The 55,124-nt window shown below is 45.3% G+C and overlaps 1 long non-coding RNA gene and 1 pseudogene across 10 annotated transcripts; one reads left to right on the forward strand and one right to left on the reverse strand.

Moving 5' to 3' along the window:
- Positions 1 to 30,846: 30,846 nt before the first annotated feature.
- LOC116371781 (scavenger receptor cysteine-rich type 1 protein M130-like) lies at positions 30,847 to 33,691 on the reverse strand (annotated as a pseudogene).
- Positions 33,692 to 48,570: 14,879 nt separating this feature from the next.
- Positions 48,571 to 53,390, forward strand: LOC116371782 (uncharacterized). 10 transcript variants are annotated; one of them, XR_004209015.1, is made up of 3 exons: positions 48,571 to 49,046; positions 51,486 to 51,549; positions 52,787 to 53,390. It is a non-coding gene; the product is annotated as an uncharacterized LOC116371782 (long non-coding RNA). The 10 variants fall into 10 exon arrangements; XR_004209012.1 differs by having other exon boundaries at positions 48,580 to 49,046; positions 52,790 to 53,390; XR_004209014.1 differs by having other exon boundaries at positions 48,589 to 49,046; positions 51,486 to 51,540; positions 52,790 to 53,390.
- Positions 53,391 to 55,124: the final 1,734 nt, after the last annotated feature.

A 55,124-nucleotide genomic window follows, 5' to 3' on the forward strand; every position in this document is an offset into this window, starting at 1 on the left:
CCTTGACGCGCAGGGCGATCCGGATGGAGATGGTGGAACTCCCACAGCAACGAAGGGTCCAAAACGTCCTCCACCGACACCGACACCCAGCATCTGTCCTCCGGACCGTACCCCTCCCACTCCACGAGGTACTGAAGGCCTTTCGCCCGACGCCTTGAGTCCAGTATGGCTCGAAAAGCATACACCGGGGCCCCTTCGATGTCCAGAGGGGGTGGAGGAACCACCTGCACCTCAGACTCCTGGAGTGGACCAGCCACCACCAACCTGGGAGAGACACATGGAACGAGGGGTAAATACGGTAATCGGGGGAGATGTAACCTGTAGCAAACCTCGTTCAGTCTCCTCAGGACTTTGAATGGCCCCACAATCCGCGGGCCCAGCTTCCGGCAGGGCAGGCGGAGGGGCAGGTTTCGGGTCGAGTGCCAGACCGGTGAAATCCCGATGGCGGAGGTGAAAACCTGAGGTAAGGCTGACCGAGACCCCCAGACGTTCCATGAACGCCCTCCAGACCCTTGACGTGAACTGGGGACCTCGATCAGACACTATAACCTCTGGCACCCCATAGTGCCGGAAGATGTGTGTAAACAGGGCCTCCTCAGTCTGTAGGGCCGTAGGGAGACTGGGAAAAGGAAGGAGACGGCAGGACTTAGAGAACTGATCCACAACGACCCAGGACCGTGAGGGAGGAAGATCCTCGAGGAAGTCCACCGACAGGTGAGACCACGGTCATTGTGGAATGGCTAAGGACTGTGGGCTCTGTACGTAACGCCCCCTCGATATCCGCGTCCAGCTCCCACACTACCGGTGCCACCAGGCAAGAGGCCGGAAGTTCGGGAGTGTGATCTATGGACCGCTCCTCTGATCTATGATCAGTGATCTATGGACCGCTCCGTCTCCTCGCTGCCCCGATGTACTCCAGATTGTGGTGGTCAGTCCAGATGAGAAAAGGGTGTTTAGCCCCCTCAAGCCAATGTCTCCACACCTCCAGAGCCTTGACAACAGCCAACAGCTCCCGGTCCTCCACATCATAGTTTCGCTCCGTCGGGCTGAGCTTCTTCGAAAAGAAAGTACAGGGGCGGAGCTTTGAGTGGCGTACCCGAGCGCTGAGGGAGCACGGCTCCTATCCCAGATCCGGATGAGCCAGCAGGGGAGCCGAGTAAACAGAGCCCTCAGGTGACCAAAAGCCCTGGTCCACCTCAGCCGTCCACTGTAGTCACACCGGTCCCCCCTTCAGCAGTGAGGTAATGGGAGTCGCTACCTGGACCAAAGCCCTGGATAAACCTCCGTAGTAGTTGGCTACCTGACCAAAGCCCTGGATAAACCTCCGGTAGTAGTTGGCAAACCATAGAAACCGCTGCACCTCCTTTAACCGCGGTGGGAGTCGGCAAATTACGCACAGCTGAAATGCAGTCACTCTCCATCTCCACCCCTGAAGTGGAAATGCGGTACCCTAGGAAGGAGACGGACTGTTGGAAGAACAGACATTTCTCAGCCTTGACGTACAGGTCATGCTCCAACAGTCGACCAAGGGACACACACCAGGGACACACACTTGGGACACACACATATCAGAATGTGGTCGATATATACAACCACTACACCCTGCCTGTGCAGGTCCCGGAAAATCTCCTCTACAAAGGCCTGGAAGACATCAACCCCGTACGGCATGACAAGGTACTCATAGTGCCCTGAGGTGGTACTAAATGACGGTCTTCCACTCGTCCCCCTCCCGGATACGCACCAGGTTGTAAGCGCTCCTGAGATCCAATTTTGTGAAGAAGCCCTGTGCATTGACTCTATCGCACTGGATATGAGAGGGCAGGATGTAGCAGCAGGCATATCAGTGTGAACACATCTGATTGGACTAGAATCCATGTTGCGGTGAGACACGTCTGATTGGACTAGATCCATTTTGAGGTGAGACACGTCTGATTGGACTAGATCCATGTTGAGGTGAGACACATCTGATTGGACTAGATCCATGTTGAGGTGAGACACGTCTGATTGGACTAGATTCATGTTGAGGTGAGACACGTCTGATTGGGACTAGATCCATGTTGAGGTGAGACCATGTCTTTATTGGTTTGTATGAGAAGGCAGTTTGGGAGTAGGTAGTGGACCGTTTGAGGATTCTACAGTTCCCCTGGTGGAGGTTCTTGGAACACTGATATTTAAGTCTGAGGTTGATGAAAACCAAATGTGGTGCTGCTGTGTTGTGTGTTATCTTGAATACCAGGCAGATGTTGGAGTACAGAATGAAATGCAGAGGAGAAGGGGAGGAGAGGAGAAGAGAGGGGGAGAAGAGGAGAGGAGAAGAGAAGGGGAAAAGAGGAGAAGAGAGGGGGAGAAGAGATTTGAGGGGGGAGAAAAGGATAGTGGTGAGAAGAGGAGAATAATGGGTCAGAAGAGGAGAAGGGGAGAAGAGTAGACGAGAGGGGCAGAAGAGGAGAGAGGGGAGAAGAGGAGAGGGTGAGAAGAGAGACTGGGAGAAGAGGAAAGGGAGAGGAGATGAAGAGTAGAGGGGGGAGCATTGGGGAGAAGAGGAGAAGAAAGGGTGAGGAGAGGTGAGGGGGGAAGAGAGGAGAAGAGAGGGGGGAGAAGAGAAGCGGAGGGGGGAGGAGAAGTGAGTGGGGAGAAGGGGAGAGAACTCTATAAACTAATGCTCTCTGTATCTCTGTAAACTAATGCTCTCTGTATCTCTATAAACTAATGCTCTCTGTATCTCTGTAAAGTAATGCACTCTGTATCTCTATAAACTAATGCTCTCTGTATCTCTATAAACTAATGCTCTCTGTATCTCTGGAAACTAATGCTCTCTGTATCTCTATAAACTAATGCTCTCTGTATCTCTGTAAACTAATGCTCTCTGTCTCTATATCTCTATAAACTAATGCTCTCTGTATCTCTGTAAAGTAATGCACTCTGTATCTCTATCTATATAACTAATGCTCTCTGTATCTCTATAAACAAATGCTCTCTGTATCTCTCTAAACTAATGCTCTCTGTATCTCTATAAACTAATGCTCTCTGTATCTCTATAAACTAATGCTCTCTGTATCTCTGTAAAGTAATGCACTCTGTTCTCTATAAACTAATGCTCTCTGTATCTCTATAAACTAATGCTCTCTGATCTCTGGAAACTAATGCTCTCTGTATCTCTATAAACTAATGCTCTCTGTATCTCTGTAAACTAATGCTCTCTGTATCTCTATAAACTAATGCTCTCTGTATCTCTGTAAAGTAATGCACTCTGTATCTCTATAAACTAATGCTCTCTGTATCTCTATAAACAAATGCTCTCTGTATCTCTCTAAACTAATGCTCTCTGTATCTCTATAAACTAATGCTCTCTGTTATCTCTATAAACTAATGCTCTCTGTATCTCTGTAAACTAATGCTCTGTATCTATAAACGAATGCTCTCTGTATCTCTGTACACTAATGCTCTCTGTATCTCTGTAAAGTAATGCTCTCTGTATCTCTATAAACTAATGCTCTCTGTATCTCTGTAAACTAATGCTCTCTGTATCTGTACACTAATGCTCTCTGTATCTCTGTAAAGTAATGCTCTCGGTATCTCTATAAACTAATGCTCTCTGTATCTCTGTACACTAATGCTCTCTGTATCTCTGTGAAGTAATGCTCTCTGTAAACTAATGCTCTCTGTATCTCTATAAACTAATGCTCTCTGTATCTCTGTAAACTAATGCTCTCTGTATCTCTGTAAACTAATGCTCTCTGTATCTCTGTACACGAATTAATGCTCTCTGTATCTCTGTGAAGTAATGCTCTCTGTAAACTAATGCTCTCTGTATCTCTATAAACTAATGCTCTCTGTATCTCTGTAAACTAATGATCTCTGTATCTCTGTAAACTAATGCTCTCTGTATCTCTGTAAACTAATGCTCTCTGTATCTCTGTAAACTAATGCTCTCTGTATCTCTATAAACTAATGCTCTCTGTATCTCTGTAAAATAATGCTCTCTGTATCTCTATAAACTAATGCTCTCTGTATCTCTGTAAACTAATGATCTCTGTATCTCTGTAAACTAATGATCTCTGTATCTCTGTAAACTAATGCTCTCTGTATCTCTATAAACTAAATGCTCTCTGTTCTCTGTAAACTAATGCTCTCTGTATCTCTGTAAACTAATGATCTCTGTATCTCTGTAAACTAATGATCTCTGTATCTCTGTAAACTAATGATCTCTGTATCTGTAAACTAATGCTCTCTGTATCTCTATAAACTAATGGCTCTGTTTCTCTGTAAACTAATGCTCTCTGTATCTCTGTAAACTAATGATCTCTGTATCTCTGTAAACTAATGATCTCTGTATCTCTGTAAACTAATGCTCTCTGTATCTCTATAAACTAATGCTCTCTGTATCTCTATAAACTGATGCTCTCTGTATCTCTGTAAACTAATGCTCTCTGTATCTCTATAAACTAATGCTCTCTGTATCTCTATAAACTAATGCTCTCTGTTCTCTGTAAACTAATGCTCTCTGTATCTCTATAAACTAATGCTCTCTGTATCTCTGTAAACTAATGATCTCTGTATCTCTGTAAACTAATGATCTCTGTATCTCTGTAAACTAATGCTCTCTGTATCTCTATAAACTAATGCTCTCTGTATCTCTATAAACTGATGCTCTCTGTATCTCTATAAACTAATGCTCTCTGTATCTCTGTAAACTAATGATCTCTGTACCTCTGTAAACTAACGCTCTCTGTATCTCTGTAAACTAATGCTCTCTGTATCTCTGTACACTAATGCTCTCTGTATCTCTGTAAACTAATGATCTCTGTACCTCTGTAAACTAATGCTCTATGTATCTCTGTACACTAATGCTCTCTGTATCTCTGTAAAGTAATGCTCTCTGTATCTTTATAAAACTAATGCTCTCTGTATCTCTGTAAACTAATGCTCTCTGTATCTCTGTACACTAATGCTCTCTGTATCTCTGTGAAGTAATGCTCTCTGTAAACTAATGCTCTCTATATCTCTATAAACTAATGCTCTCTGTATCTCTGTAAACTAATGCTCTCTGTATCTCTGTAAACTAATGCTCTCTGTATCTCTGTACACAAATTAATGCTCTAGGTATCTCTGTGAAGTAATGCTCTCTGTAAACTAATGCTCTCTGTATCCCTATAAACGAATGCTCTCTGTATCTCTGTACACTAATGCTCTCTGTATCTCTGTAACTAATGCTCTCTGTATCTCTATAAACTAATGCTCTCTGTATCTCTGTAAACTAATGATCTCTGTATCTCTGTAAACTAATGATCTCTGTATCTCTGTAAACTAATGCTCTCTGTATCTCTATAAACTAATGCTCTCTGTATCTCTATAACTGATGCTCTCTGTATCTCTGTAAACTAATGCTCTCTGTATCTCTATAAACTAATGCTCTCTGTATCTCTATAAACTAATGCTCTCTGTATCTCTGTAACTAATGCTCTCTGTATCTCTATAAACGAATGCTCTCTGTATCTCTGTACACTAATGCTCTCTGTATCTCTGTAAAGTAATGCTCTCTGTATCTCTATAAACTAATGCTCTCTGTATCTCTGTAAACTAATGCTCTCTGTATCTCTGTACACTAATGCTCTCTGTATCTCTGTAAACTAATGATCTCTGTACCTCTGTAAAACTAATGCTCCCTGTATCTCTGTAAACTAATGCTCTCTGTATCTCTGTACACTAATGCTCTCTGTATCTCTGTAAACTAATGATCTCTGTACCTCTGTAAACTAATGCTCTCTGTATCTCTGTACACTAATGCTCCTGTATCTCTGTAAAGTAATGCTCTCTGTATCTCTATAAACTAATGCTCTCTGTATCTCTGTAAACTAATGCTCTCTGTATCTCTGTACACTAATGCTCTCTATATCTCTGCAAACTAATGATCTCTGTACCTCTGTAAACTAATGCTCTCTGTATCTCTGTAAACTAATGCTCTCTGTATCTCTGTACACTAATGCTCTCTGTATCTCTGTGAAGTAATGCTCTCTGTAAACTAATGCTCTCTGTATCTCTATAAACTAATGCTCTCTGTATCTCTGTAAACTAATGCTCTCTGTTTATCTGTAAACTAATGCTCTCTGTATCTCTGTACACTGATTAATTCTCTCTGTATCTCTGTGAAGTAATGCTCTCTGTAAACTAATGCTCTCTGTATCTCTATAAATAATGCTCTCTGTATCTCTGTAAACTAATGATCTCTTGATCTCTGTAAACTAATGCTCTCTGATCTCTGTAAACTAATGCTCTCTGTATCTCTGTAAACTAATGCTCTCTGTATCTCTATAAACGATGCTCTCTGTATCTCTGTAAACTAATGCTCTCTGTATCTCTATAAACTAATGCTCTCTGTATCTCTGTAAACTAAAGATCTCTGTATCTCTGTAAACTAATGCTCTCTGTATCTCTATAAACGAATGCTCTCTGTATCTCTGTACACTAATGCTCTCTGTATCTCTGTAAAGTAATGTCTCTGTATCTCTATAAACTAATGCTCTCTGTATCTCTGTAAACTAATGCTCTCTGTATCTCTGTACACTAATGCTCTCTATATCTCTGCAAACGAATGATCTCTGTACCTCTGTAAACTAATGCTCTCTGTATCTCTGTAAACTAATGCTCTCTGTATCTCTGTACACTAATGCTCTCTGTATTCTGTGAAGTAATGCTCTCTGTAAACTAATGCTCTCTGTATCTCTATAAACTAATGCTCTCTGTATCTCTGTAAAAAATGATGCTCTCTGTTTCTCTGTAAACTAATGCTCTCTGTATCTCTGTTTTTTGAGCACACCGCCATGCAATCTCCATAGACAAACATTGGCAGTACAATGGCCTTACTGAAGAACTCAGTGACAATCAACACGTCACCCATCATAGTATGCTACCGTTTCCAACAAGTCTGTTGGTCTAATTTCCACCACTGCTTTAGCTGCCCCGGTCAACTGTAAGTGCTGTTATTGTGACGTGGAAACGTCGAGGAGCAGCAGTGGCTTAGCCTCGAAGTGGTAGCTCACACAAGCTCACCAGAACGGGACCGCGAGTGCTGAAGTTCGTCGCGTGTAAAAATCATCTGTCCTCGTTGCAACACTCACTTCCGAATTCCAAACTTCCTCTGGAAGAAACTTCAGCACAAGAACTGTTCGTCTGGAGCTTCATGAAATGGGTTGTCTACAGCAGAGCAGAGCAGCAGCACACAAGCCTAAGATCACCATGTGCAATGCCAAGCGTCTGCTGGAGGTGGAAACACTTTCTCTGGAGTGATGAATCACGTTCCCCATCTGGCAGTCCGTACCACAAACCTGGGGTTGGCAGATGCCAGGAGAAACGCCTACCCCCCAAAGCATAGTGCCAACTGTAAAGTTTGGTGGAGGAGGAATAATGGTCTGGGGGTTGTTTTTAATGGATCGGGTTGGGCCCCTTAGTTTCATTGAAGTGAAATCTAATCGCTACAGCATACAATGACATTCTAGACTATCTGTGCTTCCAACTATGTGGCAACAGTTTGGGGAAGGCCCTTTCCTGTTTCACAGCATGACAATGCCGCTGTAACACAAAGCGAGGTCCATACAGAGATAGTTTGTTGAGATCGATGTGGAAGAACTTTTACTGGCCTTCACAGAGCCCTGACCTAAACCCCATTGAATACCTTTAGGGATTAATTGAATCGTTGACTGAGCCAGGCCTAATCGCCCAACCTCACTAATGCTGTTGTGGCTGAATGGAAGCAAGTCCCTGCAGCAATGTTCCATCATCTAGTGGAAAACCTTCCCAGAACAGTGGAGGCTGTTATAAGCAGGAAAGGGGGGGACCAACTCCATATAATGCCCATGATTTTGGAATGAGATGTTAGATGAGCAGGTGTCCACATACTTTGGTCATGTAGTGTACATTCCCCTTCCATGCAAATGGGTAACTCTCTTTGCAGATGAGATTAAATCTAATTTAATACATTTGCTTTTGTAAGTTTTTAAAATAATTAATTTCAGAGGTCAGGGTCAAGCTGAGCCGGACCAAGAGTGGAAAAGGTTGCTGGCTATGATGACATCACTGGTGAGAAGTCAGTAAAGACAAGATATTCAGTTGGCTGCATGTTAGTCTGTCAGCCCTATCTCTGTTGACATCTCACTTTCTCTCCTCCACGCCTTCTCTCTCTCTCTCTCTGTTCCTCTCTCTCTCTTCCTGACAGATAGCATCAGACCTGTTGCCTTGGTAACAGACCTCTATCATCACACCCCCCTTCTCCTACTCTAACATCAGACCAATATAATATATATATGTCAAGTATGAGTAGTTCCATAAAACACTACTTGTTATTGGGGTTTAGAATGGTTTGTATGGACACATGAATTTCTCCATGTGGGATAATAAAGTTGACAATATTGAACTGCTATAATCACTGTAGATTTATACTCTACCTACCTGGTGGACTGACGCTTTGAGCCTGGAGATCTGAGGAGAAAGAGAGAGACAGAGGAGAAAGAGAGAGAAAGAGACAGAGAGATAGAGAGAAACAAAGGAGAAAGGGAGGAGTCAGAGGAAGAGAGAGGCAGAGGTTAAAATCAACATAACATACCTTTCATGATGTGATGGGGAAGACAGTGGTATGGTTGCAACAACACCCATGTGTAAACACATCCCCATCTCTCCTCCACCCTCCCCTCTCCCCTACCCTCCTCTCTCCACTACCCTCTTCTCCCCTCTTCTCTCCTCCGCAAATCTCTCTATCCACTCCCCTCCCATTGTCTCTACTCTATACCCTTCTCTCTCTCTCTCCACTATCCTCCACTCCTCCCTCTCCCTCCTTTCTCCCCTCCCCCTTCTCTACCCTACCCTCTATCCCCTACCCTCGCTCTCTCCTCTACCCTTCTCTCATATCTACCCTCCTCTCTCCTCTACCCTTCTCTCATATCTACCCTTCTCTCTCCTACCCTCCTCTCTCCTCTACCCTTCTCTCTCCTACCCCCCTCTAGTCCCCTACCCATCCTCTCTCACCTATCTTGCTCTATGATGCCCTCCTTCTCTCTCCCCTCCCTTTCTCTCTCCCCTCCCTTTCTCTTCTCCTCCTCAAATCTCTCTCCCCAACCCTCCTCTCTCCCTACCCTCTCTCTCCTCTCTCCTCCTCAAATCTCTCTCCCCACCCCTCCTCTCTTCTCATCTCTCTCTCTCTCATTCTCTCTCTCTTCGTGACGTATAGTGTTGAACCTGTTGATCTTGACTCAGCTCACAGACCTCTATCATCTACACCCCCTCCCTTCTCCTACTCTAACATAACACCAATATAATATATAATACATCATATATACTCTCATTCATTTACATAGAGACAGATACAATCAATGATTGACACACTGAATATACAACAGTCAGATGCATGACACCATCACAACTTAACTGACATTAGTGCCTGTCCCCAGATGGACAGTTAGACTACAGTAAAGTACATTTACAGGTGATCACATCATTGTCCTGCTTTGAGACAGATGTTTACTGTCTGCTTCCAGTTGCATGTATTTTACTAACCCTGCAAGATTATAATATACTTACAATATCAAATCATATCTCAGTAACTGTCACCAGTGTCTATCAACATAACAGCATCCTACCTGTGGCTCCACAACAGGGTCATCAGTACCACTGCAGGTATCATATCTGTCTCTAACTGGGGCTCCACAGTCTGCTGTCATAAAGAGTGGACTGAAGAGTGGAAAATACTGCTAGACTATATGACTTCTCTCTCATTACGTCCTAACGTCAATGATGTGAGATTAACTTCTTAGCAACTTATCTTGGATCTGTGGTTGAACACACGACAGCAAACTGACATGTTAAAAAAACTCCACAGGAAACTGCTGGCAGAGCAGCAACGTTACAACATAGTGTCCTATAATATCACCTCTAACTTTCTACTGCTTGAGTTCACCTCTTATAGAATATTGGCTTAATGTTCCAGCACCTAAATATAAACAGTACCAGCACCCAAAATGAGTACTGATGAGGTCTCATGTTAGAACAGGAGAAGGGGGGATGTGGTGTAGAAGCTAGAGGTCTGTTACCCAAGTCAACTCAAAAAGCCTGATGCTATATGTCAGGGTCAGGCTGGGCTGGGCCAAGAGAGGAACAGGTTACTGGTTATGATGACATCACTGGTGAGAAGTCAGTGATACAAATATATTCAGTTGATTTAAATGTTTGTCTCTCTCTCCTCCCCTGTCTCCCTCTACCAACCCCAGTCTGTTAGTAAGAATTATCTCTCTCTCCTATCTCTCTCTCCCTCCTCCCCTGTCTCCTCCTCAGTCTGTCAGTGAGTAAGAATTATCTCTCTCTCCTTTCTCCCCTGTCTCCTCCTCAGTCTGTCAGTGAGTAAGAACTATCTCTCTCTCCTATCTCTCTCTCTCTCTCCCTTCTCCCCTGTCTCCTCCTCAGTCTGTCAGTGAGTAAGAAGCTATCTCTCCTATCTCTCTCCTCTTCCCCTGTCTCCTCCTCAGTTTGTCAGTGTGTAAGACTATCTCTCTCTCCCTCCTCCCCTGTCTCCTCCTCAGTCTGTTAGTGAGTAAGATCTCTCTCTCCTATCTCTCTCTCTCTCTCCCTCCTCCCCTGTCTCCTCCTCAGTCTGTCAGTGAGTAAGAACTATCTCTCCTATCTCTCTCCCTCTTCCCCTGTCTCCTCCTCAGTTTGTCAGTGAGTAAGAACTATCTCTCTCCCATCCTTGTGGTTGATTAAAGACCCCCCCCCATCCACAAAAGGGGACATATCTGCGTATGTTGTGGTCTTGTGAATTCTGTCTGAATTCTGGTAAACAGGATGCTCTTTTATCTCAGCATGTCTACAGATTCTCTTTTCTCCCTGTATTTGTTGGCTTGGAAAATGTTGATACCGGAGACAGTTATCAGAAGAAACTGTGTAACCAAGCATTTATAGAGGCTGAGAAATGCATTATAATGAATTGGAGGGTTGGTTATCCTCCAACAATGTCACAATGGACGGCAGAAATGTCTCCTTATGAATCACTACATTTGATTTACTGGTCAACGTTCATGAGGTCAGGATGCCTTATGTGGAAAACTGTAGGACAAAAGGATTCTGTATAAAAAACATGACCACTTCCTGTTTTCAACAGCTGTTGGGTTGTTCAGTCCTGGTGGTCTGCTGTCCTGTGGGTTGTCACTCTGTCCTTGACCTAACACACCTGAAACCAATAATGAATGTTTCACTAAGATCCTAAAGCTGAGTGGGATGTGTTGGGTTGGGGTGGTGGAGGAGGGGCCGACCCAGATACACCTTACAGTATGTACAAAAGTATGTGGACAACCCTTCAAATTAGTGGATTTGGCTATTTCAGCCACACCCCTTCCTGACCTGTGAAAAAAAATTGAGCACACCGCCATGCAATCTCCATAGACAAACAATGGCAGTACAAAGGCCTTACTGAAGAACTCAGTGACAATCAACACGTCACCATCATAGTAAGCTACCTTTCCAACATGTCTGTTGGTCTAATTTCTACTTCAGCACAAGAACTGTTCGTCTGGAGCTTCATGAAATGGGTTTCTACAGCAGAGCAGCAGCACACAAGCCTAAGGTCACCATGTGCAATGCCAAGCGTCTGCTGGAGTGGAAACACTTTCTATGGAGTGTTGAATCACGTTTCCCCATCTGGCAGTCCGTACCACAAACCTGGGTTTGGCAGATGCCAGGAGAACGCTACCTGCCCCAAAGCATAGTGCCAACTGTAAAGTTTGGTGGAGGAAGAATAATAGTTTGTTGAGATCGATGTGGAAGAACTTTACTGGCCCTCACAGAGCCCTGACCTAAACCCCATTGAATACCTTTAGGGATGAATTGAAATGCCGACTGCGAGCCAGGCCTAATCGCCCCACCTCACTAATGCTGTTGTGGCTGAATGGAAGCAAGTCCCCGCAGCAATGTCCCATCTTCTAGTGGAAAGTCTTCGCAGAACAGTGGAGGCTGTTATAGCAGCAAAGGGAGGGACCAACTCCATATTAATGCCCATGATTTTGGAATGAGATGTTAGATGAGCAGGTGTCCACATACTTTTGGTCATGTAGTGTACATTCCCCTTCCATGCAAATGTGTAACTCTCTTTGCAGATGAGATTAAATCACATTTTTTTTTAATTAAATCATTTTTTAAATCATTAATTTCAGAGGTCAGGGTCAAGCTGAGCTGGACCAAGAGTGGAAAAGGTTACTGGTTATGATGACATCACTGGTGAGAAGTCAGTAAAGACAAGATATTCAGTTGGCAGCATGTTAGTCTGTCAGCCCTATCTCTGTTGACATCTCACTTTCTCTCCACGCCTTCTCTCTCTCTCTCTGTTCCTCTCTCTCTCTTCCTGACAGATAGCATCAGACCTGTTGCCTTGGTAACAGACCTCTATCATCTACACCCCCCTTCTCCTACTCTAACATCAGACCAATATAATATATAATATGTCAAGTATTAGTAGTTCCATAAAACACTACTTGTTATTGGGGTTTAGAATGGTTTGTATGGACACATGAATTTCTCCATGTGGGATAATAAAGTTGACTAATATTGAACTGCTATAATCACTGTAGATTTATACTCTACCTACCTGGTGGACTGACACTTTGAGCCTGGAGATCTGAGGAGAAAGAGAGAGACAGAGGAGAAAGGGAGAGAGAGACAGAGAGATAGAGAGAAAGGGAGGAGTCAGAGGAAGAGAGAGGAAGAGGTTAAATCAACATAACATGACCTTTCATGATATGATGGGGATGACAGTGGTATGGTGCAACAACACCCATGTGTAAACACATTCCCCATCTCTCCTCCACCCTCCTCTCTCCCCTACCCTCTTCTCTCCTCTGAAAATCTCTCTATCCCCTCCCTCCCATCATCTATACTCTACCCTTCTCTTTCCTATCCTCCACTCTCCCCTTCTCTCCTTTCTCCCCTCCTCTACTCTCTGCCCTACCCTCTATCCCCTACCCTCCTCTCTCCTCTACCCTACTCTCATATCGACCCTCCTCTCTCCTCTACCCTTCCCTCTTTTCTCCTCCTCAAATCTCTCTCTCCACCCCTCCTCTCTTCTCTTCTCATCTCTCTCTCTCTCTCTCTCTCTCTCTCTCTCTCTCATTCTCTCTCTCTTCGTGACGTATAGTGTAGTCTTAGCATAGTATAGTGTAGTCTTAGCAACTTATCTTGGATCAGTGGTTGAACACACTACAGCAAACTGAAAAAGTCCACAGGAAACTGCTGACAGAGCAGCAACATTTCACATAGTGTCCTACAATATCACCTCTAACTTTCTACTGCTTGAGTTCACCTCTTATAGAATATTGGCTTCATGTTCCAGCACCTAAATATAAACAGTACCAGCACCCAAAATGAGTACTGACGAGGTCTCATGTTAGAGCAGGAGAAGGGGGGATGTGGTGTAGAAGCTAGAGGTCTGTTACCCAAGTCAACTCAACAGGCCTGATGCTATATGTCAGGGTCAGGCTGAACTGGGCCAAGAGAGGAACAGGTTACTGGTTATGATGACATCACTGGTGAGAAGTCAGTGATACAAATATATTCAGTTGGTCGAAATGTCAGTCTTTCTCTCCCTCCTCCCCTGTCTCCTTCTACCAATTCAGTCTGTCAATAAGTCCTATCTCTCTCTCTCATCTCTCTCTCTCCTCCCCTGTCTCCTTCTACCAACCCAGTCTGTCAATAAGTCCTATCTCTCTCTCTCATCTCTCTCTCCCTCCTCCCCTGTCGCCTTCTACCAACTCAGTCTGTCAATAAGTCCTATCTCTCTCATCTCTCCCTCCTCCCCTGTCTTCTTCTACCAATTCAGTCTGTCAATAAGTCCTATCTCTCTCTCTCTCATCTCTCTCTCTCCTCCCCTGTCTCCTTCTACCAACCCAGTCTGTCAATAAGTCCTATCTCTCTCTCTCATCTCTCTCTCCCTCCTCCCCTGTCTCCTTCTACCAACTCAGTCTGTCAATAAGTCCTATCTCTCTCATCTCTCTCTCCTCCCCTGTCTCCTTCTACCAACTCAGTCTGTCAATAAGTCCTATCTCTCTCATCTCTCTCTCCTCCCCTGTCTCCTTCTACCAACTCAGTCTGTCAATAAGTCCTATCTCTCTCTCTCTCTCCCTCCTCCCCTGTCTCCTTATACCAACTCAGTCTGTCAATAAGTCCTATCTCTCTCTCTCATCTCTCTCTCCTCCCCTGTCTCCTTCTACCAACTCAGTCTGTCAATAAGTCCTATCTCTCTCTCTCATCTCTCTCTCCTCCCCTGTCTCCTTCTACCAACTCAGTCTGTCAATAAGTTATATCTCTCTCTCATCTCTCTCTCTCCTCCCCTGTCTCCTTCTACCAACTCAGTCTGTCAATAAGTCCTATCTCTCTCATCTCTCTCTCCTCCCCTGTCTCCTTCTACCAACTCAGTCTGTCAATAAGTCATCTCTCTCTCTCCTCGCCTGTCTCCTTCTACCAACTCAGTCTGTCAATAAGTCCTATCTCTCTCTCTCCTCCCCTGTCTCCTTCTACCAACTCAGTCTGTCAATAAGTCCTATCTCTCATCTCTCTCTCCTCCCCTGTCTCCTTCTACCAACTCAGTCTGTCAATAAGTCCTATCTCTCTCTCTCATCTCTCTCTCCCTCCTCCCCTGTCTCCTTCTACCAACTCAGTCTGTCAATAAGTCCTATCTCTCTCTCTCATCTCTCTCTCCTCCCCTGTCTCCTTCTACCAACTCAGTCTGTCAATAAGTCCTATCTCTCTCTCTCTCTCCCTCCTCCCCTGTCTCCTTCTACCAACTCAGTCTGTCAATAAGTTATATCTCTCTCTCATCTCTCCTGTCTCCTTCTACCAACCCAGTCTGTCAATAAGTTATATCTCTCTCTCTCTCATCTCTCCCTCCTCCCCTGTCTCCTTCTACCAACCCAGTCTGTCAGTAAGTCCTATCTCTCTCTCTCTCTCCCTCCTCCCCCGTCTCCTTCTACCAACCCAGTCTGTCAATAAGTCCTATCTCTCTCTCATCTCTCCCTCCTCCCGTCTCCTTCTACCAACCCAGTCTGTCAATAAGTTATATCTCTCTCTCTCTCATCTCTCCCTCCTCCCCTGTCTCCTTCTACCAACCCAGTCTGTCAGTAAGTCCTATCTCTCTCTCTCTCTCCCTCCTCCCCCGTCTCCTTCTACCAACCCAGTCTGTCAATAAGTCCTATCTCTCTCTCATCTCTCTCTCCTCTCCTGTCTCCTTCTACCAACCCAGTCTGTCAATAAGTCCTATCTCTCTCTCATCTCTCTCTCTCTCCTCTCCTGTCTCCTTCTACCAACCCAGTCTGTCAATAAGTCCTATCTCTCTCTCTCTCTCCCTCCTCCCCCGTCTCCTTCTACCAACCCAGTCTGTCAATAAGTCCTCTCTCTCTCTCATCTCTCCCTCCTCCCCTGTCTCCTTCTACCAACCCAGTCTGTCAATAAGTCCTATCTCTCTCTCATCTCTCCCTCCTCCCCTGTCTCCTTCTACCAACCCAGTCTGTCAATAAGTCCTATCTCTCTCTCTCATCTCTCTCTCCCTCCTCCCCCGTCTCCTTCTACCAACTCAGTCTGTCAGTAAGAACTAAACTCAGCAAATAAAGAAACGTCCTCTCTGTCAACTGCATTTATTTTCAGCAAACTTTAACATGCGTAAATATTTGTTTGAACATAACAAGATTCAACAACTAAGACATACCTGAACAAGTTCCACAGACATGTGACTAACAGAAATGTAATATGTGTCCCTGAACAAAGGGGGGAGAGGGTCAAAATCAAAAGTAACAGGCAGTATCAGGTGTGGCCACCAGCTGCATTAAGTACTGCAGTGCATTTCTTCATGGACTGCACCAGATTTACCAGTTATTGCTGTGGGATGTTACCCCACTCTTCCACCAAGGCACCTGCAAGTTCCCAGACATTTCTGGGGGGAATGGCCCTAGCCCTCACCCTCCTATCCAACAGGTCCCAGACGTGCTCAATGGGACTGAGATCCTGGCTCTTCGCTGGCCTTGGCAAAACACTGGTATTCCTGTCTTGCAGGAAATCATGCACAGAACGAGCAGTATGGCTGGTGGCATTGTCAGCTTGTTGTTGTTGTCATGGTTGTTCCTGTTGGGTAGCAACTTCATCAGCTTGTTGTTGTTATTGTCATGGTTGTTCCTGTTGGGTAGCAACTTCCCCAGCTTGTTATTGTTGTTGTCATGGTTGTCCTGTTGGGTAGCAACTTCACCAGCTTGTTGTTGTTGCCATGGTTGTTCCTGTAGGGTAGCAACTTCCCCAGCTTGTTGTTGTTGTTGTTGTTGTCATGGTTGTTCCTGTTGGGTAGCAACTTCACCAGCTTGTTCTGAAGCATCTTGTGTGATGTTGGTCTTGAGGGGAGAGGGTGAGAGAAGATGGATTCTATTCATATGCTGTCCAGCTTCTGAAGAACGTGTGGTGCTAGAATGGAGAGGAGATCAGTAAACAACAGAACGTATGGTGCTAGAATGGAGAGGAGATCAGTAAACAACAGAATGTATGGTGCTAGAATGGAGAGGAGATCAGTAAACAACAGAACGTATGGTGCTAGAATGGAGAGGAGATCAGTAAACAACAGAACATATGGTGCTAGAATGGAGAGGAGATCAGTAAACAACAGAACGTATGGTGCTAGAATGGAGAAGAGATCAGTAAACGACAGAACGTATGGTGCTAGAATGGAGAGGAGATCAGTAAACAACAGAACGTATGGTGCTAGAATGGAGAGGAGATCAGTAAACAACAGAATGTATGGTGCTAGAATGGAGAGGAGATCAGTAAACAACAGAACGTATGGTGCTAGAATGGAGAGGAGATCAGTAAACAACAGAACGTATGGTGCTAGAATGGAGAGGAGATCAGTAACCAACAGAACGTATGGTGCTAGAATGGAGAGGAGATCAGTAACCAACAGAACGTATGGTGCTAGAATGGAGAGGAGATCAATAACCAATATATTTAGATTCTCTTCACAACTAGACAGTTACAGTACATTTGACCTTAAAGTAAAATCCTAATTGTATATGTACTTACCTATATAGACACACTTCCCAGGTTTGACAGAAAAAAACTTCCTACAAAGACTATTTTCCTGACTGTCTCTACTGATGGCCTCTAACAGCAGAATAAAATAAGTGTGATATTTAATGACCCTATGACCTTAGGCCCACAGGACCAAGGCCCAAAGCCAAAATTGGGACAAAAGCCACAGCCCTGGCCTGGTACTTCCATATGCATACAGGGCTATACACATGAGATAGTATGCCTGCAAAGAGGCACTCTGATTGGGATCCAGAGAATGGCCTACTCCCTTAAACAGTTAGCACTGAAACAGAGTAGGTTGCTAGTTGACGATGTGTTGTAAATTGTTTCAATGCTGCCGTCTACAGATCTTCTAATGTATTGTAACACCACATGTACCAATACAGTAGAATAGACAGGGACACTGTGTAATGATACAATGACCCTCCATCCAATGTTCTGCTGCTGTTGTGCAACATTGTGACGCCACTGACATGTTTACAGGTTGCCATGCCGACGAAAGAGAAGGTGTTTTCATTCTGTAACAAGGCCTTCACTTCAGTCTGGATGGCTGCTTGACTGCAGACAGGTTACACAGTATCAGTGGAGGTGTTAGGCTCTTTCTGCTCTCCTCCCAACTACTAATGGAATTGTCCTGCCAATGCAACGTATGAAAATGTATCCAGTCACTACTGTAAGTCTCTCTGGATAAGAGCGTCTGCTAAATGACTCACATGTTCAATGTAATGTTCAGTTTGACAATATCAATGGAATAGACCAAAGCAGAGCCATGTATTTAGATATGAACAGATATCTCGATGGAGGATAATGTCAGTATTTAGCTACGTTATTAGCTGTTTTGCTCACCAAAGGTGGAACAAAGTGAAACTGTTGATGTCAAAGCCTCAGTTCCGGGAGAGTAGTGGGTGAAACCATTCACCTCGGGAAAAGGGGTGATATAAATAACGTTTCCTTTCATTATGTGTTACTGAATTCATTAAGATATTTGCTGCCATTGTAGTAATGTTGATAATACGAGAGGTCTTCGGACTTACCATTTTTGTATAATTTCCTTTGAAAGAACAACTAGTGTGTTTTGAGTGCTTCTCCCCTATTTGGGAAGTTGGTCTGCCCGCTCCTCAGTCTGACAGATATTCTGAGAGCAGGTTCGAGTCCTCTTCCTCTGGACATAAACACTGTTTCAAACTGTATAACACAATAGTGGTTTTGGAAAACTGGTTCATATATCCTAAAGGCAATAGCGAATGTGGCTCTGTAGATATTTATTTAGCCGTTCATGAATTGAAGACCTATTTCAGCCAGTTAACCAAGTTGTTGCTGTCTTAGCTAGCCGTGTTAATGACGAGCTAACGAGCACCGTTGGTCTCTGCACTACAATGTCACGCTAGTTATTACCAGCAGGTGATTTACTAGCAGGGGACTTATTGAAATATTAAGTGAATGTTTATTTTCTTACTACCTTAAAAGGTTTATATAAAAGGGTTGTACTTGTGCTCTGTATTTATGGATTAATATCACTTCACATTGAGGGTTTGTATCAATAACGTTACTGTTCCTATCTAACATATATCTTGTGTCCTACCTAACCATGTGTCACTACTGTTGCTCCTATAACAGATATCTTGTGTCCTACCTAACCATGTATCACTACTGTTGCTCCTCTCTAACAGATATCTTGTGTCCTACCTAACCATGTATCACTACTGTTGTTCCTATCTAACAGATATCTTGTGTCCTATCTGTCAATGTCTGTCATCACTGTTTGATATCTTTTACTGCAGATAAAAACTGAGTCAACCTGAAGTGTGGGTGTCCGTGTGCCTTTCTTCTGGGGGGTGATGTGAAGTTGGTTCCACCAGGTGTCTGTACTATATAAACACTGCTAATCCAACAATAGTGCTAGGTGTCTGTACTATATAAACACTGCTAATACAACAATAGTGCTAGGTGTCTGTACTATATAAACACTGCTAATCCAACAATAGTGCTAGGTGCCTGTACTATATAAACACTGCTAATCCAACAATAGTACTAGGTGTCTGTACTATATAAACACTGCTAATCCAACAATAGTGCTAGGTGTCTGTACTATATAAACACTGCTAATCCAACAATAGTGCTAGGTGTCTGTACTATATAAACACTGCTAATACAACAATAGTGCTAGGTGTCTGTACTATATAAACACTGCTAATACAACAATAGTGCTAGGTGTCTGTACTATATAAACACTGCTAATACAACAATAGTGCTAGGTGTCTGTACTACAGGTTCACACTCAAATTAAAATCTACATTTCTTAGATTCTTCCCAAAACTCAAACGTCCTGATGTGGTTTAATACTGTTATATACTTGTATTGTTTTTCTGTTAAAAAAAAGTTTGAGAACAAAAACCTGAAATAAAAATGAGATAAATTCTGAAACCTGTTTCTTCGTCAGTTTCTCTGTTTCAATAATAGTAATACTATTATCCTACTGAACAGTACAGCTTGGGTTGATCTACTATTATCCTACTGAACAGTACAGCTTGGGTTGGTCTACTATTATCCTACTGAACAGTACAGCTTGGGTTGGTCTACTATTATCCTACTGAACAGTACAGCTTGGGTTGGTCTACTATTATCCTACTGAACAGTACAGCTTGGGTTGGTCTACTATTATCCTACTGAACAGTACAGCTTGGGTTGGTCTACTATTATGCTACTGAACAGTACAGCTTGGGTTGGTCTACTATTATTCTACTGAACAGTACAGCTTGGGTTGGTCTACTATTATGCTACTGAACAGTACAGCTTGGGTTGGTCTACTATTATCCTACTGAACAGTACAGCTTGGGTTGGTCTACTATTATCCTACTGAACAGTACAGCTTGGGTTGGTCTACTATTATCCTACTGAACAGAACAGCTTGGGTTGGTCTACTATTATCCAACTGAACAGTACAGCTTGGGTTGGTCTACTATTATCCTACTGAACAGTACAGCTTGGGTTGGTCTACTATTATCCTACTGAACAGTACAGCATGGGTTGGTCTACTATTATCCTACTGAACAGTACAGCTTGGGTTGGTCTACTATTATCCTACTAAACAGTACAGCTTGGGTTGGTCTGCTATTATCCAACTGAACAGTACAGCTTGGGTTGATCTACTATTATCCTACTGAACAGTACAGCTTGGGTTGGTCTACTATTATCCTACTGAACAGTACAGCTTGGGTTGGTCTACTATTATCCTACTAAACAGTACAGCTTGGGTTGGTCTGCTATTATCCAACTGAACAGTACAGCTTGGGTTGGTCTACTATTATCCTACTGAACAGTACAGCTTGGGTTGGTCTACTATTATCCTACTGAACAGTACAGCTTGGGTTGGTCTACTATTATCTTACTGAACAGTACAGTTTGGGTTGGTCTACTATTATCCTACTGAACAGTACAGCTTGGGTTGGTCTACTATTATCCAACTGAACAGTACAGCTTGGGTTGGTCTACTATTATCCTACTGAACAGTACAGCTTGGGTTGGTCTACTATTATCCTACTGAACAGTACAGCTTGGGTTGGTCTACTATTATCCTACTGAACAGTACAGCTTGGGTTGGTCTACTATTATCCTACTGAACAGTACAGCTTGGGTTGGTCTACTATTATCCTACTGAACAGTACAGCTTGGGTTGGTCTACTATTATCCTACTGAACAGTACAGCTTGGGTTGGTCTACTATTATCCTACTGAACAGTACAGCTTGGGTTGGTCTACTATTATCCTACTGAACAGTACAGCTTGGGTTGGTCTACTATTATCCTACTGAACAGTACAGCTTGGGTTGGTCTACTATTATCCTACTGAACAGTCCAGCTTGGGTTGGTCTACTATTATCCTACTGAACAGTACAGCTTGGGTTGGTCTACTACTATCCTACTGAACAGTACAGCTTGGGTTGGTCTACTATTATCCTACTGAACAGTACAGCTTGGGTTGGTCTACTATTATCCTACTGAACAGTACAGCTTGGGTTGGTCTACTATTATCCTACTGATCAGTACAGCTTGGGTTGGTCTACTATTAATCCTACTGAACAGTACAGCTTGGGTTGGTCTACTATTATCCTACTGAACAGTACAGCTTGGGTTGGTCTACTATTATCCTACTGAACAGGACAGCTTGGGTTGGTCTACTATTATCCTACTGAACAGTACAGCTTGGGTTGGTCTACTATTATCCTACTGAACAGTACAGCTTGGGTTGGTCTACTATTATCCTACTGAACAGTACAGCTTGGGTTGGTCTACTATTATCCTACTGAACAGTACAGCTTGGGTTGGTCTACTATTATCCTACTGAACAGTACAGCTTGGGTTGGTCTACTATTATCCTACTGAACAGTACAGCTTGGGTTGGTCTACTATTATCCTACTAAACAGTACAGCTTGGGTTGGTCTACTATTATCCTACTGAACAGTACAGCTTGGGTTGGTCTACTATTATCCTACTGAACAGTACAGCTTGGGTTGGTCTACTATTATCCTACTAAACAGTACAGCTTGGGTTGGTCTACTATTATCCTACTGAACAGTACAGCTTGGGTTGGTCTACTATTATGCTACTGAACAGTACAGCTTGGGTTGGTCTACTATTATCCTACTGAACAGAACAGCTTGGGTTGGTCTACTATTATCCAACTGAACAGTACAGCTTGGGTTGGTCTACTATTATCCCACTGAACAGTACAGCTTGGGTTGGTCTACTATTATCCTACTGAACAGTACAGCATGGGTTGGTCTACTATTATCCTACTGAACAGTACAGCTTGGGTTGGTCTACTATTATCCTACTAAACAGTACAGCTTGGGTTGGTCTGCTATTATCCAACTGAACAGTACAGCTTGGGTTGATCTACTATTATCCTACTGAACAGTACAGCTTGGGTTGGTCTACTATTATCCTACTGAACAGTACAGCTTGGGTTGGTCTGCTATTATCCAACTGAACAGTACAGCTTGGGTTGGTCTACTATTATCCTACTGAACAGTACAGCTTGGGTTGGTCTACTATTATCCTACTGAACAGTACAGCTTGGGTTGGTCTACTATTATCCTACTGAACAGTACAGTTTGGGTTGGTCTACTATTATCCTACTGAACAGTACAGCTTGGGTTGGTCTACTATTATCCTACTGAACAGAACAGCTTGGGTTGGTCTACTATTATCCAACTGAACAGTACAGCTTGGGTTGGTCTACTATTATCCTACTGAACAGTACAGCTTGGGTTGGTCTACTATTATCCTACTGAACAGTACAGCTTGGTTTGGTCTACTATTATCCTACTGAACAGTACAGCTTGGGTTGGTCTACTATTATCCTACTGAACAGTACAGCTTGGGTTGGTCTACTATTATCCTACTGAACAGTACAGCTTGGGTTGGTCTACTATTATCCTACTGAACAGTACAGCTTGGGTTGGTCTACTATTATCCTACTGAACAGTACAGCTTGGGTTGGTCTACTATTATCCTACTGAACAGTACAGCTTGGGTTGGTCTACTATTATCCTACTGAACAGTACAGCTTGGGTTGGTCTACTATTATCCTACTGAACAGTACAGCTTGGGTTGGTCTACTATTATCCTACTGAACAGTACAGCTTGGGTTGGTCTACTATTATCCTACTGAACAGTACAGCTTGGGTTGGTCTACTATTATCCTACTGAACAGTACAGCTTGGGTTGGTCTACTATTATCCTACTGAACAGTACAGCTTGGGTTGGTCTACTATTATCCTACTGAACAGTACAGCTTGGGTTGGTCTACTATTATCCTACTGAACAGTACAGCTTGGGTTGGTCTACTATTATCCTACTGATCAGTACAGCTTGGGTTGGTCTACTATTAATCCTACTGAACAGTACAGCTTGGGTTGGTCTACTATTATCCTACTGAACAGTACAGCTTGGGTTGGTCTACTATTATCCTACTGAACAGTACAGCTTGGGTTGGTCTACTATTATCCTACTGAACAGTACAGCTTGGGTTGGTCTACTATTATCCTACTGAACAGTACAGCTTGGGTTGGTCTACTATTATCCTACTGAACAGTACAGCTTGGGTTGGTCTACTATTATCCTACTGAACAGTACAGCTTGGGTTGGTCTACTATTATCCTACTGAACAGTACAGCTTGGGTTGGTCTACTATTATCCAACTGAACAGTACAGCTTGGGTTGGTCTACTATTATCCTACTGAACAGTACAGCATGGGTTGGTCTACTATTATCCTACTGAACAGTACAGCTTGGGTTGGTCTACTATTATCCTACTAAACAGTACAGCTTGGGTTGGTCTACTATTATCCTACTAAACAGTACAGCTTGGGTTGGTCTGCTATTATCCTACTGAACAGTACAGCTTGGGTTGGTCTACTATTATCCTACTAAACAGTACAGCTTGGGTTGGTCTGCTATTATCCAACTGAACAGTACAGCTTGGGTTGATCTACTATTATCCTACTGAACAGTACAGCTTGGGTTGGTCTACTATTATCCTACTGAACAGTACAGCTTGGGTTGGTCTACTATTATCCTACTGAACAGTACAGCTTGGGTTGGTCTACTATTATCCTACTGAACAGTACAGCTTGGGTTGGTCTACTATTATCCTACTGAACAGTACAGCTTGGGTTGGTCTACTATTATCCTACTGAACAGTACAGCTTGGGTTGGTCTACTATTATCCTACTGAACAGTACAGCTTGGGTTGGTCTACTATTATCCTACTGAACAGAACAGCTTGGGTTGGTCTACTATTATCCAACTGAACAGTACAGCTTGGGTTGGTCTACTATTATCCTACTGAACAGTACAGCATGGGTTGGTCTACTATTATCCTACTGAACAGTACAGCTTGGGTTGGTCTACTATTATCCTACTGAACAGTACAGCTTGGGTTGGTCTACTATTATCCTACTGAACAGTACAGCTTGGGTTGGTCTACTATTATCCTACTGAACAGTACAGCTTGGGTTGGTCTACTATTATCCTACTGAACAGTACAGCTTGGGTTGGTCTACTATTATCCTACTGAACAGTACAGCTTGGGTTGGTCTACTATTATCCTACTGAACAGAACAGCTTGGGTTGGTCTACTATTATCCAACTGAACAGTACAGCTTGGGTTGGTCTACTATTATCCTACTGAACAGTACAGCATGGGTTGGTCTACTATTATCCTACTGAACAGTACAGCTTGGGTTGGTCTACTATTATCCTACTAAACAGTACAGCTTGGTTTGGTCTGCTATTATCCAACTGAACAGTACAGCTTGGGTTGATCTACTATTATCCTACTGAACAGTACAGCTTGGGTTGGTCTACTATTATCCTACTGAACAGTACAGCTTGGGTTGGTATACTATTATCCTACTAAACAGTACAGCTTGGGTTGGTCTGCTATTATCCAACTGAACAGTACAGCTTTTGTAGATCTACTATTATCCTACTGAACAGTACAGCTTGGGTTGGTCTACTATTATCCTACTGAACAGTACAGCTTGGGTTGGTCTACTATTATTCTACTGAACAGTACAGCTTGGGTTGGTCTACTATTATCCTACTGAACAGTACAGCTTGGGTTGGTCTACTATTATCCTACTAAACAGTACAGCTTGGGTTGGTCTACTATTATCCTACTGAACAGTACAGCTTGGGTTGGTCTACTATTATCCTACTGAACAGTACAGCTTGGGTTGGTCTACTATTATCCTACTAAACAGTACAGCTTGGGTTGGTCTGCTATTATCCAACTGAACAGTACAGCTTGGGTTGATCTACTATTATCCTACTGAACAGTACAGCTTGGGTTGGTCTACTATTATCCAACTGAACAGTACAGCTTGGGTTGGTCTACTATTATCCTACTGAACAGTACAGCTTGGGTTGGTCTACTATTATCCTACTGAACAGAACAGCTTGGGTTGGTCTACTATTATCCAACTGAACAGTACAGCTTGGGTTGGTCTACTATTATCCTACTGAACAGTACAGCTTGGGTTGGTCTACTATTATCCTACTGAACAGTACAGCTTGGGTTGGTCTACTATTATCCTACTAAACAGTAAAGCTTGGGTTGGTCTGCTATTATCCAACTGAACAGTACAGCTTGGGTTGATCTACTATTATCCTACTGAACAGTACAACTTGGGTTGGTCTACTATTATCCTACTGAACAGTACAGCTTGGGTTGGTCTACTATTATCCTACTGAACAGAACAGCTTGGGTTGGTCTACTATTATCCTACTGAACAACACAGCTTGGGTTGGTCTACTATTATCCTACTAAACAGTACAGCTTGGGTTGGTCTGCTATTATCCAACTGAACAGTACAGCTTGGGTTGATCTACTATTATCCTACTGAACAGTACAGCTTGGGTTGGCCTACTATTATCCTACTGAACAGTACAGCTTGGGTTGGTCTACTATTATCCTACTGAACAGTACAGCTTGGGTTGGTCTACTATTATCCTACTGAACAGTACAGCTTGGGTTGGTCTACTATTATCCTACTGAACAGTACAGCTTGGGTTGGTCTACTATTATCCTACTGAACAGTACAGCTTGGGTTGGTCTACTATTATCCTACTGAACAGTACAGCTTGGGTTGGTCTACTATTATCCTACTGAACAGAACAGCTTGGGTTGGTCTACTATTATCCAACTGAACAGTACAGCTTGGGTTAGTCTACTATTATCCTACTGAACAGTACAGCTTGGGTTGGTCTACTATTATCCTACTGAACAGTACAGCTTGGGTTGGTCTACTATTATCCTACTAAACAGTACAGCTTGGGTTGGTCTGCTATTATCCAACTGAACAGTACAGCTTGGGTTGATCTACTATTATCCTACTGAACAGTACAACTTGGGTTGGTCTACTATTATCCTACTGAACAGTACAGCTTGGGTTGGTCTACTATTATCCTACTGAACAGAACGGCTTGGGTTGGTCTACTATTATCCTACTGAACAACACAGCTTGGGTTGGTCTACTATTATCCTACTAAACAGTACAGCTTGGGTTGGTCTGCTATTATCCAACTGAACAGTACAGCTTGGGTTGATCTACTATTATCCTACTGAACAGTACAGCTTGGGTTGGCCTACTATTATCCTACTGAACAGTACAGCTTGGGTTGGTCTACTATTATCCTACTGAACAGTACAGCTTGGGTTGGTCTACTATTATCCTACTAAACAGTACAGCTTGGGTTGGTCTACTATTATCCAACTGAACAGTACAGCTTGGGTTGGTCTACTATTATCCTACTGAACAGTACAGCTTGGGTTAGTCTACTGTTATCCTACTAAACAGTACAGCTTGGGTTGGTCTACTATTATCCTACTGAACAGTACAGCTTGGGTTGGTCTACTATTATCCTACTAAACAGTACAGCTTGGGTTGGTCTACTATTATCCTACTAAACAGTACAGGTTGGGTTGGCCTACTATTATCCTACTGAACAGTACCACTGGTCTGACTGTGAAATACCAATATGGGATGTATAATTTTAGGTCATTCAGAGTGTATCACTGTTTCCCATATAATTTTTCACACAGGGCGTCTTTCCTTCTCTGGGCCGTTTGGAAAATGTTTTACTAAATTAGAGTTCTGAATACCAACTTCTCCAGGCACCACTACACCACTGACCTACGCAACAGCTTTCAACATACCAGTATTTAGTTTGGAAACATTGAAATCTTTCAACATACCAGTATTTAGTTTGGAAACATTGAAATCTTTCAACATACCAGTATTTAGTTTGGAAACATTGAAATCTTTCAACATACCAGTATTTAGTTTGGAAACATTGAAATCTTTCAACATACCAGTATTTAGTTTGGAAACATTGAAATCTTTCAACATACCAGTATTTAGTTTGGAAACATTGAAATCTTTCAACATACCAGTATTTAGTTTGGAAACTTTAAAAACAAATGCTGGTATAAATAATACAATATTAAAATATGTCAAATTATCCATTTATTTGTTTCAAAAGTGGTGCAATGCTGTGAAAAACAGTTGTATTGAACTACAGTGCAATAATAATAGATATTCTCAAAATTGTGCTCGTCTTTGCAGGGGGACTCTTATTTAGAAGAAAATAATCTAATGTTGTGCTGCCAGCATATTATCCTGCTGCCAGCAGAACAGTAATATAAGAGTTCAACCTCAAATAGTTGTACGTGTGCAGCGAGGTACAACTGCAGAGATCTCTATAGTGAGGTAGATCACTAAGAGGTTCTGTCCATCAGGGGGCGACAAACGCCAGTTCATATTCCAGAATAGAGCACCACAGAATTATAGGCTCCCTTTGCCAAGTGGTCAGTTTGGAAATCCTCCGGCCTGGGCCAGGGGTGCGTCCCAAAAGTATTTACTGCTTCCTGAAGTGTGCACTCATTCACTACTCCCCATAAAGTGTAAAAACATTGGATTGGTGAAGGTGAAGGTTATAGCATGAGTTTCCATACTAATCAATTCCTGTCAAATCCTGTCAATTCCTGTCAATTCCTGTCAAATCCTGTCAAATCCTGTCAATTCCTGTCAAATCCTGTCAATGAAGGGAGGTGAACAAGCACACACTTTGGGAGGAAGGAGAGATTATTGGGGCAGAGACCAGGTATGTAGATGTTTCCCCAGCCAGGTACCACTACAACACATACCAGTCAATCAATATATCATCACTTTGGGAGGAAGGAGAGATTATTGGGGCAGAGACCAGGTATGTAGATGTTTCCCCAGCCAGGTTCCACTACAACACATACCAGTCAATCAATATATCATCACTTTGGGAGGAAGGAGAGATTATTGGGGCAGAGACCAGGTATGTAGATGTTTCCCCAGCCAGGTACCACTACAACACATACCAGTCAATCAATATATCATCACTTTGGGAGGAAGGAGAGATTATTGGGGCAGAGACCAGGTATGTAGATGTTTCCCCAGCCAGGTACCACTACAACACACACACACACACACACACACACACACACACACACACACACACACACACACACACACACACACACACACACACACACACACACACACACACACACACACACACACACACACATAGTCTATGGAGGATAAATAACTACACACCAGGACAACAATACATCATAGTCTATGGAGGATAAATAACTACACACCAGGACAACAATACATCATAGTCTATGTGGAGGATAAATAACTACACACCAGGACAACAATACATCATAGTCTATATGGAGGATAAATAACTACACACCAGGACAACAATACATCATAGTCTATGTGGAGGATAAATAACTACACACCAGGACAACAATACATCATAGTCTATGTGGAGGATAAATAACTACACACCAGGACAACAATACATCATAGTCTATGTGGAGGATAAATAACTACATTGATGTCTTCTCTTCTCTCTTTCTGTTTGTTTGTTGTTTCTCTGAATTAGCAGGTGATATTATTATCCCCTCATCTGTGTGTGAGAGACAGGAAGACAGACAGAAAGAGCGAGAGACAGAGAGAGAGAGACAGACAGATGAGACCCCTAAGCAAGCTGGACCTGGTGCTCTGTTCACAAACACAAACAGACCCCAGAGAGTCCCAGGACAGCAAACATATTAGACCCAATTAGACCCAATTAGACCAATCATGAGAAAAAATATATAATTACTTGACACATTGGAAAGAATTAACAAAAGAAAATAGCAAACTAGAATTTAGCCCTAAACAGAGAGAACACAGTGGCAGAATACCTGACCACTGTGACTGACCCTAAACAGAGAGAACACAGTGGCAGAATACCTGACCACTGTGACTGACCCTAAACAGAGAGTACACAGTGGCAGAATACCTGACCACTGTGACTGACCCTAAACAGAGAGTACACAGTGGCAGAATACCTGACCACTGTGACTGATCCAAACTTAAGGAAAGCTTTGACTATGTACAGACTCAGTGAGTATAGCCTTGCTATTGAGAAAGGCCACAGTAGGCAGACCTCAAATCAAATCAAATTGTATTAGTTATGAGCCCCTAACGAATACTGCAGTTTTTAAAAATATGGATAAGAATAAGAAATGAAAGTAACAAGTAATTAAAGAGCAGCAGTAAAATAACAATAGCAGGACTATATACAGGTCAGTACCTGGCTCTCCAGAGAAGACAGGCTATGTGCACACAGCCCACAAAATGAGGTAGAAACTGAGATGCACTTCCTAACCTGCCAAATGATTGACCAGTTCATTCATACTGTATGTTGTAGTCTGTCCAAGAGGAGAATCACACAGACTGATCTCAGTTAATTCATACTGTATGTTGTAGTCTGTCCAAGAGCGGAATCACACAGACTGATCTCAGTTAATTCATACTGTATGTTGTAGTCAGTCAACGAGGAGAATCACACAGACTGATCTCATTTAATTCATACTGTGTGTTGTAGTCTGTCCAAGAGGAGAATCTCACAGACTGATCTCAGTTAATTCATACTGTATGTTGTAGTCTGTCCAAGAGGGGAATCACACAGACTGATCTCAGTTAATTCATACTGTATGTTGTAGTCTGTCCAAGAGGAGAATCACACAGACTGATCTCATTTAATTCATACTGTATGTTGTAGTCTGTCCAAGAGGGGAATCACACAGACTGATCTCAGTTAATTCATACTGTATGTTGTAGTCTGTCCAAGAGGGGAATCACACAGACTGATCTCAGTTAATTCATACTGTATGTTGTAGTCTGTCCAAGAGGGGAATCACACAGACTGATCTCAGTTAATTCATACTGTATGTTGTAGTCTGTCCAAGAGGGGAATCACACAGACTGATCTCAGTTAATTCATACTGTATGTTGTAGTCTGTCCAAGAGGGGAATCACACAGACTGATCTCAGTTAATTCATACTGTATGTTGTAGTCTGTCTAATAATTAAATCACACCAGACTGACAGCCTGTAATTTTATTAAAAGCATTCAGTTGATTACATGGCAGTTTAGAGAGCAACATCACAACAATAATCTACTTCATAATCAATATCATAACATTTATAATCAATAACATCATTATCTCTATACTACTAACAACATAACACTAATCTACATCATAATCAATATAATAACGTTTATAATCAATAACATCATGAGAGGTAAACAACAACAAACCCCTTTATTAAAAAATGTTTCAAAATACAAAGAATGAACAGATGATTATAATAATACCTGGACTAATAATGGAAACACTTCAAGATAAAGAATCTAAGAGACACTAAATAAGATAAAGTATCTAAGAGACACTAAATAAGACAAAGAATCTAAGAGACATAAAATAAGATAAATGTTACCCAAAACCCCATGTTACCCAAAACCCCATGTTACCCAAACCCCCATGTTACCCAAAACCCCATGTTACCCAAACCCCCATGTTACCCAAAACCCCATGTTACCCAAAACCCCATGTTACCCAAACCCCCATGTTACCCAAACCCCCATGTTACCCAAAACCCCATCTTACCCAGAACCCCCATGTTACCCAAAACCCCATGTTACCCAAACCCCCATGTTACCCAAACCCCCATGTTACCCAAAACCCCATGTTACCCAGAACCCCATGTTACCCAGAACCCCATGTTACCCTGGTGGTAAAAAACAAACCAAATTAATAATGGTGGTTGCAGTCACTCCTTTTAGATTTCTTCCAAGGTTCTAGAAAGTTAAAGTAATTCTGGTTTGTCACTACATTTTAAACACCAGTCCACTGCTGACCATCGATTTAAAACACAAAACTGACCTAAGATCAGCATGTAGGGTCAGCTTCATTCTCCTCCTACTCCGTCCCCTGGGCTGCTCTCTCCTCTCCCGGTCCAGCTTCAGCTCTGGAGCTCAGAGAGACCATCTCCATGGCATTGACATAAAGATCCATGCTGCTCACCCTGTTCACTCTCTTCTGCCTCCTGGTGGGCTAGGGAGACACAGCACCAACAGTCAGACATTTACTCTCTAGTATCTCCATTCTCTCCCTCAACCTCTCCCTCTAGTTTAAATGGCTTGTAACGTCTGAGTAAATGTCTTTACCTTGTAGTACAGGTAGGAGGTGGTGATGGCTGTCAGTAGGATCAGCAGCACTACAACGTGTCTGATGATGAAGGCTGGCAGAGGAGAGGCTGCAAACAGAAACACCTTTGATGAGGGGACTGATCATCATCACATAGATCTGTGGGAAATCTGTCAATGACAAAGTTATAAGTCTGGTTCATGTTCAGTTACCTGTGATGGTGAGGGAGAGGAGCTCACTCTCAGAGGAGAAGTGATGAGAGAAAACATAATTGTCATAAACACAGCTGTAGTTCCCTTGGTGGGAGTCATCTGCAGCAGGGAAGAGGAAGGCAGCAGAGTGATTGACAGCTGGCTGGGTCTGGGTTCTGTTGGAGCCGGTGAACGTGAGGAGGAAGGAGCCTCCTGGGTACTGTGGCTGAGTGGAGCAGGTGATGGTGAAGCTGTAGCCCCTGAACACCTCGGGCCCCTGGTGGCCCCTGAAGACCCCTCCCATTGGGTCAGTCAGGAAGATATCAGGCTGGACCAGGAGATCTGTAACAATAAAAGAGAACAAGAAAAACCTCTTCAAATAGTTTCCTATAGATATGACAATAACATCAGCATGTAACAGTGCCAGCCACCCTCCCTCACAGGGCAACATGAGTAGTGGGCCTACAGTCACTGAGGGGCCAACAGTCATATGTTGATATCAGGCTGAAGCAGGACATCTGGAACAAGAGGAGAGAAAAAGAAAACGTAGCTCCTCAACTACTTTCCTCATTTAGATATGACAATAACATGACATGTGACAGTGGTAGTGAGTAGAGAAAAGAAAAGAGAGAGACAGTAATCTTACTATTTTCTCACTAAAACACACCTATATTGTCTCTCATATTCTTCACTCCTTCACTCTTGAGATTGTCAAGGACTAAACACAAATATGTTGGATAAAAGATTGTAGTTTGCTATGTTTGATGCTGTTAGAGATAGAAATGGGTTCTTAGTCACTCAGGATCGGGTTGGGAATAATGCAGGCAGGAGACAGGAATAAGTTCACTTCACTTTATAGAAAATAAACAGCTGGACATCCATCAGGCAGCTTCACTTCAGTACTATCTGATCTACAAGGTCTGATACTGTATGTCAGGGTCAGGATGGGCCAAGAGGAGAAAAGGTTACTGGTTATGATGACATCACTGGTGAGTACTCAGGAAAGATCAAATATATTTTTATCACTATCTCTCCCTCTTCCTCTCCTCCTCCCTCATTCTCTCTTTGTGACAGTGGTAGTGAGTAGAGACGTTCACTGAGGTAACACTCAAATACAAAGCATTCTGGGATATTTAAGTTGTATTTGATTCCTACTTGACTGATTGATCTATTTAGTAAAGCAGACTGACAAGTTAAACAGTCATCATGAGAGGTGCAGAGGAAGTTGTATGAATGAAGGAAATCAGTTGAATGTAATTATAATATGTTGTTATTTCCTGAGCAGATCACTGTGAGTCCAGGAAGGAGATATAATACATGGACAAAAGTATGTGGAACTCAGCAGTGAGTTTTACAACAGAGGATTATTTTTATGCTCTACGTGGTTCAACACTAGGCGGTCCGTTCTGTGTTGTCTACCACCTCACGGCTGAGCCGTTGTTGCTCCTAGACGTGCCACGTTTAAAGTCACTGAGATCTTCAGTAAGGACATTTTGCTGCCGATGTTTGTCTATGGAGATTGCATGGCGGCGTGCTCAATTTGATAAACCTGTCAGGTGTGACCGAATCCACTAAAGTCCACTTATTGTTGGCCATATAGTGTATCTTGCTCTTACCTGCGCAGATCACTTTGAGTCCAGGAAGAATATCATAGCTTCTGGAACACTCCCTCAGTGTGCGCTCAGACCCAAAACAGTGAACTCTGAACCCTCTAGTGGTGTATCCAGGTAGTACTGAAACAGTGGAGCCACAACCCAGCTGTCTACACACTACTGCAGCTGTAAACATCACGTCAGAGAGAGTTCCCACAGTCCTCCACTCTCCCTGGTCGTACCACTCCACTCCACCAGCACAGCGACTGCCACCTCCCACCAGCCTCACATCATCAGGCTCTGAGAAAAGAAAAGAGAGAGACAGTAATCTTACTATTTTCTCACTAAAATACACCTATATTGTCTCTCATATTCTTCACTCCAGGTGAGAAACAATGTTGATTGAGTGTAAAACTGTTTCTTACCTGAGCAGGTGAGTCCAACAGCATTACCAGGTAGGCAGGTGTTGTTCTCTCTGTCTGAGGTGTCACAGTCCAGGAGAAGGGACTCTTTGCCTTTACACTGGAACTCTTTATCCCAGGTCTGACCCCCACCTTCTCCATAGAGCCCCCCCTGTAGAGCTGCAGGAGCCCCACAGCCAAGCTCCCCACAGACTACCTCTGCATCCTGCCGGTCAAAGTCAGCTTCACACACTGAGGCCCAGGACTGATTGGACTTCACCTCCACTCTCCCAGAGCAGAGACCAGCTCCATCCACAAGCCGCACAGACTCTGGAGAAAAAGAGTTGGTTGAACATTCAATCAGTTTTGTTGATGAATCTGTCAAGGACTCAACACAAATATGTTGGATAAAAGATTGTAGTTTGCTATGTTTGATACTGTAAGAGGTAGAAATGGGTTCTTAGTCACTCAGGATCAGGTTGGGAATAATGCAGGCAGGAGACAGGAATAAGTTCACTTCACTTTATGGAAAATAAACAGCTGGACATCCATCAGGCAGCTTCACTTCAGTACCATCTGAACTACAATGATCTGCCCATGAACATCTCCCATAAACCAATATGACAAACACAAATATAATGTTTAAATACATCTGACATCTCTCCCTCTATTTAAATGAAATAAAAACACATAAAACATGATACATGGTAATATTGTATAATGTATAAATGAATCTCTCAACATGACCAGTCTCTTACCTGAACAGGTCACATGACGATAATATCCACCATCATTATAGACACCAGGTTCTTCTATGATGTCACACTGTCCAATAGAAGACTCATTTCCATAGCAAATACTAAATAGTGTTACTCCTCTTCCCTCTTCGATCAGAGGTCCTCTAGATTCAGCTACAGGATTCCCACAGTCCATCTCTCTACACAAAACCGCAGTCTCTCTCATGCTCCACCACCTAGTACATAGACCTGACCACTCTCCTCTGTAGAAGACTTCCACTGTCCCAGAACAGGAAGTGGTTCCATTCACCAGTCTGACTGAGTATTCAGCTGTAAACAGCAGAGAGGAAAACACAGTGGTGAGGACAGATGATGACAGTGATTCTGTTATTCTAACAGCAGTGATGCTTTGTGGTTGACAAGTATTAGTAGTTCCATAAAACACTACTTGTTATTGGGGTTTAGAATGGTTTGTATGGATACATGAATTTCTCCATGTGGGATAATAAAGTTGATGAATATTGAACTGCTATAATCACTGTAGATTTATACTCTACCTACCTGGTGGACTGACGCTTTGAGCCTGGAGATCTGAGGAGAAAGAGACAGAGAGAAACAAAGGAGAAAGGGAGGAGTCAGAGGAAGAGAGAGACAGAGGTTAAATGAACATCAACATGACCTTTCATGATGTGATGTGGAAGACAGGCTTATCGTTGGTATGGTGCAACAACACCCATGTGTACATACACTATATATACAAAAGTATGTGGACACCACTTCAAATGAGTGGATTCTATTTCAGTCACACCCCTTCCTGACAGATGTAAAAAAAAAAAAGCAAGCACTCAGCCATGCAATCTCCATAGACAAACATTTGCAGTAGTATGTACTTAATGAAGAGCTCAGTGACTTTCCCCTCTCTTCTCCCCTCTATTCTCCTCCCCCTCTCCTCTCCTCTTCTCCCCCTCTCTTCTCCAGTCTATTCTCCTCTTCTCCCCTCTATTCTCCTCCCCCTCTCCACTCCTCTTCTCCCCCTTTCTTCTCCCCCTTTCTTCTCCTTTCTTCTCCTCTTCTCCTCTTTATCCGGGGCTTTGGTCAGGTAGCCAACTACTCCCGGAGGTTTATCCGGGGCTTTGGTCAGGTAGCCAACTACTATCGGAGGTTTATCCGGGGCTTTGGTCAGGTAGCGAACTACTACCAGAGGTTTATCCGGGGCTTTGGTCAGGTAGCCAACTACTACCGGAGGTTTATCCGGGGCTTTGGTCAGGTAGCCAACTACTACCGGAGGTTTATCCGGGGCTTTGGTCAGGTAGCCAACTACTACCGGAGGTTTATCCAGGGCTTTGGTCAGGTAGCCAACTACTACCGGAGGTTTATCCGGGGCTTTGGTCAGGTAGCCAACTACTACCGGAGGTTTATCCGGGGCTTTGGTCAGGTACCGACTCCCATTACCTCACTGCTGAAGGGGGGACCGGTGCGACTGCAGTGGACGGCTGAGGCGGACAGGGCTTTTGGTCACCTGAGGGCTCTGTTTACCTCGGCTCTCCTGCTGGCTCATCCGGATCTGGGATAGGAGCCGTGCTCCCTCAGCACTCGGGTACGCCACTAAAGCTCCGCCCCTGTGCTTTCTTTTCGAAGAAGGTGGAGACTGAACCCTCGCCAGGCAAGATGGAGACTGAACCCTCGCCAGGCAAGGTGGAGACTGAACCCTCGCCAGGCAAGGTGGAGACTGAACCCTCGCCAGGCAAGGTGGAGACTGAACCCTCACCAGGCAAGGTGGAGACTGAACCCTCGCCAGGCAAGGTGGAGACTGAACCCTCGCCAGGCAAGGTGGAGACTGAACCCTCACCAGGCAAGTGGGCCATGTTGTTTTTTACCCTTTTTGTTTTCACTGTTTCCTACAGACCAGGTTCCCAGAACGCTAAGGCAGACACACCGTCCTACAGACCAGGTTCCCAGAACGCTAAGGCAGACACACCGTCCTACAGACCAGGTTCCCAGAACGCTAAGGCAGACGTACTGTCCTACAGACCAGGTTCCCAGAACGCTAAGGCAGACACACTGTCCTACAGACCAGGTTCCCAGAACGCTAAGGCAGACACACTGTCCTACAGACCAGGTTCCCAGAACGCTAAGGCAGACACACTGTCCTACAGACCAGGTTCCCAGAACGCTAAGGCAGACACACTGTCCTACAGACCAGGTTCCCAGAACGCTAAGGCAGACACACTGTCCTACAGACCAGGTTCCCAGAACGCTAAGGCAGACACACTGTCCTACAGACCAGGTTCCCAGAACACTAAGGCAGACACACTGTCCTACAGACCAGGTTCCCAGAACGCTAAGGCAGACACACTGTCCTACAGACCAGGTTCCCAGAACGCTAAGGCAGACGCACTGTCCTACAGACCAGGTTCCCAGAACGCTAAGGCAGACGCACTGTCCTACAGACCAGGTTCCCAGAACGCTAAGGCAGACGCACTGTCCTACAGACCAGGTTCCCAGAACGCTAAGGCAGACACACTGTCCTACAGACCAGGTTCCCAGAACGCTAAGGCAGACACACTGTCCTACAGACCAGGTTCCCAGAACGCTAAGGCAGACACACTGTCCTACAGACCAGGTTCCCAGAACGCTAAGGCAGACGCACTGTCCTACAGACCAGGTTCCCAGAACGCTAAGGCAGACACACTGTCCTACAGACCAGGTTCCCAGAACGCTAAGGCAGACGCACTGTCCTACAGACCAGGTTCCCAGAACGCTAAGGCAGACGCACTGTCCTACAGACCAGGTTCCCAGAACGCTAAGGCAGACGCACTGTCCTACAGACCAGGTTCCCAGAACGCTAAGGCAGACGCACTGTCCTACAGACCAGGTCCACAGAACGCTAAGGCAGACACACTGTCCTACAGACCAGGTTCCCAGAACGCTAAGTCAGACGTACTGTCTCGAATGTATGACACAGAGGAGCGGTCCATAGATCACACTCCCGAACTTCCGGCCTCTTGCCTGGTGGCGCCTGGTGGCACCAAGATGGCGTAGCAGTAAGTCGTCCTGTCGTGTCGTGTCCCTGTATATTTTGTTTATATTTAGTTTATTTTTCGTTTTTTTACATATTTTTCGTTTTTTACATATTTTTCGTTTTTTACATAGCTATCCCTTTAAAAACATTTTGCTAAACCTAAGCTTCCAAATACGCTGGATCTTCACAACTAGCTATCTAGCTAAACCGCAACCCCGGATGATTACCCCTGGCTAGCGTTTCCACCCACTTAGCTTGAAGCTAGCCCGGCCTGCGCTACCACCGTAGCATACTCCTGAGCTACAATACCCGGGCCCACGACCGGTCTATCGATGTCACCGCATGAAGAGGAATAAACAGACTCACCCCATCGCGACGTCCCCCAAAGGCTAACTCTCTAGCCCTCGCTATCTCCCTGCTTGCTAATTCGGCCTGCTAACTGCTAGCTTGTCCAGCTCCGGTCCGCTAACTGCTACCTTGTCTAGCCCGGGCCTACAAACTGTTAGCTTGTTAGCACAGGCCTGCTAACCGCCTGAATCGCCGCGTCCCAAACGCCCACCGGACCCATATTTACTTTCTATCTCTTTTGACTTTTAATTTGTTTATACCTTCCGGAAACCTGCCTCACCCAATGTGATACGGAATCGCTATTATTTTTTATTTATTTTTAGAACACACTCAAGAACCTCCAGAAGCTAACCAGCTAACTAGCTACAAGCTATTTAGTCATTGTTCGTTTTTTTTTACCTGGATAACACTCGCCAGTCCAGCTTCCCTTCCCCATCCACCGCTGCCCCCTGGACACTGATCTCTTGGCTACATAGCTGATGCACGCTGGACTGTCCATAAATCACGGTACTCCATTCTGCTTGTTTGTTTTATCTGTTGGCCCCGTTGCCTAGTCTACGCCATTTTACCTGCTGTTGTTGTGCTAGCTGATTAGCTGTTGTCTCACCTACTGTTTTAGCTAGCTTTCCCAATTCAACACCTGTGATTACTGTATGCCTCGCTGTATGTCTCTCTCAAATGTCAATATGCCTTGTATACTGTTGTTCAGGTTAGTTATCATTGTTTTAGTTCACAATGGAGCCCCTAGTTCCACTCTTCATACCCCTGATAACTCCTTTGTCCCACCTCCCACACATGCGGTGACCTCACCCATTACTACCAGCATGTCCAGAGATACAACCTCTCTCATCATCACCCAGTGCCTGGGCTTACCTCCGCTGTACCCGCACCCCACCATACCCCTGTCTGCGCATTATGCCCTGAATATATTCTACCATGCCCAGAAACCTGCTCCTCTTATTCTCTGTCCCCAACGCTCTAGGCGACCAGTTTTGATAGCCTTTAGCCGCACCCTCATACTACTCCTTCTCTGTTCCGCGGGTGATGTGGAGGTAAACCCAGGCCCTGCATGTCCCCAGGCACCCTCATTTGTTGACTTCTGTGTTCGAAAAAGCCTTGGTTTCATGCATGTCAACATCAGAAGCCTCCTCCCTAAGTTTGTCTTACTCACTGCTTTAGCACACTCTGCTAACCCTGATGTCCTTGCTGTGTCTGAATCCTGGCTCAGGAAGGCCACCAAAAATTCTGAGATTTCCATACCCAACTATAACATCTTCCGTCAAGATAGAACTGCCAAAGGGGGAGGAGTTGCAGTTTACTGCAGAGATAGCCTGCAAAGTAATGTCATACTTTCCAGGTCCATACCCAAACAGTTCGAACTACTAATTTTGAAAATTACTCTCTCCAGAAATAAGTCTCTCACGGTTGCCGCCTGCTACCGACCCCCCTCAGCTCCCAGCTGTGCCCTGGACACCATTTGTGAATTGATCGCCCCCCATCTAGCTTCAGAGTTTGTTCTGTTAGGTGACCTAAACTGGGATATGCTTAACACCCCGCCAGTCCTACAATCTAAGCTAGATGCTCTCAATCTCACACAAATCATCAAGGAACCCACCAGGTACAACCCTAACTCTGTAAACAAGGGCACCCTCATAGACGTCATCCTGACCAACTGGCCCTCCAAATACACCTCCGCTGTCTTCAACCAGGATCTCAGCGATCACTGCCTCATTGCCTGTATCCGCTACGGAGCCGCAGTCAAACGACCACCCCTCATCACTGTCAAACGCTCCCTAAAACACTTCTGTGAGCAGGCCTTTCTAATCGACCTGGCCCGGGTATCCTGGAAGGACATTGACCTCATCCCGTCAGTTGAGGATGCCTGGTCATTCTTTAAAAGTAACTTCCTCACCATTTTAGATAAGCATGCTCCGTTCAAAAAATGCAGAACTAAGAACAGATACAGCCCTTGGTTCACCCCAGACCTGACTGCCCTCGACCAGCACAAAAACATCCTGTGGCGGACTGCAATAGCATCGAATAGTCCCCGTGATATGCAACTGTTCAGGGAAGTCCGGAACCAATACACGCAGTCAGTCAGGAAAGCTAAGGCCAGCTTCTTCAGGCAGAAGTTTGCATCCTGTAGCTCCAACTCCAAAAAGTTCTGGGACACTGTGAAGTCCATGGAGAACAAGAGCACCTCCTCCCAGCTGCCCACTGCACTGAGGCTAGGTAACACGGTCACCACTGATAAATCCATGATTATCGAAAACTTCATTAAGCATTTCTCAACGGCTGGCCATGCCTTCCGCCTGGCTACTTCAACCTCGGCCAACAGCTCCGCCCCCCCCGCAGCTCCTCGCCCAAGCCTCTCCAGGTTCTCCTTTACCCAAATCCAGATAGCAGATGTTCTGAAAGAGCTGCAAAACCTGGACCCGTACAAATCAGCTGGGCTTGACAATCTGGACCCTCTATTTCTGAAACTATCTGCCACCATTGTCGCAACCCCTATTACCAGCCTGTTCAACCTCTCTTTCATCTCGTCTGAGATCCCCAAGGATTGGAAAGCTGCCGCAGTCATCCCCCTCTTCAAAGGGGGAGACACCCTGGACCCAAACTGTTACAGACCTATATCCATCCTGCCCTGCCTATCTAAGGTCTTCGAAAGCCAAGTCAACAAACAGGTCACTGACCATCTCGAATCCCACCGTACCTTCTCCGCTGTGCAATCTGGTTTCCGAGCCGGTCATGGGTGCACCTCAGCCACACTCAAGGTACTAAACGACATCATAACCGCCATCGATAAAAGACAGTACTGTGCAGCCGTCTTCATCGACCTTGCCAAGGCTTTCGACTCTGTCAATCACCATATTCTTATCGGCAGACTCAGCAGCCTCGGTTTTTCGGATGACTGCCTTGCCTGGTTCACCAATTACTTTGCAGACAGAGTTCAGTGTGTCAAATCGGAGGGCATGCTGTCCGGTCCTCTGGCAGTCTCTATGGGGGTGCCACAGGGTTCAATTCTCGGGCCGACTCTTTTCTCTGTGTATATCAATGATGTTGCTCTTGCTGCGGGCGATTCCCTGATCCACCTCTACGCAGACGACACCATTCTATATACTTTCGGCCCGTCTTTGGACACTGTGCTATCTAACCTCCAAACAAGCTTCAATGCCATACAACACTCCTTCCGTGGCCTCCAACTGCTCTTAAACGCTAGTAAAACCAAATGCATGCTTTTCAACCGGTCGCTGCCTGCACCTGCATGCCCGACTAGCATCACCACCCTGGATGGTTCCGACCTAGAATATGTGGACGTCTATAAGTACCTAGGTGTCTGGCTAGACTGCAAACTCTCCTTCCAGACTCATATCAAACATCTCCAATCGAAAATCAAATCAAGAGTCGGCTTTCTATTCCGCAACAAAGCCTCCTTCACTCAAGCCGCCAAGCTTACCCTAGTAAAACTGACTATCCTACCGATCCTCGACTTCGGCGATGTCATCTACAAAATGGCTTCCAACACTCTACTCAGCAAACTGGATGCAGTCTATCACAGTGCCATCCGTTTTGTCACTAAAGCACCTTATACCACCCACCACTGCGACTTGTATGCTCTAGTTGGCTGGCCCTCGCTACATATTCGTCGCCAGACCCACTGGCTCCAGGTCATCTACAAGTCTATGCTAGGTAAAGCTCCGCCTTATCTCAGCTCACTGGTCACGATGGCAACACCCATCCGTAGCACGCGCTCCAGCAGGTGTATCTCACTGATCATCCCTAAAGCCAACACCTCATTTGGCCGCCTTTCGTTCCAGTACTCTGCTGCCTGTGACTGGAACGAATTGCAAAAATCGCTGAAGTTGGAGACTTTTATCTCCCTCACCAACTTCAAACATCAGCTATCTGAGCAGCTAACCGATCGCTGCAGCTGTACATAGTCTATTGGTAAATAGCCCACCCTTTTCACCTACCTCATCCCCATACTGTTTTTATTTATTTACTTTTCTGCTCTTCTGCACACCAATATCTCTACCTGTACATGACCATCTGATCTTTTATCACTCCAGTGTTAATCTGCAAAATTGTAATTATTTGCCTACCTCCTCATGCCTTTTGCACACATTGTATATAGACCCCCCCTTTGTTTTCTACTGTGTTATTGACTTGTTAATGGTTTACTCCATGTGTAACTCTTTGTTGTATGCTCACACTGCTATGCTTCATCTTGGCCAGGTCGCAGTTGCAAATGAGAACTTGTTCTCAACTAGCCTACCTGGTTAAATAAAGGTGTTCTCAACTAGCCTACCTGGTTAAATAAAGGTGAAATAAAAATAAATAAAAAATAAAAACCGGTAGTGTGGGAGCTGGACGCAGACATCGAGCGGCGTTACGTACAGAGCCCACTCCCCTCCACCTGCCCAGAGGGACGTTACAGTCCTTAGAGCCCACTCCCCTCCACCTGCCCAGAGGGACGTTACAGTCCTTAGAGCCCACTCCCCTCCACCTGCCCAGAGGGACGTTACAGTCCTTAGAGCCCACTCCCCTCCACCTGCCCAGAGGGACGTTACAGTCCTTACAGCCCACTCCCCTCCACCTGCCCAGAGGGACGTTACAGCCCACTCCCCTCCACCTGCCCAGAGGGACGTTACAGTCCTTAGAGCCCACTCCCCTCCACCTGCCCAGAGGGACGTTACAGTCCTTAGAGCCCACTCCCCTCCACCTGCCCAGAGGGACGTTACAGCCCACTCCCCTCCACCTGCCCAGAGGGACGTTACAGTCCTTAGAGCCCACTCCCCTCCACCTGCCCAGAGGGAAGTTACAGGCCTTAGAGCCCACTCCCCTCCACCTGCCCAGAGGGACGTTACAGCCCTTAGATTACACTCCCCTCCACCTGCCCAGAGGGAAGTTACAGCCCTTAGCCAATCCACAACGACCGTGGTCTCACCTGTCTGTGGACTTCCTCACAGATCTTCCTCCCTCACGGTCCTGGTCGTTGTGGATCGGTTCTCTAAGTCCTGCCATCTCCTTCCTTTACCCAGTCTCCCTACGGCCCTACAGACTGAAGAGGCCCTGTTTACACACGTCTTATGGGCACTATGGGGTGCCAGAGGATATAGTGTCTGATCGAGGTCCCCAGTTCACGTCAAGGGTCTGGAGGGCGTTTATGGAAAGTCTTGGGGTCTCGGTCAGCCTTACCTCTGGTTTTCACCTCTGCCACCGGGTTTTCACCTCCGCCACCGCAGTGAGGCCCTAGTCTGGCTCTCGACCCGAAACCTGCCCCTCCGCCTGCCCTGCCGGAAGCTGGGCCCGCAGATTGTGGGGCCATTCAAAGTCCTGAGGAGACTGAACGAGGTTTGCTACAGGTTACATCTTCCCCCCGATTACCGTATTAACCCCTCGTTCCATGTGTCTCTCCTCAGGCTGGTGGTGGCTGGTCCACTCCAGGAGTCTGAGGTGCAGGTGGTTCCTCCACCCCGTCTGGACATCGAGGGGGCCCCGGTGTATGCTGTTCGAGCCATACTGGACTCGAGGCGTCGGGTGAAAGTCCTTCAGTACCTCTTGGAGTGGGAGGGGTACGGTCCGGAGGAGAGATGCTGGGTGCCGGTGGAGGACGTTTTGGACCCTTCGTTGCTGTGGGAGTTCCACCATCTCCATCCGGATCGCCCTGCGCGTCAAGGGGGGGTACTGTTACAACTTCCACAGAAGTCGGTCCCTCTCCTTGTTCGGGCAGCGACGTCACCGGCCTTCTAGCCATCGCCACCGGCCTTCTAGCCATCGCCGATCCACTTTTCATTTTCCATTTGTTTTGTCTTTGTTTTACACACCTGGTTCCAATTCCAAATGACATGTTCATTATTTAACCCTCTGTTTTCCCCATGGTTTTTGTGCGGGATTGTTTTATGTATGTTTGGTCTGTTACTGTGGGCTCGGTATTTATGACACGTTATTGGAATATTTGAGTAAAGTTACATGTGTTACTCATCTCTACTGTCCTGACTCCTCTGCACCAGCTACCCCCAGACCATTACAGTTTGACTGTTAACGAAGTAGCTGAATTGTCAAACACCGTAGCCTGAGGTCACCCAAAGAAAAGTAATCCACAACTTTCTCTTGTAAAGAATTACAAATCTACCACTTTCATATAAACCCCTCGATACACAGCAGAACATCTACACTGAATCCATCCACCAAACATCCTGATTTGTTTTAATGAACACTTTTTATGACACTAAAATAACCTTCAACTACATTATACAGTGGGGCAAAAAAGTATTTAGTCAGCCACCAACTGATGTCCTCTGACAGCTCTTTGGTCTTGGCCATAGTGGAGTTTGGAGTGTGACTGTTTGAGGTTGTGGACAGGTGTCTTTTATACTGATAACAAGTTCAAACAGGTGCCATTAATACAGGTAACGAGTGGAGGACAGAGGAGCCTCTTAAAGAAGAAGTTACAGGTCTGTGAGAGCCAGAAATCTTGCTTGTTTGTAGGTGACCAAATACTTATTTTCCACCATAATTTGCAAATAAATTAATTAAAAATCCTACAATGTGATTTTGTCACAATTTTCTTATTTTGTCTGTCATAGTTGAAGTGGACTATGATGAAAATGACAGGCCTCTCTCATCTTTTTAAGTGGGAGAACTTGCACAATTGGTGGCTGACTAAATACTTTTTTTGCCCCACTGTACAACAGTCCGATGCAGGACACCATCACAACTTAACTGACATTAGTGCCTGTCCCCAGATGGACAGTTAGGCTACAGTAAAGTACATTTACAGGTGATCACATCATTGTCCTGCTTTGAGACAGATTACCATTTGCAGGGCTGTCTTACAATATCAAATCACATCTCAGTAACTGTCACACGTGTACATCAGTATAACAGCATCTTACCTGTGAACCAGAACAGGGTCATCAGTACCACTGCAGGTATCATATCTGTCTCTAACTTGGGCTCCACTGACGAAACAAGTCTACTGTCATGAAGAGAGGACTGAAGAGTGAGAAATACTGCTAGGCTATATGACTTCTATAAGAGGTGAACTCAACCTTTAAGCAGACAAGATCAGACAAGATGATGGTTAAACCCACCCACCTACAGGAAACACTGACAATAGAAAAACTCCACAGGAAACTGCTGGCAGAGCAGCAACGTTTCACATAGTGTGTCCTATAATATAACCTCTAACTTTCTACTGCTTGAGTTCACCTCTTATAGAATATTGTCTTCATGTTCCAGCACCTAAATATAAACAGTACCAATTCCAAATGATATGTTCATTATTTAACCCTCTGTTTTCCCCATGGTTTTTGTGTGGGATTGTTTTATGTATGTTCGGTCCGTTACTGTGATGGTCTCATGTTAGAGCAGGAGAAGGGGGGTGTGGTGTGGAAGCTAGAGGTCTGTTACCCAAGTCAACTCAACAGGCCTGATGCTATATGTCAGGGTCAGGCTGGACTGGGCCAAGAGAGGAACAGGTTACTGGTTATGATGACATCACTGGTGTTTGTCTCTCTCTCACTCTTCCTATCTCTCTCGCTTCTCTCTCTCCCTCCTCCCCTGCTCCTTCTACCAACCCAGTCTGTCAGTAAGAACTAAACTCATATAATGAACTGCGTTTATTTTCAGCAAACTTAACATGTGTAAACATTTGTATGAACATAACAAGATTCAACAACTGAGACATAAACTGAACAAGTTCCACAGACATGTGACTAACAGAAATAGAATAATGTGTCCCTGAACAAAGGGGGGGACAAAATCAAAAGTAACAGGCAGTAACAGGTGTGAGAGGAGGGAGAGGAGAGGACGGGAGAGGAGAGGACGGGAGAGGAGAGGACAGGAGAGGAGAGGAGAGGAGAGGAGAGGAGAGGAGAGGAGAGGAGAGGAGAGGAGAGGAGAGGAGAGGAGAGGAAGGGAAAGGAGAGGAGAGGAGAGGAGAGGAGAGGAGAGGAGAGGAGAGGAGAGGAGAGGAGAGGAGAGGAGAGGAGAGGAGAGGAGAGGAGAGGAGAGGAGAGGAGAGGAGAGGAGATGTAGTAACAGGCAGTATCAGGTGTGAGAGGAGGGGAGGAGGAGAGGACGGGAGAGGAGAGGACGGGAGAGGAGAGGATGGGAGAGGAGAGGACAGGTGAGGAGAGGAGAGGAGAGGAGAGGAGAGGAGAGGAGAGGAGAGGAGAGGAGAGGAGAGGAGAGGAGAGGAGAGGAGAGGAGAGGAGAGGTGGTAGAGGAGAGGAGAGGAGAGGAGAGGAGAGGAGGAGAGGAGAGGAGAGGAGAGGAGAGGAGAGGAGAGGAGAGGAAGAGGAGAGGTAGGGAGAGGAGAGGAGAGGAGAGGAGAGGAGAGGAGAGGAGAGGAGAGGAGAGAGAGGAGAGGAGAGGAGAGGAGAGGAGAGGAGAGGAGAGGAGGAGAGGAGAGGAGAGGAGAGGAGAGGAGAGGAGAGGAGAGGAGAGGAGAGGAGAGGAGAGGAGAGGAGAGGAGAGGAGAGGAGAGGAGAGGAGAGGAGAGGAGAGGAGAGGAGAGGAGAGGAGAGGAGAGGAGAGGAGAGGAGAGGAGAGGAGAGGAGAGGAGAGGAGAGGACGGGAGAGGAGAGGAGAGGAAGGGAGAGGAGAGGAGAGGTAGGGAGAGGAGAGGAGAGGAGAGGAGAGGAGAGGAAGGGAGAGGAGAGGACGGGAGAGGAGAGGTAGGGAGAGGAGTGGACGGGAGAGGAGAGGATGGGAGAGGAGAGGAGAGGAGAGGAAGGGAGAGGAGAGGACGGGAGAAGAGAGGACGGGAGAGGAGAGGAGAGGTAGGGAGAGGAGAGGACGGGAGAGGAGAGATAGGGAGAGGAGAGGACGAGAGAGGCGAGGAGAGGTAGGGAGAGGAGAGGATGGGAGAGGATGGGAGAGGAGAGGAGAGGACGGTAGAGGAGAGGACGGGAGAGGAGAGGAGAGGAAGGGAGAGGAGAGCAGAGCAGAGGAAGGGAGAGGAGAGGAGAGGAGAGGAGAGGAGAGGAGAGGAGAGGAGAGGAGAGGAGAGGAGAGGAGAGGAGAGGAGAGGAGAGGAGAGGAGAGGAGAGGAGAGGAGAGGATGGGAGAGGTAGGGAGAGGAGAGGACGGGAGAGGAGAGGAGAGGAGAGGAAGGGAGACGAGAGGACGGGAGAGGAGAGGAGAGGTAGGGAGAGGAGTGGACGGGAGAGGAGAGGATGGGAGAGGAGAGGAGAGGAGAGGAAGGGAGAGGAGAGGACGGGAGAAGAGAGGACGGGAGAGGAGAGGAGAGGTAGGGAGAGGAGAGGACGGGAGAGGAGAGATAGGGAGAGGAGAGGACGAGAGAGGCGAGGAGAGGTAGGGAGAGGAGAGGATGGGAGAGGATGGGAGAGGAGAGGAGAGGACGGTAGAGGAGAGAACGGGAGAGGAGAGGAGAGGAAGGGAGAGGAGAGGAGAGAGGTAGGGAGAGGAGAGGAGAGGTATGGAGAGGAGAGGACGGGAGAGGAGAGGATGGGAGAGGAGAGGAAGGGAGAGGAGAGGACGGGAGAGGAGAGGAGAGGTAGGGAGAGGAGAGGAGAGGACGGGAGAGGAGAGGTAGGGAGAGGAGAGGACGAGAGAGGCGAGGAGAGGTAGGGAGAGGAGAGGATGGGAGAGGATGGGAAAGGAGAGGTAGGGAGAGGAGAGGACGGGAGAGGAGAGGAGAGGAAGGGAAAGGAGAGGAGAGGTAGGGAGAGGAGAGGATGGGAGAGGAAAGGAGAGGATGGGAGAGGATGAGAGAGGAGAGGAGAGGACGGTAGAGGAGAGGACGGGAGAGGAGAGGAGAGGAAGGGAGAGGAGAGGAGAGGTAGGGAGAGGAGAGGTATGGAGAGGAGAGGACGGGAGAGGAGAGGATGGGAGAGGAGTGGAAGGGAGAGGAGAGGACGGGAGAGGAGAGGAGAGGTAGGGAGAGGAGAGGAGAGGACGGGAGAGGAGAGGTAGGAGAGGAGAGGACGAGAGAGGCGAGGAGAGGTAGGGAGAGGAGAGGATGGGAGAGGAGAGGATGGGAGAGGAGAGGAGAGGTAGGGAGAGGAGAGGAGAGGAAGGGAAAGGAGAGGAGAGATAGGGAGAGGAGGGGATGGGAGAGGAAAGGAGAGGATGGGAGAGGTAGGGAGAGGAGAGGACGGGAGAGGAGATGCACACACAGACTATTTCTCCCCATTTGTCTCCCCATCCATCTATCCATCCTCACAACTGTCTCCCCCATCTGTCTCCCCCATCCATCCTTCCATCCTCACCACTCTCTCTCCCCTGTCTGTCTCCCCCGTCCATTCATTCTCATCTTATCTCCCCCCTCTCCACCCCCTCACCCCTCTGTGTGTGTGTGTGAAGTGTGGGGTTGGTGTCAAGTTTCCCTTTTTAATTTGAGAGGCTCCTAGTCTCTGTTGGAGAGAAAAGAGAAATGAAAAGAGGACTGAACAGGTAACTTGATATGCTGACTCCTTTTATTGAGTCCCCCTATTCAGCACCAAGAGTCTCTCTCTCTCTCTCTCTCGCTTTCTCCACTCTCTCGTTCTCCCCTCTCTTTCTCCTCGCTCCTCTCTCTCCCCGTCTCTATCTTCTCTCCATTTCTTCTCCTCAGTATCTGTTTTCGGGGTGACCTATAGCATTGACAGCCTTGCTCCAGATCTAGTCCCAACTGATGTTCTGTTCAGTCATAACAGCCCAGAATATAATAGACATACAGTATCTTCAATCTAAAGGTTATTCTGTCGTTCTAGTTCTATCTATCATATATTTCTAGTTCTATCTATCATATATTTCTAGTTCTATCTATCATATCGTTCTAGTTCTATCTATCATATATTTCTAGTTCTATCTATCATATCGTTCTAGTTCTATCTATCATATATTTCCAGTTCTATCTATCATATATTTCTAGTTCTATCTATCATATATTTCTAGTTCTATCTATCATATCGTTCTAGTTCTATCATATCTTTCTAGTTCTATGTTTCATATCTCTAGTTCTACGTATTACATCTTTCTAGTTCTATGTTTCTTATCTCTAGTTCTATCTATCATATCTTTCTAGTTCTATGTTTCTTATCTCTAGTTCTATGTATCATATCTTTCTAGTTCTATGTTTCATATCTCTAGTTCTATGTTTCATATCTCTAGTTCTATGTTTCATATCTCTAGTTCTATGTATCACATCGTTCTAGTTCTATGTTTCATATATTTCTAGTTCTATCACATCGTTCTAGTTCTATCATATATTTCTAGTTCTGTGTATATTTAGTTTTACCAGTGACACCAATGTGTTGATCTAGTATTTTCTTTTGAAGTGATGTTTCTTTGTCTCGCTGTGACAAGGTTCTCACCACATCCTGGTTCTGTCATCACAACACGCCACATTCACAGAGTTCAACCTATTTCCTGTACATCTCTCTGACACACACCTTTTCTCTACACACTCTCTCACACACACATTCTCTCTCTCTACACACACTTTCTCCATATCATACTCTCTACGTACACACTTTCTGTCTGCTAAATAACAGTGTCAGGAATATCATCTATCATGGTGGGCTCCTGTCCCATCTGTGGGAAACCTGTCGAATTTGGTGAGTGAAGTGTGTGTGTGTGTGTTTGCAGTGTCATACAGTGGGTCAGAGATACCATAGCATTACGGAATAGTTGCTAGATTGTTAGGGCAGGTTGTTGAGAGGCATCGTTCGATCGCAAATCTTTTCTGAACTCAATCGTTATACCTTTCCTATTGTGTGTGTGTGTGTGTCTGTGTGTGTGTGTGTGTGTGTCTGTCTGTGTGTGTGTGTGTGTGTGTGTGTGTGTGTGTGTGTGTGTGTGTGTGTGTGTGTGTGTGTGTGTGTGTGTGTGTGTCTGTGTGTGTGTGTATGTCTGTGTCTGTGTGTGTGTGTGTGTGTGTGTGTGTGTGTGTGTGTGTGTGTGTGTGTGTGTGTGTGTGTGTGTGTATGTCTGTGTGTATGTCTGTGTGTGTGTGTGTGTGTGTGTGTGTGTGTGTGTGTGTGTCTGTCTGTCTGTCTGTCTGTCTGTCTGTCTGTCTGTCTGTCTGTCTGTCTGTGTGTGTATGTCTGCGTGTGTGTGTGTGCCTGTGTGTGTGTGTGTGTATATGTGTGTGTGTGTGTGTGTGAATGTATGTATGTGTGTGTGTGTGTGTGTGTGTGTGTGTGTGTGTGTGTGTCTGTCTGTCTGTCTGTCTGTCTGTCTGTCTGTCTGTCTGTCTGTCTGTCTGTCTGTCTGTCTGTCTGTCTGTGTGTGTGTGTGTCTGTGTGTATGTCTGTGTGTATGTCTGTGTGTGTGTGTGTGTGTGTATATGTGTCTCCATGCTCTGAACAGTCTGTCATGACTCACAGACAACAGGAAGCTTCTCTGAGGAAGCAGACTGTTCTCTAACAGGTTCCAATACTCTAACCTGGCTTCCTTTCCTTCAGAGGCTGGGTTCCTATAGTCTAACCTGGCTCTCTTTCCTTCAGAGGCTGGGTTCCAATAGTCTAACCTGGCTTCCTTTCCTTCAGAGGCTGGGTTCCAATAGTCTAACCTGGCTTCCTTTCCTTCAGAGGCTGGGTTCCAATAGTCTAACCTGGCTTCCTTTCCTTCAGAGGCTGGGTTCCAATAGTCTAACCTGGCTTCCTTTCCTTCAGAGGCTGGGTTCCAATAGTCGAACCTGGCTTCCTTTCCTTCAGAGGCTGGGTTCCTATAGTAAGGTCTACTACACCTGTTGTATTCAGCATTTCATTGTAAGGTCTACTACACCTGTTGTATTCAGCATTTCATTGTAAGGTCTACTACACCTGTTGTATTCAGCATTTCACTGTGAGGTCTACTACACCTGTTGTATTCAGCATTTCACTGTGAGGTCTACTACACCTATTGTATTCAGCATTTCACTGTAAGGTCTACTACACCTGTTGTATTTGGCATTTCACTGTAAGGTCCACACCTGTTGTATTCAGCATTTCACTGTGAGGTCTACTACACCTGTTGTATTCAGCATTTCACTGTAAGGTCTACTGCACCTGTTGTATTCAGCATTTCACTGTAAGGTCTACTACACCTGTTGTATTCAGCTTTTCACTGTAAGGTCCACACCTGTTGTATTCAGCATTTCACTGTAAGGTCTACTACACCTGTTGTATTCAGCATTTCACTGTAAGGTCTACTACACCTGTTGTACATGCTGAGGTATGGAGAGAGAGGGATGGAGGGAAGAGAAGGGGGAGAGAGAGTGAGTCAGGGAGAGAAGGGGAGGGGAGAGAGGGAAGGGAAGGGGGAGTGAGAGTGAGTCAGGGAGAGGAAAGAGGGTAGGAAAGGGGGAGAGAGAGTGAGTCAGGGAGAGAAGGGGAGGGGGAGAGAGGGAAGAGAAGGGGGAGAGAGAGTGAGTCAGGGAGAGAAGGGGAGGGGAGAGAGGGAAGAGAAGGGGGAGAGAGAGTGAGTCAGGGAGAGGAGAGAGTGAAGAGAAGGGGGAGTGAGAGTGAGTCAGGGAGAGGAGAGAGGGGAGAGAGGGAAGGGGGAGTGAGAGTGAGTCAGGGAGAGAAGGGGAGGGGAGAGAGGGAAGGGAAAGGGGAGTGAGAGTGAGTCAGGGAGAGGAGAGAGGGGAGAGAGGGAAGGGAAGGGGGAGTGAGAGTGAGTCAGGGAGAGGAGAGAGGGGAGAGAGGGAAGGGAAGGGGGAGTGAGAGTGAGTCAGGGAGAGGAGAGAGGGGAGAGAGGGGGAGTGAGAGTGAGTCAGGGAGAGGAGAGAGGGGAGAGAGGGAAGGGAAGGGGGAGTGAGGGGGGGAGAGATGGAGAAGTGGAGGGAAAGACAGTTTCAGAGATAGCTGACCCCAGGACAACATGCTGAGGTATGAAGACAGGGGGGAGGGAGGGAGTGAGGGAGGGAGGGAGGGAGGTGGGGAGGGAGGGAGGGAGTGAGGGAGATGGGGAGGGAGGGAAGTGGAGTGCAGAAGGTCTGTCTGTGTGTCTACATGTCTGTCTGTATCTACATATTTCATGAACTAAGATGTTTTCTGTGCTTTGTGTTTCAGCATGATGAGAAACCCTACTGCACTAACTGATACATGTAGATGTTTGGTACCAGAGGTAGATACTGTGAGAAACCCTACTGCACTAACTGATACATGTAGATGTTTGGTACCAGAGGTAGATACTGTGAGAAACCCTACTGCACTAACTGATACATGTAGATGTTTGGTACCAGAGGTAGATACTGTGAGAAACCCTACTGCACTAACTGATACATGTAGATGTTTGGTACCAGAGGTAGATACTGTGAGAAACCCTACTGCACTAACTGATACATGTAGATGTTTGGTACCAGAGGTAGATACTGTGAGACACCCTACTACACTAACTGATACATGAAGACGTTTGGTACCAGAGGTAGATACTGTGAGACACCCTACTACACTAACTGATACATGAAGACGTTTGGTACCAGAGGTAGATGAGCTTTGTCCCAAATGGCTGCCCTATACACTACTTTGGCCAGTATTCCCTACATTGTTCACTATTTTGGCCAGTATTCTCTACATTGTTCACTACTTTGGCCAGTATTCCCTACATTGTGCACTACTTTGGCCAGTATTCCCTACATTGTTCACTACTGTGGCCAGTATTCCCTACATTGTTCACTACTTTGGCCAGTATTCCCTACATTGTGCACTACTTTGGCCGGAGACTTGGTCAAAAGTAGTACACTAAATAGGGAACAGTGTGTCTGAGGATGGTATGTACAGCAAATATCTCATACATCTGTCTCTGTCTCTCTCTCTCTCTCTCTCTCTCTCTCTCTCTCTGTCTGTCTGTCTCTCTCTCTCTCTCTCTCTCTCTCTCTCTCTCTCTCTCTCTCTCTCTCTCTCTCTCTCTCTGTCTCTCTCTCTCTCTGTCTCTCTCTCTCTCTCTCTCTCTGTCTCTCTCTGTCTCTCTCTCTCTCTGCTCTCTCTCTCTCTCTCTCTCTCTCTCTCTCTCTCTCTCTGTCTCTCTTTCTCTCTCTCACTGTCTCTGTCTCTCTCTCTCTCTCTCTGTCTCTCTCTCTCTCTCTCTCTGTCTCTCTCTCTCTCTCTGTCTCTCTTTCTCTCTCTCACTGTCTCTGTCTCTCTCTCTCTCTCTCTCTCTCTCTCTCTCTCTCTCTCTCTCTCTCTGTCTCTCTCTCTCTCTCTCCGTCTCTCTTTCTCTCTCTCACTGTCTCTGTCTCTCTCTCTCTCTCTCTCTCTCTCTCTCTGTCTCTCTCTCTCTGTCGCTCTCTCTCTGTCTCTCTCTCTCGCTCTCTGTCTCTCTTTCTCTCTCTCTGTCTCTCACTCTGTCTCTCTGTCTCTCTCTCTCTCAGCAGGTAACAGGAGACTGATGTCAAACTGTCACAGCTCAGCCTCCTCTTCCTCTTCCTCCTCCTAGGAACCAGTCTAACAAACCAAAAACCAACCAAAATACAACCTAATGAGAACGAACAGGCTATCAACAAGGATCTATGTTCAACAAACCTGACATTCAGCCATCAAGCCAATGACCAACCAACTAGACCCAACATTCAGCCAACCAACGTTTGACCAACCAAGAAATAACCAATAGACAACCAAGCTGACATTGAACAAACTACTATCCAACCAACAGACATCAATCTCACTCTGAAAGATCCCCTCTATCAGTCAATCATAAAACACCTACCTGCTATCCAATCAACAGACATCAGTCTCACTCTGAAAGATCCCCTCTATCAGTCAATCATAAAACACCTATCTGCTATCCAATCAACAGACATCAGTCTCACTCTGAAAGATCCCCTCTATCAGTCAATCATAAAACACCTACCTGCTATCCAATCAACAGACATCAGTGTCACTCTGAAAGATCCCCTCTATCAGTCAATCATAAAACACCATGATGTTCAATGGAGACAACGGTTGTTCTTCAATAAAACAGAAGCTTCTACAGTCGTCTGGTTGAAGTGTGTTAAACACAGAGTCTCTTTAGGCATCAACACACATCCTACACTACACATGTACTGGAGTGGACACACATCCTACACTACACATGTACTGGAGTGGACACACATCCTACACTACACATGTACTGGAGTGGACACACATCCTACACTGCACATGTACTGGAGTGGACACACATCCTACACTACACATGTACTGGAGTGGACACACATCCTACACTACACATGTACTGGAGTGGACACACATCCTACCCTACACATGTACTGGAGTGGACACACATCCTACACTACACATGTACTGGAGTGGAAACACATCCTACACTACACATGTACTGGAGTGGACACACATCCTACACTACACATGTACTGGAGTGGACACACATCCTACACTGCACATGTACTGGAGTGGACACACATCCTACACTACACATGTACTGGAGTACACAGACACACATCCTACACTACATATGTACTGGAGTGGACATACATCCTACACTACACATGTACTGGAGTGGAAAAAACCTAGAAAGAGCATGTTTCAATTCCACCAATCACCAGTTACTGTATGTTGTAGTCTGTCCAAGAGGGGAATCACACAGGGAATCACACAGACTGATCTCAGTTAATTCATACTGTATGTTGTAGTCTGTCCAAGAGGGGAATCACACAGACTGATCTCAGGTAATTCATACTGTATGTTGTAGTCTGTCCAAGAGGGGAATCACACAGACTGATCTCAGTTAATTCATACAGTATGTTGTAGTCTGTCTAATAATTAAATCACACAAGACTGACAGCCTGTAATTTTATTAAAAGCATTCAGTTGATTACATGGCAGTTTAGAGACCAACATCATAACAATAATCTACTTCATAATCAATAATCTATTTCATAACATTTATAATCAATAACATCATGAATGAACATGAAACAGACGTAATTGAGCTACTCTCTTAAAATAATTGAAAACCGATTGTTACCAAAATCCCATGTTACCAAAACCCCATGTTACCCAAAACCCCATGTTACCCAAACCCCATGTTACCCAAAAACCCATGTTACCCAAACCCCATGTTACCCAAAAACCCATGTTACCAAACCCCATGTTACCCAAACCCCATGTTACCCAAAACCCATGTTACCCAACACCCCATGTTACCCAAACCTCATGTTACCCAAACCCCATGTTACCCCAAACCTCATGTTACCCAAAACCCCATGTTACCCAAACCTCATCTTACCCAAACCTCATGTTACCCAAAACCCATGTTACCCAAAAACCCCATGTTACCAAAACCCATGTTACCCAAAAAACCCATGTTACCAAAACCCCCATGTTACCCAAACCCCATGTTGCCCCAAACCCCAGTTACCAAAACCCCATGTTGCCCCACACCCCATGTTACCCAAAACCCAATGTTCCCCAAAACCCCATGTTACCAAACCCCATGTTACCCAAAACCCTATGATACCCAAACCCCCATGATACCCAAACCCCATGTTACCCAAAAACCCCATGTTACCAAAACCCCATGTTACCCAAACCCCATGTTGCCCCAAACCCCATGTTACCAAAACCCCATGTTACCCAAACCCCATGTTACCCAAACCCCATGTTGCCCCAAACCCCATGTTACCCGAAACCCCATGTTACCCAAATCTCATGTTATCCAAATCGCCATGTTACCCAAAATCCCATGTTACCCAAACCCCATGTTACCCAAAA

This window comes from Oncorhynchus kisutch, unplaced genomic scaffold (assembly GCF_002021735.2).
Source record: "Oncorhynchus kisutch isolate 150728-3 unplaced genomic scaffold, Okis_V2 scaffold3655, whole genome shotgun sequence".
NCBI lineage: Eukaryota > Metazoa > Chordata > Actinopteri > Salmoniformes > Salmonidae > Oncorhynchus > Oncorhynchus kisutch.